At 44.7% G+C, this 72,089-nt stretch overlaps 1 protein-coding gene across 1 annotated transcript; it reads left to right on the forward strand.

The window, feature by feature from the left end:
• Positions 1 to 6,570: 6,570 nt before the first annotated feature.
• On the forward strand, positions 6,571 to 12,841 carry LOC139274776 (G-protein coupled receptor 83-like). The gene is made up of 4 exons (XM_070891464.1): positions 6,571 to 6,951; positions 8,643 to 8,768; positions 10,879 to 11,012; positions 12,206 to 12,841. The coding sequence occupies exons 1-4, from the start codon at positions 6,571 to 6,573 to the stop codon at positions 12,828 to 12,830; spliced, it is 1,266 nt and encodes a 421-aa protein (XP_070747565.1). The 3' UTR covers positions 12,831 to 12,841.
• The last annotated feature ends 59,248 nt before the right edge of the window (positions 12,842 to 72,089 follow it).

Here is a 72,089-nt window from a genome sequence, read left to right on the forward strand (position 1 = left end):
CAGGCAGGGGGAGTACAGAAACTTAGGGGGAGGACAGAAACTTGGGCTGGGGGTGAGGGGGAGGTCAGGCACTTGGGTGGTTGGCGCAGAAACCTGTTGGGCGGTGCGAGAAAGTCTTAACCCTTGAGAGTAAGCCCTGTCTGTTCCAAGTGAGCTCTCTGTGTGGAGTCGGCAATCACAATGGCTCGAATTGCACTTTTCAAAGTCACTGATTACTAGGCAGGGTGGTTCAAATTACACATTCCAGAGAAACTGCTGGGTGTGTCTTATCCTCCAAGGGGACCAATCCGCAATCTGGTCTTGTGATCAAGGCGACTGTTTTGTATGGGGTTAATCACATACTGTTAATTATGATATTTAGTCATTTACAGTGTGTCTCTGTCCCATGCCCCGTAGAATGTTGTTGCTATAGAAAGAGAGGGAAGTGACCTTGGGACGCACACCAGCTTGTTATGACTTGAGGTCGGTGCCTCAAGATCTCATGCTTTGTGGACAAACAGCTGGGGCCTTACACATTAGGAGTTGGCCATAAGCCACATGCACCCATGTTTTATTTAATAGTATAAAGGGGCGGCACTGTCCCGTAGCTCTTCGAACTTCACCTTGGACCGTGATTCGCAAGCGGTGCCGGGACCCCCAATGCTCCAAACCAGCCGTCGTTGTGGAGGTCCCGATGGGCTGAAGACCGTGAGCGTTGTTGCATCTTATCATATTTCTCTTTTTTTCGTAAACTGTATTAATATGTTTCTTTTCTCTCAGTAACGGCATCTTATTCTTTTGTCTTGTCTCTTATTTAACATTCATCCAGATCCCGAACCTGGGTCTATTATTATCGATCCAAAACATTTTGGCATCACGAACAGGATCTGGTAAAATGTTTAAGAGAAAAGACAAGAAGCAGTCTCCTCCTGCGGGAAAGAAGTTTAGAATACCAGGGTGGGGCACGAGGGATGAGGGTTTTGGCTCTCTTGCCAAGGTGCTAGCCCGGTTTGGACCCCTGCAACATGAGGATATGGCGTCATTGGAACAGAACAAAGATAGAGCCGTACCCCACGCGGTACTGTCTCTCCTGGAGGAAGCGGGCTTCCCACAGGAGAAAAATAGCCCCCACAAATGGGATGGATTTTGTTGACAACCTTAAGGGCGATGTGTAAACAACTTAAGGAAAGTGAGGCAGAAAACCTACAGTTAAAAACAGCTGTTAAGGTTTTGGAAAGTCAAAACTCGACCCTGACTGAAGCGATCCGCACTGCACAAGAACGGGCTGACAAGATCAATGAACAATCAGAAACTTCAATATGCCGTCTGGTGACAGTACAAAATAAAAAGAAAGCCAGATGATGGAAATTACAGAGTGATTTGAAATATATACTTTGTATTGCACTGATTTGCTGCTGCATGTGGTCTGGACTTGCTCAATCAAACCCCAGTGAGTGTTTAAAAGCCAATGCAAAATCATGTGGAGAAGGTATACAAGCTGGAAAAAATTGTGGGTGGTGCACCAAAAATATCTGGTACTCCTTTAACTCAGAATATGAATGGACAGATGGAGAGGGGGGGAACGGGAGGAAACTAAAAACCCTCCCCCATACGCTCCGAGCATGAAAGCTAGACCCCTTATGACAAATAAGATGAAACAGCAAGATGGGGAACAGCCGGTAACCACTAGAGGGGTGCGTGACTTCACCACTAGTGAGTTACAAGAAATAGGGTCTCGATTTTGTCAAAAACCCGGGGAATCATTGTCAGAATGGCTAACCCAGATTTGAGACCAGGGAGCATCAGGCGTAATACTTAACCCCGAAGAGTTAACAAAAATGGGGACTATGACTACGAATCACCATATGACAACAGTGCTACGGAATGTCCAGGGCACAGGTTCGTTATGGGACATGGTTACTATCAGGGTCCAGCAAAAATATCCCTCTGCCGTTGATTGGGGAGGTAGAACCTTGGAATACTATGGTGGAGGGTGCGATACAGTTGCGCAACATGGCAACACAGGGAGGAATATATCACCAACAATATGGGGGGCCAGATCAGGAGCTCTTTATGGCAGGAATGCGGAGCAGGCTGATGAAGAGTGGCCCTCCTATGATAAGGGGTGTGCTACTCGCATTATTGGGACCAGCCCAAGGGCAGCGGGTGGGGCACTCTTGCCTATTGTTAGGACAGTTAGAGGATGTAGAAGATCCCCTTGACTAGGGGTGTGGCCAGGATCCGGGAGCACTCCCCATTAGAACTACATCAACCCAAGCTCCAGGGTATCTGAGGCCACACATTCCGATTACTTACCTGATAGGGGAGTAACCATGATAAGCTTTGTTGAATGAAGAATAGACTTTGTGAATATCTGTCTGTGAATGAAAGTGCTTGTGTAATTTTTTGACTGCGGAATGAATTTTTTCATGTGTCTGAAAGCCTGTTTGGAAAGATGGTGGAGCTGCCTGTTTGTTTTAGCTCCACCCACTTTTTCAAACAGAGTGAAGATTTTTTTAACCCTTCGTAGTGTTGTCCTGTATGTGGGAAGTCTTCAGAAAGTGTGAACCTTATAGGGGAAACCATACAAGGGCTCTTGGAGGCGGGTATCATTAGACATGCGGTGTCCCCCTACAATAGCCTTGTTTGGCCTGTGCAGAAACCCGACGAAAGTTGGAGGATGACTGTGGACTACCGACAACTGAACAAATTTGCCCCTCCCCTGGCAACCACTGTCCTAGATGTAGTAACTATAACAGAGCGGCTGTCTGAAGAAGGTGCGGAGTGGCATACGGTAATCGACCTGACCAATGCCTTTTTCTCCATTCCAATAGCGGAAGAATCCCAGGACCAGTTTGCATTCACTTGGGAAGGGAGGCAATACATGTTTAAATGCCTACCTCAAGGTTACCTACATAGCCCTACCCTATGCCACGGGTTGGTGGCCCGGGACCTGGACATGTGCACATTGACTCCTAATGTCTCACTGGCACACTACGTCGATGATGTAACAATTATTAGCATGTTATTGGGCCCTAACAGAAACAGAAGGACAGACAGGGGACGACAAAGTCAGTTTAAGACCAGACCTACCCATATTATCCTGGGATCTCTCAGAAAATGAGACACACAAGGTCGGGCGAGCGCAGCAAAGCTCCATAGTGCACTGGAAATGGTATATCGCAGACAGAGCAAGTAAAGGAAAAGAAGGAATCACCCGACTACATGAGCATGTGGCTGAATACCCACAAACAGCTGAGAGTGAACTTACGCAGTCATCTGTCAGTTTAACCCACTGATCTCCTGGGGTGTGTCTTTTGAACAGTTAACAGCTGAAGAGCGTAGCCATGCCTGGTTCACAGATGGCTCAGCGGACTGGCAAAATGGCCTTCGGCGATGGCGAGCCGCTGCCTTCAATCCAAACACCCAAACAATTGTGCATGATGAGGGCGTGGGAGGCTCCAGCCAGCTAGCAGAATGAGCAGCTGTAGTTCTTGCGTTAGAAGAGGAACAGCAACAAGTACACATATATACTGACTCATGGGCAGTAGCCAAAGGCATGGCGAGCTGGATGTGAAACTGGCATGAACATAACTGCCAAATAACTGGGAAAGACTTGTGGGGAAACCCCCAAGGGAACAAATATGGTCCAAAGCCCAGAAATGAAAATGACGGTGTTATACAGATCATAAACACCTGTGAAATTTGTCAAAAGGTGAAGCATTTTCCCCTACAATGACAATCCGGTGCCCATATTAAGAGAGGGACTCAACCAGCACAAATATGGCAAGTTGATTATGTAGGAACGTTACCATTGCAACAACGGTTCCAATATTTGCTCACTGCTATTGATACCTATTCTGGACTTTTGATAGCTTATCCAGTGACTAAAACGAATCAACAAAGTACGATTAAATGACTGGAGAATTTAATCACATATGACGGTGAGCCAGCAGAAGTACAGTCCGATAATGGGTCACACTTCACAGGTCAAACAGTGCAACAGTAGTCGGTAGACAACGGGATCTATTGGATGTTTCACATACCTTACTATCCGCAAGCTGCAAGTTAATAGAATGCATGAATGGACTACTTAAGCAAAAGATTAAAATAGTAACTCCCACTAACACATTGCAAGGGTGGTTAAAGGTCTTACCACAAGCAGTGCGCAATCTGAATCACCGACCATTATGGGGGGGGGGGGGGGGGAACTCCCATAAGCCACATGTTAGGCAAAGTTAGTGTCCCTACTGTTGAAAAAGAAAATCAGACTCAGGACACAGTTTGTGAAGGCGGAAAAGTGTGGGTGCAGTACCTCCAGAAACCCTTACAAGCAGGGGAAATCTTAGCGAAAGGAGAAGGAAACATTCATTGGGTGCTCCTGACTGGTCAAGATATTCCTCTCTGTGTTGACAAGGGTAAATTGACTAAACGGGGCTGAATTAATATACTTATGTTTCCTCCCACAGGAATTCTGCCCAAAATGGTGACTTACCAACTCGTGCTGGCAAGTCTCTGTGTCTCGTTATCTGTGACTGTGCTACTTCCATCCTCAAACACAGCATGGGATGGCCGTACAGGGTGGTGGTTAGCTAACACTGATCGTACGCAAGACAATCAAGGGTGGATTGTATTGGTGGGACATCTTTTACGGATGGTCCCCAAAAACATCCGCCGCTTTGAAGCTGTTAATACATCCTATCGTTGTTTTACTCGTTGCGTTATTACTGCTTGTATGTATTCTTAGGTGTAGATTGCGGGCGTTGCTCGCGCATACTCAACGTGTAATTGATGCATTACGCCTTCAACTTGATTATATTACTTAGAATGTCTAAATATCAAGGGTGGATTGTATTGTATGGGGTTAATCACATACTGTTAATTATGATATTTAGTCATTTACAGTGTGTCTCTGTCCCATGCCCCGTAGAATGTTGTTGCTATAGAGAGAGAGGGAAGCGACCTTGGGACGCACACCAGCTTGTTATGAGACTTGAGGTCGGTGCCTCAAGATCTCATGCTTTGTGGACAAACAGCTGGGGCCTTACACATTAGGAGTTGGCCATAAGCCACATGCACCCATGTTTTGTTTAATAGTATAAAGGAGCGGCACTGTCCTGTAGCTCTTCGAACTTCACCTTGGACCGTGATTCGTGAGCGATGCCTGGACCCCCAATGCTCCAGACCAGCCATCGTTGTGGAGGTCCCGATGGGCTGAAGGCCGTGAGCGTTGTTGCATCTTATCATACTTCTCTTTTCTTCGTAAACTGTATTAATATGTTTATTTTCTCTCAGTAAACGGTATCTTATTCTTTATTTCATTTGTCTTGTCTCTTATTTAACATTCATCCAGACCCCGAACCTGGGTCTATTATTATCGATCCAAAACAGTGACCCAATCAGAGCTTTAGATGTTACAAATAAACACGTCTCAGCATTTTCTGTTTTTATTTCAGATTTCCAGCATTCACAGTATTTTGCTTAAATCCTCTGACGTCTGGTCCCGATTCTGTTGCATCTTTTAATGTAAACACGGAGAAGACTGGAGGAGAAGTAGGATTCCCTCTTGTATGCACTCCCACGCTAAAATCCTGGAATACATTTGTGAACAATGGGGAATGCTGGCCTGTGGAAGGCAAGCAGAAACACCGTAAGACCAGATGCTCCAGAGGTTTATAATTAGTCTTTTCAAATCTAGGGCAAATCAACAGCGATTTAAAAAAGGGATTGCGTTCGTTTGGAGACAATGCCGGCGTCAGTTGTATGCATTATACAGAACGAATTGTGTTGATGAATATAATTCCTCACTTATTAACATGAATGGTTACTTAAAATAAAGATAATTTGTTTCATCTGAGACCAATGTCAGTGAGGAACGAGTGTCAATAGAAAAAACACTGGTAGGGGAATGTGGCATGGTGCCCAGCGGCTTAAAAAGTTACTGCCCTAGTGGTTCTAGTTAAAGATGCAAAAATAACCCTGCTGGTTCAATTTTTGGAATAAAAATATATTTTTTTCATTGAGAAAGTGAAAATTAAAGGAAGGGATGAAATATAACACAAATCACCGAATGGAGAAGATTATTGAAAAGAAAGCAGCGTCACGCCTACTCTTCATTTGAAGAAAATGATGTACCTATTATATTAAACAGAAAATAAAGCAGGTCCTAAACAAAAAAGGAGCGAGCGTTGACGAGGAAGAGACGTCACGGTGTTAAAGAGCCCGAGGCATCAATTGGCTACAGTACGTGTCACCATGTGCGTGGGTTTCAGCTTGGTTTATATAAAAAAAAAGCTCCCACAACAGTCACTCGACAGCAGCAAGATGTTAGATCACGGTGCTGCGAGAATGGTCAGCGTCGAAAAACCAGACTAATACCTGACAAATTGAGCAAACCTTTCTCAAGGCGCCGCACCAGAGTTCCAACCTGCAAACCGAGAGATGTGAATTATTGGCAAATCGATTTCTTATTTAACGCTGAACTGTTCGGGTGCCTGCATCGTAGCAACTTTTCATAAAGCATCAAAAAGCAGAACTTTGCCAACATCGGACGTGTTTAAAATACAAGGGAGTTTTGGTAACATTTGAATAATGACCCGTTACATGCGGCTCTCTCTTCCCTACTTGGCCAATGCTTTTCAAAGATCAAACAACTTATTTAACATTAACCTCCCCGAGTCTCCCATTATGTCTAACAGGTCGACGTTCTTTCCCTGGGGCAACTTTACTCTGGACGATTGGGAGAGCTTTGTCGACTCGGCAAAATACGAGGCGGAATCCCAAAATGCAACCATCAAGGCTTTGCTTATTGTGGCATACTCGATTATTATAGTCATTTCTCTCTTTGGAAATGTCCTTGTGTGCCAGGTCGTAATAAAGAACAAACGGATGCATTCTGCCACCAGCCTGTTCATTGTTAATCTCGCCGTAGCGGACATCATGATCACCCTTCTTAACACTCCGTTTACACTGGTAAGACTAAAATGATTTATTGGGTGGGAGATGTACTGTTTAAACTTTATTCCTTGCATTGTTCAAACATACTGAAAAAGTTACACAAAATCAGAACTGTAAATAACATCAACTATGTGCAATTATACAGTGCCTTTAACGCAATAAAACATTCCAAGGCGCTTCACAGAAGCATTATCAAACAAAATTTGACACCGAAGAACATAAAGAGATATTAGGACAGATGACCAAAAGCATGGCCAAGCATGATTACTATACTTCTACATCGGAGCAAATGTAATACTCGAGGACAACTTGCATACAAAAAGATTATAGGCCATGGATTTTCTTATGTTTCTTAGCTTGGCACAAGGTATATAAATACTCTGCATGTACCAAGTTGTTACATATTCAAGTTTCCAGTTCCGACGAAGGGTCATCGACCTGAAACGTTAACTCTGTTTCTCTCTCCACAGACTCTGCCTGGCCTGCTGAGTATTTCCAGCATTTTCTGTTTTTATTTCAGATTCTAGCATCCACAGTATTTTGCTTTTGCGTTACATATTCTGCACCAGTCTACTTTACCATAAGAGTAAAACGGGGTCCAAACCACTTCTGACAACAGCAAATTATACTGGCAGATGGAGTATAATGTGGTAAAATGTGAGGTTATCCATCTTAGTGGGGAAAAATAAAAAAGCACATTATTATTTAAACGTAGATTACAAAATGCTGTGGTACAGAGGAATCTGGGGGTCCTTGTACATGAAACTCAAAAAGTTAGCATGCAGATACAGCAAGTAATTAGGAAAGCAAATGGAATGTTGGCCTTTATTGCAAGGGGGATGGAGTATAAAAGTAGGGAAATCCTGTTACAACTGTACAGGGCATTGGTGAGACCACATCTGAAGTACTGTGTACAGTATTGGTCTCCTTATTTAAGGAGGGATCTCTCATCTCATAGGCAGCCCTTCGTAGTAGAGGATAACTTGCTTCCACTCTAAAACTGAGTTCTCAGGTGACTGAGAGTCTAATGCGGGTCCTACAGTCTCTGTCACAGTTGAGGCAGACAGTGGTTGAAGGAAAGGGTGGGTGGGGAGCATGGGTTCATGCATGCTCCTTCCGCTGTCTACGCTTGATTTCTGCTTGCTCTAGACGATGGGACTTGAAGTGCTCAGTGCCCTGCCGGATGCTCTTACTCCACTTTGGGCGATCGTGGGCCAGGGATTCCCAGGTGTCGGTGGGGATGTTGCACTTTATCAACGAGGCTTTGAGGGTGACCTTGAAGCATTTTCTCTGACCACCTGGGACTCACTTGCCATGTCAAAGCGCCGAGTAGAGCGCTTGCTTTGGGAGTCTTGTGTCCAGCATGCGGAAGATGTGGCCCACTCAATGGAGCTGATCGAGCGTGGTCAGTGCTTCTATGCTGGGGATGTTGGCCTGAGCAAGAACACTAATGTTGGTGCATCCTGTTAGTGGATTTGCAGGATCTTGTGGAGGCAGCGCTGGTGGTACTGTTGTATGTAGTCCACGTCTCTGAGCCATATAGGAGGGCGGGTATCACTACTGCCCTGTAGACCATAAGCTTGGGGCCAGATTTGAGGTCCTGGACTTTAAACACTCTCTTCCTCAGGCGACCGAAGGTATACCTATACGTATTTATGGTATGTGAAGGATTGTATAAGTAATCATCTGGTATTTTTGATTGACAGGTTCGGTTTGTGAACAGCTCTTGGGTTTTCGGGAAGGTCATGTGTCACATCAGCCGCTTTGCTCAGTACTGTTCTTTGCACGTCTCCACTCTCACCTTGACAGCCATCGCCCTAGACAGGCATCAGGTACTGATCAACCTTTCAAACAGGTGCACATATATGTCCGAGGGCATTTACATAGACCTATAATATCTTTGGAAACTCTTTGAGGTTCGAAGTCACCACTAAATACGCAAGGCTTAAACAGTTTGTTGGTCTGAAAAAGATACCGGTATTCAGAGACTTTCGCGGTTATTTATTTGATTTTAAAACATGAAGTGCCACTTTTCTCAGCCAACACGAAAAAGGAACAAATGTCCCATAATAATGTTCTTTAATTTAGCTGTTTTCCCCCAATCGCAACTGAGAAATATTTCGCGAACAGTTTGTTCAGGTCATTAATCTAAAATAATGCCTAGACAAGTTTCCAGGACAAAGACCATTTATACAGTTACCAGGATGTATCTGCACACATACTGGAAATGGTTGACTGAAATAATCGGGGGAGGAAAGTAATTAGCCTATGTTATAATCATAATGAAGAGACAAAAGTTGGCTTTGCATTGACTGTTGCATAACGTAACACAGGAGTAGACATATCTCTAACTCCCTTATTTCCAGTCAATTCTCATGAATTATAGGTGCAATGATAGTGCAACTTTTCTGCCATTGCTCAGTGATTTCCCAATTAAAGCAATTCAAAAGTGATTGTATAATCCCAGAATCGTGTCCAAGCAAGGCAATGAGTTGCCAAATCCCTTTGGGGGGGGTGGCCTCTCACATCGCTTGTGATTGACGTCACATAACTCACATGAGATCGGTAGCTACAGTATAACCATAGCCATAGATTTTTTTCATTGTAACTGTAAGCAATCTCCTAAAATAACATATAATTTAAAAGAATTTCTTAGACATAGGATCTGAGGATCCCCATAGATCTTTCCACACAAGAACGCTGTGATAGATTATAGTGAGTCTATCTGTCACAGGCGCACAGCTGTAAAGCAATATCGGATCCTTGCTGCAGCCTAATCCCCGTTTTAATCTGTTCCGAGTTAACAAACGCAGTCTGAACAGTTTGCATCTGGTGACCAAGCTGGGCAAAGGTACAGTTCATTTGTTCAGAACTGAGAGAGTAACAGTCAACGCCTGGGGCCGTGTCGCCACTGCCAAACCCACGAATCCGTTCCGACTGACCTTCCTGGCGCTGTGCATCTAGTGGGTGCTGAACATCTTATACCGCTAACACATTCTCTATTGTTAAAAGAAAGCAGAGGCTCGGAATATTTCTGAATTCATTTGAATCGACAATAATTAATAACTGTAAAATGTTGTTTTACAACACAAACCAGCAATCATTGACAACAGTGCCCGCTACTGTTTCAGGCGCATCACATTACATTGTCCGTTCATTCAATTGTTCTTGTATTCAATTTCTCCGCTCGCTCTCCTTTTTGCCCATTTCCTCTCTTTTCCCTTGACCTAATCTAAATAATTTCGGAGTTTAGACAATTAAATGTAAAATAACGACATGCAACATCACAATTAATCATTTAACAAATGATTCAGCAGTAAGAAGCAGTTTTCTGCGGCTGGTGCTTCGATTGATGTCGGCAGAAATCTTTTTTTATTGTGAGACTGAAAACAGTGATACAACAGCTAAAGATTTCAGACCTGCCCCAGTATCAAATACAGCCTGGCTCCAACCAGAACTCCGCAGAGTTCTGCGCACGCGTAGTTACAGTAGCCCACGCTAGACGTTTAAATTAACTCAGGATTGTTCAAAAGTACTCAGAAAGACCATGAAGTGTCAAATTCATTGGGTCTTCCAGGGGTTCTTCTCTCGGAGTCAGACTGGGACCTATTTTCTTTTCTTTGAAAAGGAAATCATAGGCTCTGAAATACGCCATGTGTTACTAATGCACCGATGCTCACAGCATTCATTTGAAACTCCCAGCTGCACTATTTTAGTGAGACACGAATTTAAATGCTGCCAGCATCTCCAGTAAAATATTAGAGAGAGGAATTTCGGGCAAAAATGTTAAGTGTTTGCACATTATCATTTGCTGTCACGGTGAAATTATAAGACGGTGGCAAAAGGTAAAGTGGAAGGTTTGGGGCCAGTAACCATATAACGTAATATATTGCGTAAATCCTTTACCTATATTAGAAGTTAATGGTTATATATCTTATGTAGGTTATCATGCATCCTTTGAAGCCACGCATGTCAACAGCCAAGGGTATACTTTACATCACCATTATCTGGATTATGGCCAGTTGTTTCTCCCTCCCACATGCAATCTATCAGAAGCTCTTCAAATTTGAATACAGGTAAATATCCAGAGAGATTGATTATCTTGATTGGTCTCCTTGCAGTCTGAGAGCTGCCAATGAGTCATGACTGACATCAAACATAAGAACATAGTCAAATTCCACATTTATAGAAGGTAAGCAAGGAGATCATCATCATCATAGGCAGTCCCTCGAAATCGAGGAAGCCTTGCTTCCACTCTAAAAGTGAGTTCTCGGGTGACTGTACAGTCCAATACGGGAATGATAGTCTCTGTCACAGGTGGGACAAACAGACATTTGAAGGAAAAGGTGGGTGAGGCATCTGGTTTGTCGCACGCTCCTTCTGCTGCCTGCGCTTGTTTTCTGCATGTTCTTGGCGACGAGACTCGAGCTGCTCAGCGGCCCCTGGATGCTCTTCCTCCACTTAGGGTGTTCTTTGGCCAGGGATTCCCAAGTGTCGGTGGGGATATTGTACTTTATCAAGGAGGCTTTGAGGGTGTTCTTGAAATGTTTCCTCTGCCCACCTGCGGAACGCTTGCCGTGCAGGAGTTCCGAGTAGAGCGTTTGCTTTGGGAGTCTTGTGTCAGACATGCAGACAATGTGGCCCGCCCAACGGAGCTGGTCGACTATGGTCAGTGCTTCGATGCTGGGGATGTTGGCCTGGTCGAGGACACTAACGTTGGTGCATCTCTCCTTCCAGGGGATTTGCAGGATCTTGCGGAGACATCGTTGATGGTATTTCACCAGCGATTTGAGGTGTCTACTGTATATGGTATATGCAAGGAGATCATTCAGTCTTTTGACAACTGTTCTTTTTTTAATGTTAACACTAAGCAAACACAACATATAACATTAGTTTGTTGTTTAGACAGACTGCTTAATCGCTCTATTTTGAACATTTTTCTGGGACTAAAGCATACTTATTTTCAAATTAATTCACCCATTCAATTCAGCTTTATTTGCCCACCAGAGACTGTTAAACCTAATAGTAAACATCATGACTGTCATCATAAGTTTTGGTAAGAAGGATTTGTCTACAGAATTAAATTAAGTGCTAATAAACCATTTTGATTTCTGTTGTCATGGAAAATGGAAGAAATCATGGAACAAAATATCCAAAACACCAGTAAAAGTTCCACATCTCAATGTAACAATAATGTAATTTGACCTATTTAGTTATTATAAACCATTGATCCCACTGATGACTCTATGCCCTTTATTTTACTTTACAGCAAAAAAAGGATTCGGAGTTTGTGCGTCCCAAACTTCCCGGAGCCAGCAGACCTGTTCTGGAAGTATCTGGACTTGGCCACATTTATCATGTTGTATGTGCTGCCCCTTTTAATTATCACTGTCACATACACAACAGTTGCCAAAAAGTTATGGCTTCGCAATGCAATCGGGGACGTGACAACAGAGCAGTATTTTGCACACCGACGGAAAAAGAAAAAGACAATTAAAATGCTGATGCTGGTTGTGGTAGTATTTGCTGTCTGTTGGTTTCCTCTGAACTGTTATGTTGTCCTCATTTCTAGTCAAACCATTCGCACCAACAACGCTCTCTATTTTGTTTTCCATTGGTTTGCCATGAGCAGTACCTGCTATAACCCCTTTATCTATTGCTGGTTAAATGAGAGTTTTCGCTCAGAACTTAAATCTCTCTTGAATATATTCAAAAGAGAACGTGTAGTGCAGGAACACATCCTCCCCTCCACGGCCCCTTCTTACAGACTAGCCTGGCCTGAACAGAGCAACTTCAAGAGGGGCCAAGACCCTCAGAATCTTCGCTCAAACAGCAACATCCAGTCAGGAAAGACAGATATTTCATCAGTTGAGCCAATAGTTGCTGTGAGCTAGAATAGAGAGTTCTGCCATTTTCTAATATCATGTTACAAGAAAGTAGCATTGTCTGGTTCTAAAAAAGTGTTCCATCAGAGTGGCATTGTACATACATTTTTAAGCTTTACTAAGAACACAACAGAGTTGAGGATAGAATAATGTTTATCTAATGTCTTAAACACCAAAATGTATACATTACTCCAAAACATTCATAACTGACAATATGAACATTAGTCTCATTGCCCAGATAAGAGAGGAGGGAGAGCTCTAGCAGGCTTCCTGTCCAGTGACCTGTGCTGGAAAGAGTGTATGTCAGGTGAAGACAGAATCAGAAATTGCTGCGATGCCTTCAATAGTTGAATCGACTGCTGACACATGTAAAGAATGTGCACTGATGAAGAAGAGCCAGGCTGCTGGAACCTGTAGAATAGTCAGTGCCTTTAAATTTGAATATATGAGTATTAAGAAGAATAAAACAACAAATTGATATGAGTTATAAATGATTGTAAACAACAAGTTGAAAGGGATCATATTTAAAAGTAGCTTCTAATAGATTCTTACAAGGGTAAAAGGTAGAAATGGTGAAGCATTTAGATGGTATTGTTAATGATATGCAAGGGACTGTGTAGTCACAAACTGAACGGACTCTAATGAATTATTTAATGTGAAGACAAATAACCCAAGTTTTTTACATGCCATTCAGCATTATAGGGTAGACTTTACAAACCTGTGCTGGCATTGTGGAGCTTTTTATGTCAGGAGCACGTATTGGGAATTCAGGTATGGATGTCAACAGGCGCCACTGGATTTTCCATCGATTTATTTTAATGGCTTGAAAATCCTATGGGGCTGGTTGACCTCTTTGCCTGGATTCCTAATATGTGCTCTGGATGCACAAAGTTTTAAGCCGGAATTGTGAATTTGTAGTCTACCTACACAAGCTTTAGGAATTGTATTTTACTTGCATTCCATTATTGAAGTCAATCTCTGTTTTTAAATCTATTTATAATGTATAACCTGAACATTCTTGTGTGGAATCTTTGTTCATAGAAATTTTAGTATTTATAAAACTCATAAAACTGTAAATATCCATTGAACTGCGTCCCCTTTAAAAAAATTCTGACCATGTGCACATGGCAGAGAAGGATAAAAGCTACTAATTAAGTACTGGTGTGTTTTTTTTTTGATTGACTGATGATGATATCAGTGGCTGGTCACTATGATAACATCCATGCCAATAGATGATGTAAAGGATCTTCAAAATTGCATTCAATAATTTAAAGCCTTTGACCCATGTTCATTGTTTAGGTTTGCTCCTTGTTTAGAAATCATGATTTTTATGGCTCTTTCAATACTATTAAATAATAAAATAATTAAACAACATCTTCTATTTAGGGGGTTTCTAATACGCAAGCTTTTTAAAGTTCATATAAGAACGTAAGAATAAGGAGCAGGGGTAGGTCATAGGGCACCTTGAGCCTACACTGCAATGCAATAATACCATGGCTGATCTTCAACCTCAACTCAACTTCAACTTCAACCTCAGGATGACTCAGCATCCACAGACCTTTGGGGTAGAGAATTCTAAAGATTCATCACCCTCTGAGTGAAAAAAATCCTCCTCATCTCAGTCTTAAATGGCCAACTCGTTATCCTGACTATGCCCCCTAGTTCTAGACTCTCCAGTTAAGGGAAACAACCTCTCAGCATCTACCCTGTCAATCCCCCTCAGAATCTTATATATTTCAATGAGATCACTTCCCATTCTTCTAAACTCCAGATAGTATAGGCCTAATCTACTCAATCTCTCCTCATAGGACAACCCTCTCATCCCAGGGATCAATCTAGTGAATCTGTTGTACCATCTCGAAGGCAAGTATATCCTTTCACAGATAAGGAGACCAAAACTGTGCACAGTACTACAGGTATGATCTCACCAAAGCCCTGTACAATTGTAGTAAGACTTCCTTACTCTTGTACTCCAACCCCCTTGCAATAAAGGCCAACATGCCGTTTGCCTTCCTAATTGCTTGCTGTACATGCATGCTAACTTTCTGCGTTTCCTGTTTGAGGACACCAAATTCTCTATGAACACCAACATTTAATAGTTTCTCACCATTTAAAAAATCATAGCACGAGAGTTGCCGGTCTCACTGTGGCCTCGGGTTAACGGCCGCTGAATATCGTCACGGCGGTAGGAGAGCAAAATTTGCGCTGGCGACAAAAGATTTTTAGACCGTGCTAACTTACCATGTAACACTCTCCTGGTGGTGCCAGTGCAGGTATTGGAGGCAAAGTTGCCATCCAGAAGTGGCATTCCATCTTCCAACAGCCTCTGGAAGCAAGGCAATGAGTTCGATAGGCATTGTGGGACATTAAAAAGAAAAAGTGCGTTAAAAGAACAATGCCATCTGAACTGAGAAAAATAAAAAGAAAGTTAAAAAAAAATTCAGTTTTCAGCCCTACTGCCTTTAAACAAATTAACATTAAAAAGTCCCAAATGGGAGTCTTCAGCTCTTAAACTTAAATTACCTTCTGCAGCTCAAAAGATGGGAATAGTGCTTCAGCACTAACACAAATATCAGTGCTGAGGCACTAACCTCTTATCCCATAACCCCTTATACTTTAAGAAACTGTCTATTTCTGTCTTAAATTTATTCAATTACTACATTCCAGCTTTGAGCAGGGGGTTAACATTGTAAGAGAGGTCCTCTACCCACAGGGGCCAGGAGGCCCTCCAGAAAGAATGATGTGGGACCACATCACCAAGGCTGTCACTGCCAGCAGTATCATTTCCACTACCTGACCCCAGTGCCCAAAGAAGCTTCATGACCTCAGACCACTGGTCAAGGACAGTGAATGCATCTTCAAAAGCTGTCTCCCACCAACTGCACCACATGATTCACATACTTCTCAATGCACAACTCCCCATCCCCCCCCAAATCACTCACCTACCAGCAATCTGTACCAATCACGAGGTACACCTCCTATTCCGAGCCTCACCTCACCCCCTTGGAGGAGACGGTACTGGCCATTCATGGCAGGGGCATGGCTAAGTGATTGGCCAGCGGCAGCGCAAAAAGGATACCAGATACTGGTATCCTCATACCTTATCCTCCTTCTCGCATGCACCTCTTGCTTTCCTGCCTTCCCCTCACTACAACTCCACCCTTGTACCTTCCTCATTTCACACACGTAAGAAATACAGCCTGCCCAGCCAATGGTTGACCAAGAAGAGGGAGAGGAGAGTGAAGAAGAAGAAGAAGAAGAAACACTGTCACTCGATTTCACACTCCTAGCCACCAGCTCCTCAACGTCAACCAGCAAGGCCATTTACAGTGTGCCCCACTGAAAGCCAGCCGCCTTCCACCAGACATGCTGCAGTCACTTGGGTAGCACTGCGTGACATCAGTAGGATAGGCAAAGACACAGACAAAAGACAATTACTAATGCATAAGGGTGTGAGTTGATTTCTTGATGTCATATTGAATGGATAGATGTATAAAGTTGGATTGGAAAGTTTGCCAAAAAGACGCTGTGATGGTTAGTAACAGAGGGAAGGTAAGGTGTGGGATAAATGTTGAAAGGGGAATTGGGGTTGTGATCACTGGTACCGCAGGCGGATGATTCCATCCTGGATATCCTAGTTAGAAAGGGGTTGTCTGGGTTGCATCCTTCCTTCTGCTTCCTCCTCTTCTGCTTCTTTCTTTTCTGTATCTTCCTCTTCTCTCTGCGAAAGGAGGCTGTAAATCTGAAATTAAAGCAAAAAATGCTGGAAATACTCAGCAGGTCAGGCAGCATCTTGACCTGAGATGTGAACTGTGTTTCTCTCTCCATGGATGTTGCCTGACCTGCTGAGTGTTTGCAGCATTTTCTGTCTTTTCAGGGCCCTTCATTTACCATCTGAGGCCTTGCATGCATCCAGCAGCACTCCCTACACACTTGAAAAACATTCAACATGTATTGCAGCAAGCCACTGCTTCAATAAAATATAAACAAATCCAGCCCAAACGCTTAAATGCAAATTTACCTGAAAGATGTGTGTGTCGCTTTAAGAGGTGCTAACAGCATCTCTGTTAGTCTGCTGAATGCTGGCTTTTCATGACGAGCTTAGGACCTAGTGATGAACTCAGCGCTAAGGGCCAAATTCGCCAAGGTGACGTTAAGTAGGCGTTGCATGCCGACTAACATCACCTCTCCCTGATTTAAATTTGCAGGTCCATCGATCTTACCGGTAGTGATGCTGGGCCTCGGAAAATGGAGGACACGTAGGACCCACCACAAGCTGGTGAAAGAGCAATGGCTGCCCTCTTTTCGCTACTTTTTGCTGGTAACGGGTGGCATAAAGCCCCCAAACTTTTAGCCCATTCTGTTTTTCTATTCTTCCGACCAAAGTGAATAACCTCAAATTTCTCCACATTATACTCCAATTGTCACCTTACAGCCCATTTACTTAACCTGTCTATTTCCTTTTGCAGGCTCTTTGGGCTAAAAACTCATGTCTTCAGCACCACACGTTAGCGCTACGAGATGGCACTAAAATGCCGCCCGGCAGTCTACTGCCAACTGGTGCTGGTTCCAGTGGCGGGCACCATTTCTGTAACTGCAAAGGCTATCACTCACTTAATGCGCAGTTGGTGGATGACCATGCACAGTGAAACCTCAATGTCAATGGCCGCTATCTGGTAGCAGCCACAATGTCTTCATCTTGCACCAGTCTGGTGTGACAGCAATCTTCCAGCCACCATGTCAATTTTGAGGGTAGTTGTTTGGAGTCAAGGTCTATCCGCTCTCCACCTTGCTCATCCAATCACTCGTGCCCAGCATTCATATAATGATAGCCACGCTGCCAACAGGAATATTATCGAGCACACCATCAGCCTGCTAAAGCATCGGTTCCACTGGAGGAGCCCTCCAGTACTTGGCTGAGCAGTTGTTCCATTTTGTGGTGGTCTGCTGCATGCTCCACAACTTGGCCATCATGAGGGTGCAGTCCTTGCCGCTAGGGATTGCGGGACCACCTCAGGAAGAGGACGAGGGAGAGGAGGATGAGGAGGAAGAGGACAAGGAGGAGGAGGAAGAGGAGGAGGTGGACGAGGAGGGAGTGAGGAGGCAGCGAGACGGCTGTCCATGACCGGCTCATCAGACTCCAATTCATACGAATTAAATCCCAGATCCCCGCTTTTCACCACATACCCATCATACAATCCCTGTCTCACGATATATCACAGCACCCTCCTGGGCACAAAGCTGAAACGAGAGACACCACAAAAAATCCAAACACAATTAATAATCTATAATCCTATCACACATATTTGCATTAATATTATTAACTAATCACCTTGTGCAATCCCTTAGTGTTTCTCTTCCGTGTTTTCTTTCCTGATCTAGTGCTCCTACGCAGTTCTCCTCCAGTAGGGACTGTTCTGGAATCTATGGAATTTTAGAAGATGACGACCAATGTATCCTCTATCTCTGCAGCTGCCTCTTTTAAAACTATAGGATGTAGGCCATCAGGTCTAGGGGATTTGCTGGCTTTTAGTCTCATTAATTTCTCCAGTACTATTTCTTTACTAATACTAATTCCGTAAAGTTCCACATTCTCACTCGACCCTTGGTTCTCCACCATTTCCAGAATGTTTTTTGCATCTCCTTTCATGAAGACAGATACAAAGTTGGGCTAGAAATTCATTATAGCCAAGAAATGGGCAGTGCTTAGACTAAAATTGATTAAGTATCGCCACCTGAAAATCGTCTAGGCTGCATGCAAAATTCATCCTCACTCCTCATTAAAATGATTGCGATCATGATTCTCGTCAAAAAACCCAAGCTCATTGGCGTAACACTGAAAAGATGGACCAATATCAGGGGGCAGTCTCATCGCAAGTAATGATTGCCACAGGCTTTTTTCATCACTTAAAGGGGAGGTTCATTGGTGCTGCAGCACCTCATTCTCAGCATTGTTGGGTGTGCAGCTGTCTCAACAACCATAAGAAGGACAAGGATAGAAGATTGCTGTCCCAAGGAGAGAGCTTTGGAGGCTTTGGTTTTAGCGGTGGAGTGAAAGTTCTGGTCCTATACCTGCCAACTGGCAGGAGGCCCTTGCCACAAGTCTGTTGGACTACATGGAGAGAGGTGGCACGCTGTGTCACAGGCAGCACTGTGGTTCAGTGCAGTAAGAAGTTTTAACAAGCTCACATGGATGGTCAGGGTGAGGGAAGGCTTCAACAAATGAAACATACCACAAACTTCACACACTGCTCGGACTGCTGCTGCACCCCCAGTCCAGGAGGATACTGTGATATGCCATGTGACAGGGTTTGTATGATGGGAATGTGGTGAGCTACAGGGATCTGGTATTTCTTGTTCATGTTTCATGTCTAATGAGTTGGTCACGGACAACCTGCCCAGAAGGCTGATTGTCTCACTGACCCCTCCCTCCTGTTCCTCCACCTTCTCTGCTTTTTCCTCATCATTGTCCTCCTTCTTCTCCTCTTCCTCGTCATTGTCGTTCTCCTCTGCCTCATCATCCTCTACCTTGCTGTTGTTGTCCTTGTCCTCATCCTCATCTGCTGCCTCATCCTCCTGAAGTAATCCTCCAACCCTGCAGCCCCCATGACTGTGAGAAAGTGTTGAGTAGAAACCTTTAACAAATAATTAGCTACTTCTGCACTTGAATCAACACTATCACCAAAAAAACTTGAACTAACTAAACAATGCTGTTTCAGTTGCAGGAAGTAGCAAACAGGCACTGAAACTGCAAAACCCTCTCTGAGGATAGTACTGTTAAATATCGCTGCTGCAGCCAGCTTTCTGCTAGTAGATGCCAGCTCTCCGCTAGTAGATGCCAGCTCTCCTTATCATTGTTCTGGACTGCCATTAAGCTAAGTGGCTAAATCCAATGTTGGAGATTGGACATCCAGTGAGCATTGCACACTCGCTAATGTCATGATGTCCATGTTGGTGAGGTCCCTGATGATCCACTTTAGTGACAGCGCTACCACCAACGCTGATATGGCATGCCTCGCTGGATCTGGCATCAGCTGTCATTAGAGCTGGCAATGGTGTTTTAGTGCCATCTCATGGTGTTAACATGTGGTGGAAACCACACACATTTCTCCCCTAAATTATTTGTTTAATGTCACTGCCTGTAAGGGACCCATGTTTATTTTTGCTAATCTTCCTTTTGCCATTGGTTATCTACCATCATATCTTTTATTCTAGTTCCCCAGCCTACCTTAGCTAACTCGTGCCTCATACCTATGTAGCTTGCTTTGTTTAAATTTTAAGACATTTGTTTCAGATTTAATTAAATCACCTGAGTTGATCATATTATGATCTGTTTCCTAGAGGCTCCTGTACTATAGGTCATTAATTAACCCTGCTTATTGCACAATATTAGATCTAAAATAACCCCTTCCTGAGTTGGTTACTTGACATAGAAAACTATTTTCAATGCATTCCATAAACTTGTCCTCTGCACTATTAATGCAAATCTGGTTTGCCCAGTCTGTATGAAATTGTAAGTTCCCCCATGTTTACTGTATTACACTTGTTCCATGTATCTCATTTTCTGGTTTATTCTGTGCCCAACATTGCAACTACTGTTAGGGGGACTATAAACTAATCCCACCTGTGTTTTCTACCCCTTGTTGTTTCTTAGCTTCATTCAAAGTTACTTTACATCTTGTTTTTCTGAGCTAAGATTCTTTCTCTTCACTGTCTTTATCTCATCCTTTACTATCAGGGCTACCCCCTCCTTTTCTATTCTACCTATCTCTTCTAAAAGTCAAATATCTTGGAATATTTAGTTCCAAACCTTGGTCAGTCTACAATCTCATTTCCACAATGTCTTAGATCAAACCCATTTATTTCTATCTGTGCTATTAATTCATCTATTTTGTTGCGAATGCTTTGCACATTCAGATATAGTGCCTTTAGCTTTAACTTTTTTTCTATTTTTCTATTTCCCTGATGTCCTATTTATCTTTTTGTTAAGCTTTATTTCCCTTCCAGAAAATGTTGAAAGATCTGTTCTATATCCCATATATAAAAAAAAAAATAATAATCCCTCATGCAAATATTCTATAGACTAGTACAATCTCTGACTCCTTGGCTTAACACTCACTTCTCTCCTGTGAAAATTTCTTAAAGCACAAATTCTTGAGACAGCCTGCTTGTGGTAATTTTACATTCAGATACCAAGTATAGAGATATTTCTTTTAGCGGGGGTCCTACTTTTGATGTAATTAGTGCCACTCGCATTTTCCACTGAACTAAACTCAGTTGTATGGATGAGCACCAAATAATTAAAGCACCAGCAAAATAATTGCTGCAGGGTGATTGTGACTAATCTGGTTATTTTCTTCCATTAATAGCTGTAGTATAGGCATACATGGTTGAAGTGGGCTTAAATCCAAGACTCTGTTAACCATGTTATTGAATAGCAGCCTCTCAGTAGCATTGTAGCAGCACATAGAGAGTAGGGAATGATAAGGGCAATCCCAGAGGATGACAAATTATACTTTTTCAAAAAAAATTTTGTCCAAAACATAATTTAGTGCTATTGACAGAACAGCATTGTTCTCACCTCAGTACAGACATGTCATTGATATGTCATCAGCTGCATACAGACTTTAAAACCTCCTCGCTGACAACTGGTGAAGGTTGCTGCAGGAACACATTTTTATGCTGTGGGACGTTTCCAGACTGAAGGGAAAAAATCCTTTTCCAGAATATTTGACAAAAACTAAAGGTGATTTTACACAATTGCATAATTTGGTTTTGTTGGTGCACTTTGAATCAATTAACCAACAATGTTGAAGAAAGGTGTTGATTCCACAAACATCTCTTTGGTGACCATAGAAGGCACCATTAAATAGTGCACCAAGCTGTGCAGAATGCCATTAAGTCACAGTCAGTCACCAGAATGACATTTGGTTCTCTTAAAATTAGATTCTATTGTCTGAACCAATCAGGGAATGGTCTTGAACAATTTGACCACACAATGTGGAATCTGTGCAGATGGTTCAGAAAAGGATTCTGGCCCCATAGACTTTACATTGATAAGATCAATTAAGCCCAAAGCCAAGGTGTGGGCTTAAATTTCTGCAGTAGTTGGGCATTCAAACCAAATTGATCCATATGAAATGAGTTTTTCATTAGTGAAATTGCTACTTATTAACTTTTCTATGCTACATTGGATATCTGCTAAATGTAGTACACATTTACAGCTAGAACAGTAATTGTGTAACATAGATTTGGTTTACTGAATTCACTCACATTCAATTGGTGCTCACTAACACGATCATTCCCCCATTTCAACAGTGGTGTTAAAATATACTTTGCATTGTTGTCCTGATCATGCAAAAATGGGCGATATTTCTGGCGTTGGTGATTTATTTCGGGATCACCGGAATGTTGCCCGTTTTAAAACTTGCTAGTTTCCACTTTTTAAAAAAAAAAAAAAAAATGTGGGCGTTGGCTGTAGTGATGTGAAATGAGCGTTAGCGATTTATTAGAGCGAGAGAGGCGAAGGTTGAACTTGCAGCATTGTGTGCCAGTTCTAACCACCGTGTCTGCTACTGACACCTCCTGGGCTATCTCCGTCCATATCCTCTTGAAGATACTGGGCATGGGCCTCCTTCCACCCACCAGATGGAATTCGGCTCAACCCCTTTATGGCCTGCACTAACTCCTCAGCAGCCGCTGGAGAGAAGCAGCATGCACGTTATCTCCCCTCCTGCTGCGCCATCTCTCCTGCTGTGGTGGAAGTGGGCTGGGTCACCTGCACATGTGCAAAGGAAATTGCTATGCCCTAAAGTATCGCCTGCACCTGGGAAGATTGGAAGGCATGTGCGAAATGTAAATTTTTTTAACACCACGCTTTTCGGCTGGGGAGCAAAAACTCCCTTGTGTAATGCCTGATTTTGTGCCCCCGATAATGGAACCTGAATTTTGCTGATGAGGCGCAAACTTTTTCCAGACGGTATCTGGTTTGCCCCACCATCATTACCGCCCTGAAATTTCAAAAGCTGAAAATCCAGCCCAATCTGTTTCCATTTTGGATTCCAGCATCTGCAGTATTTTGCTATTGTTTAGGTTTCTGGAGTTTGCAAGTAATTTCTGCAACCTTGGAAGCCACTCTCTCCACATTACTAGTCACTATCATAACATTGAGGTATTGGCCCTCTGATTGCTACTTGATCTATTATCTACATCAGCATGGGTGCCTCTTATACAGTCTAACCTTGGTCCTCATAACCAGAACAAGTTGAGCACCACCAGCAGCCCTCTCCTCAGTGACTGATGCTCCACATGAGTGAGGGGGGGCACCACAGGGGGTGTGCCGAAGGCGATACCCCCAACACAGGATACACGGGCAGAGATGAGCTTCCTCAATACGACTGATCAGCAGTCAAAAGTCACCACCGCACTTAACTTCTTCAGCTCCGGCTCCTTCCAGGGATCTGCAGCAGACATTTGCGGGAATCTCGCAATCAGCCGCCCACAGACGCATCACGTAGGTCAACAATGCCATGCTTCACAAGTCAGCTTTGCTACTGATGAAGCCAGTGTTACTGAGTGGGTGTTCGGCTTTGTGGCTATAGCTGGCTTCCCACAGGTGCAGGACATCACCAACTGAACACGTGGCCATGAAGGCAATCCATCACGCCAATCTTTCCTCTCCCTCACCCTTCTGTTTCCCCCCTCTCCCTCACCCTTCTGTTTCCTCCCTCGCCCTGATATTTGAAAAACTGTTTCCTGATTGCAATTACCAAACTAATATTTCTATGTCCTTTTGTGCTTAGTCTTTCACATACAGGCTGGATTGGGCCTCTTTGTGATGTATATTCTGAAATGGTTTGTCCAGACCCATGTTGATGGGGAGTCATCTCTGGGTGATACTGTGATGGTAATGTCTCTTGTGGTGGAAGATTTCCAAATGGTCATTCTTCCAGACAGATTAACTTATTCCTCACACCCAGACAGTTCCAATAATCAAGTGTGCTTCTCTTGTTCCTTAGGTCTGCCCACAGGCTTGTAAAACTTTGAAGTTTCTTCCATAAGAACTTTAGAGTTCCAAACTTTTCGGTAGATAGTCACAAATTAAATTTCCTTTCGAATGAGCCAAAACACGGGGGGTTCTGGTGAATTTTGCTCTCTGCACAAGTAGCTAAATATATGGTCGTATGCTCCATGCTGCACAACCTAACTTTCAGGAGGGGCCAAGAATTGCAGGAAGGGATGGATGCTCCACCTCGGGGGAGAGAGAGGAAGAGGAGGACGAGGGGCTGGATGCTGACTTCTGGCCAGACAATCAGGCTGGCTATGCAACCATGCCCATGCCCTCCTCCAGACCGCAGGAAAGGGCCCGTGGTGGCTACATAGCTGCAAGACTCTTACGTCAGGAGCTGATATCTGAACAATTTGCCTGAAAGAACGTTGCTGTGAGTGACAACGCTGACACACTGCTGTGTGTGTGCAGCTCAGACATCAATGGCGCCATCACCTTGGTGCCAGTTAAAGTTTACGTTGATTGAAGTTAAGTTGTATTTAACCCTTTCATGTTAAGGAATTACCAGTGTGTAATGGTCCAGCTAGCTGAGTCAATGCACAACAAGGTTATAGAAAATGGGTGCAGGAGTAGGCCATTCAGCCCTTCGAGCCTGCACCACCATTCAATATGATTATGGCTGATCATGCAACTTCAGTACCCCATTCCTGCTTTCTTTCCATACCACTTGATCCCTTTAGCCTCAAAGGTCACACCTAACTCCCTTTTGAATATATCTAATTAACTGGCCTCAATTTTCTGTGGTAGAGAATTCCACAGGTTCACAATTCTGAGTGAAGATGTATCTCCTCATCTTGGTCCTAAAATGGCTTACCCCTTATCCTTAGACTGTGACCCCTGGTTCTGGACTTCCCCAACATTGGGAACATTCTTCCTGCATCTAACCGGTCAGAATTTTATATATTTCTGAGATCCCTCTTCATTCTTCTAAATTCCAGTGAATATAAACCTAGTCGATCCAATCTTATCAGTCTGATGAAACTTCACTGCACTCCCTCAGTAGTAAGAATGTCCTTCCTCAGATTAGGAGACCAAAACTGTACACCATATTCAAGGTGTGGCCTGACCAAGGCCCTGTACAACTGCAGTAAGACCTCCCTGCTCTTATACTCAAATCCCCTCGCTATGAAGGCCAACAGGCCATTTGCTGCCTTCACCGCCTGCTGTACCTGCATGCGAACTTTTAATGACTGATGTACCATGACGCCCAGGTCTCGTTGCAGCTCCCCTTTTCCTAATCTGTCACCATTCAGATAATAATCTGCCTTCCTGTTTTTGCCACCAAGTGGATAACCTCACATTTATCTAGATTATACTGCATCTGCCATGCATTTGCCCACTCACCTAAACTCTCCAAGTCACCCTGCAGCCTCTTAGCATCCTCCTCACAACTCACACTGCCACCCAGCTTAGTGTCATCTGCAAACTTGGATATATTACATTCAACTCCTTCTTCTAAATCATTAATGTATATTGTAAGTAGCTGGGGTCCCAGCACTGAACTTTGTGGTCACAGGCCACTAGTCACTGCCTGCCATTCTGAAAAGGACCTGTTTATTCCTTCTCTTTGCTTCCTGTCTGCCAACTAGTTCTCTCTCCATGTCAATACATTACCCTCAATATCATATGCTTTAATTTTGCACACTAATCTCTTGTGTGGGACCTTGTCAAAAGCCTTTTGAAAGTCCAAAGACACCACATCCACTGGTTCTCCCTTATCCACTCTGCTAGTTAAATCCTCAAAAAATTCTGGAAGATTTGTCAAGCATGATTTCCCTTTCATAAATCCATGCTGATTTGGACCGATCCTGTCACTGCTTTCCAAATGCGCTGCTATTACGTTTAATAATTGATTTCAACATTTTCCCCACTACTGATGTCAGACTAACTGGTCTATAATTCCCTGTTTTCTCTCTCCCTCCTTTTTAAAAAAAAAAAAAAAATAAAAAAATAAGTGGAATTACATTAGCTACCCTTCAATCCATAGGAACTGATCCAGAGTCTATAGAATTTTGGAAAATGACCATCAACGCAGCCACTATTTCTAGGGCCACTTCCTTAAGTACTCTGGGATGCAGACTATCAGGAACTGGGGATTTATCGGCCTTCAGTCCCATGAATTTCCCTAACATGCTTTCCTGACTAATAAGGATTTCCTTCAGTTCCTCCTTCTCACTAGACCCTCGGCCCCCTATTATTTTCGGGAGGTTACTCATGTCTTCCTTAGTGAAGACAGAACCAAATTATTTGTTCAATTGGTCTGCCATTTCCTTGTTCCCATTATGAATTCATCTGATTCTGACTGCCAGGGACCTATATTTAGTCTTCACCAAACTTTTTCTCTTCATATCTATAGAAGCTTTTGCAATCAGTTTTATGTTCCCTGCAAGCTTACACTCGTACTCTATTTTCCCCCTCCTAATTAAACCCTTAGCCCTCCTCTGCTGGATTCTAAATTTCTCCCAGTCCTCAGGTTTGCTGCTTTTTCTGGCAAATCTATATCCCTCTTCCTTGGATTTAACACTATATCCCTAATTTCCCTTGTTAGCTATGGTTGAGCCACCTTTCCCTTTTTTATTTTTACGCCAGACAGGGATGTACAATTGTTGTAGTTCATCCATGTGATCTTTAAATGTCTGCCATTGCCTATCCACCATCAGCCCTTCAAGTATCATTCGCCAGTCTATCCTACTCAATTCACATCTCATATCATCGAAGTTACCTTTCTTTAAGATCAGGACCCTAGTCTCTGAATTAACTGTCACTCTCCATCTTAATGAAGAATTATACCATATTATTATGGTCACTCTTCCCCAAGGGGCCTCTCATGACCAGACTGTTCAATAAAAATTTTTTTAGACCAACATTGGTCTGAACTCATGGGCAAAAGCACCCCACCCCCACCCACTCCCTGCTTTTTCAACCATTGACATCAATCAAATGGTCAACATGTCCAGCAACACAGAATACAAAGGCAAAGCAGAAGGGTCGCCCCTCCCCCTCTCATACATTACAACAAATTGCATACATCCAGATGGAGATATAACACAGCCATCACCTGTGGACATGCACCTCTACCCCTTCCCCTACTTGCTCCACGCTGCCTCATTGGTGGGGGATGAAGGCAGAGGTGATGGTTGGACAGGTCCAGGAGTGGGGGGTGCCGAGGGGCAACATTCTCTGATCCAGAAGCAGGATCTTGGTCCTGCCTCTCATCTGTCGTTGACAGTGGTGGTGCAGAACCTAGGGGTGGAGTGCCGTACTCTGGGACCATTGGGAGGCCTGTGCCGGCAGTGTTCCTGGCTATCTCCTCCACGATCCATGGAACTTACACAGTCATGGTGGCCAGCTATCGGGATATGGTCACCAATGTCTACAGTCCTCCTAAACAACTGTACCATCTCTCCGCTCTCATGTCGCGCTCATGGACCAGACCTGCCGCGTCCACGATACCTCCGTGGGGTTGACGCGGTCCTGGGGACAAATGGGTGTCCTGCGGTGAGGTGCTTGGGGCCGGTACCTCCAGAGTGGAGGCGGAATGGCCGGAGAAGCACTAGATTGCCTTGGGGTGGAATGGTTTCTGGAGTGTGGCGATGCAGGTTCCTTGAAGTCTGCACTCTCATCCATAGAGAACCGACCCAGCGGATTGACAGGCGAGAATTGGAGCTCCTCAGCACCAGATGTAAGATTGTCTGGCGAGTCCATGCTGCTGGCTGAGCTGCAAAACACAAATGAGGTTATTCGAGGAGAAGGGGGTGCTAGGGTTCCCAGCGCTACACACAGCATATGCATGACAAAAGCACCACCGCTACCAAGATCATCACAGCCATCACATTTCATGGCCCTCAAAACATTGTGCATTGCAATGATTTTCTTTAGGCCAGCATTATTTATAGAAGAATATTAGAAATTATCTATCATATATAATTGTTTGGATATGAGTGGGTGTGGCATCTATTGACTTTACATGACGCAATGGTGTAAACTTTACTCACGCGCTTCACTTCAGGGTCTGCAGATGCTTGCGTGGCTATCCGGGGGTGCTTCTCCATGAGTGTGAACACTCGCTCCTCCATGTCAGTAATGATGACTGGTGCCCCCCCCACCCATTCGCCTCTGCACGGACCTCATCGTCGATAGCTTCTTCTGCAAAAGGTGACAGGACGACCTGGTATGAGATCATTGCATGATATCATTGCTATGTACTGTCAGAGACTGATACAACACATAACTGACAGATGTAATCATGATTATTATGATAATTATCAATCTTTACCTCAAGACGTGCACCATGACTACAGGTTTTGACTACAACATTCCCGTTAAAAGTGCAAGACCTCACATCTGCTGATAGTCACTCATGACTGTTACAAATCAAATTATATAAATACATAAGTACATGTAAATAATGTAACACATACTCTTGTGGATCCCACAAGGTCGTTCCATCGTTTGTGGCATTGTTTGCCCTCACGCACCTCGTTGGTCGCCGACGAGATCACCTCTGCTATCTCGGCCCACATCCTCTGGTAGGCCTTTGGGATGGGCTTCCCACGCCCTCCGTGTCAAATTACCCCAGCATGGCGCGACCTCCTGCAGGAGGGAGGCATTTGCATCGTCCGAGAACCTCCTGGCTCTTTTGCGGAGGGTCTAGTAAGGAAGAGGAACTGAGGGAAATCCTTATTAGTCGGGAAATTGTGTTGGGGAAATTGATGGGATTGAAGGCCGATAAATCCCCAGGGCCTGATGGACTGCATCCCAGAGTACTTAAGGAGGTGGCCTTGGAAATAGTGGATGCATTGACAGTCATTTTCCAACATTCCATTGACTCTGGATCAGTTCCTATGGAGTGGAGGGTAGTCAATGTAACCCCACTTTTTAAAAAAGGAGGGAGAGAGAAAACAGGGAATTATAGACCGGTCAGCCTGACATCGGTAGTGGGTAAAATGATGGAATCAATTATTAAGGATGTCATAGCAGTGCATTTGGAAAGAGGTAATATGATAGGTCCAAGTCAGCATGGATTTGTGAAAGGGAAATCATGCTTGACAAATCTTCTGGAATTTTTTGAGGATGTTTCCAGTAGAGTGGACAAGGGAGAACCAGTTGATGTGGTATATTTGGACTTTCAGAAGGCTTTCGACAAGGTCCCACACAAGAGATTAATGTGCAAAGTTAAAGCACATGGGATTGGGGGTAGTGTGCTGACATGGATTGAGAACTGGTTGTCAGACAGGAAGCAAAGAGTAGGAGTAAATGGGGACTTTTCAGAATGGCAGGCAGTGACTAGTGGGGTACCGCAAGGTTCTGTGCTGGGGCCCCAGCTGTTTACACTGTACATTAATGATTTAGACGAGGGGATTAAATGTAGTATCTCCAAATTTGCGGATGACACTAAGTTGGGTGGCAGTGTGAGCTGCAAGGAGGATTCTATGAGGCTGCAGAGTGACTTGGATAGGTTAGGTGAGTGGGCAAATGCATGGCAGATGAAGTATAATGTGGATAAATGTGAGGTTATCCACTTTGGTGGTAAAAACAGAGAGACAGACTATTATCTGAATGGTGACAGAATAGGAAAAGGGGAGGTGCAAAGAGACCTGGGTGTCAAGGTACATCAGTCATTGAAGGTTGGCATGCAGGTACAGCAGGCGGTTAAGAAAGCAAATGGCATGTTGGCTTCATAGCGAGGGGATTTGAGTACAGGGGCAGGGAGGTGTTGCTACAATTGTACAGGGCCTTGGTGAGGCCACACCTGGAGTATTGTGTACAGTTTTGGTCTCCTAACCTGAGGAAGGACATTCTTGCTATTGAGGGAGTGCAGCGAAGGTTCACCAGACTGATTCCCGGGATGGCGGGACTGACCTATCAAGAAAGACTGGATCAACTGGGCTTGTATTCACTGGAGTTCAGAAGAATGAGAGGGGACCTCATAGAAACGTTTAAAATTCTGACGGGGTTAGACAGGTTAGATGCAGGAAGAATGTTCCCAATGTTGGGGAAGTCCAGAACCAGGGGACACAGTCTAAAGATAAGGGGGAAGCCATTTAGGACCGAGATGAGGAGGAATTTCTTCACCCAGAGAGTGGTGAACCTGTGGAATTCTCTACCACAGAAAGTTGTTGAGGCCAATTCACTAAATATATTCAAAAAGGAGTTAGATGAAGTCCTTACTACTAGGGGAATCAAGGGGTATGGTGAGAAAGCAGGAATGGGGTACTGAAGTTGCATGTTCAGCCATGAACTCATTGAATGGCGATGCAGGCTAGAAGGGCCGAATGGCCTACTCCTGCACCTATTTTCTATGTTTCTATGTTTCTAATGTACTCCTCTCCCACCTCTCTGCTCTCTCCAGCATCCTGGCTCTTTTGCGCCCTCCGATGTACTCCTCTCCCACCTCTCTGCTCTCTCCAGCATCAGTTTCCCAAGAATGCTGTGATGCCTCCTCCTCTCCCTCCATTATAGGCCAAATTATGGCAAATATGTGGCTGGTAACAACTAATTTTCCTTTCCCTACTTGCTGTGAAGCTCTAAACTCTCCCTCCTTCCTCCCAAAGCAACCACACCACACCCAGACACGCCTTCAGTCTCCCCTTCTGTGCCTGTCATGATGACCCTTGACCTCCTGAATCACGGGAATCGAGCGTTGCCATGCTGTTACTAAGGACGGTGACACTTTACGGCAGAAGGTCAGCGACATTTAACGCTACCACCCATTTCATATCGCTCGCGGTAACGTCCATTTTATAAAATGGAGACTAGGTGCTTTGAGAATGGGCGAGAAGCCGGCGATCTGAGAATCCATTTTTACCGCCCATGGCGAAAATAATGCCAATTTTTTGCGATAAGCACAAAAGTGGAAATTCTAGCCCCATGTCTCTGAGGCCTATAGGAGGGCAAGTATCACTACTGCTCTGTAGACCATGAGCTTGCTGCCGGATTTGAGATCCTGGTCTTTGAACACTCTTTTCCTCAGGCGTCCAAAAGCTGCACTAGCACACTGAAGGCTGTGTTGGACTTCATCATCAATGTCTGTCCTTGTTGATATTAGGCTTGTCATGTACTCAACTATCATTGTAACCCATGTATAAGCTGACCTAAGTTGTACCACTTGAGAACATTGACCACAAAGGGTGAACTTGTGTGAGACACTCCTAACCTGGACTTTCAAGAATAAAAGGGGAAGCTCCATCCACCTTCATCACTTGAGGTCTTGGTAATAAAGGTAACTAGTCACAGAGTGACCTTCTTTCAAGTATGGGCCTCATGTACATTTATACTGTATAGCAAGGACATATCATTGGTGATGAGAAACTGGGATTTAAACCACGCGAGCATGGCCACTAGCAGCACAGAAGAGAGGTACTGTGTTGGTGATGATTGGGACAACTTTACTGAGAGACTACAGCAAAGTTTTGTCACTAAGGAATGGTTGGGACAGGAATTGGCTGACAAACGCAGGGCTCATCTCCTGACGGTTTGTGGATCCAGAATGTACTCCCTGATGAAGGACCTTCTCGTGCCAGAGAAGCCGACAGACAAGACATTCCAAGTGCTCAGCAAGTTGATCGGGGAACACCTTAAACTGGTGAGCAGCATGCACAGGGCAAGACACCGGTTTTACATGCACCGGCGGCGAGAAGGGCAAAGCGTTCCAGACCTCGTGGCAGATCTCCGGCGACTGGCAAGACTATGTGTTCCCAGATGCATGCAGAGCAGAGATGCTGCGAGACTTTTTTATTGAGGGCATCGGGCACACTGGGGTTATCAGGAAACTGATTGAGACCAAAGACTTGACCTTGGAAGCAGCGGCTCTGATAGCCCAGACATTTATCTCCGGGGAGGAAGAGACCAGAATGATGTATGACAAAAATCTTGGCTCAACTGCAGCAAACAGTTGTTAATACGGCACACAGTTCTCTAGGCAGACATGGGCTATCGGACATGCCCCAGCATGTTGTCGAACCCAAAGGGAGAATTCAACAAAGACAATGGCTAGCTGAACGGCGATTCATGCCATCGTAATGGACAATGCGGCCAATAATGGGGCCATCAACACCTGTTAATGATGCACTTAAGGACAGTTACAGAGACAGTCAGAGACGATAGACTGGTAATGGACCTTTTTTGTTTCCAACAACGGGGCCTCCAGCTCATGCTGGAGGTGTGGAGGCAAACACCAGGCCAGAGCTTGCAGGTATCAGCAATATAGCTGCAGAAACTGCATCGTTAGCGGTCACTTGGCAAGTATGTGCAAGAAGGCTGCAGCCAGGTTGATGTACGAGGAGGACGGGCCCAATGTAAGCCTTATGAGGCCAAATGAATTCTGGGGGAAATCGCTGGAAGCTGAAGTTCAGCGAGTTTATGTGGAGCACATATACAGTTCATATACCAGGACGCCACCGATAATGATGAAAGTGCTCCTCAATGACATCCCAGTATTAATGAAGCTAGACACTGGGGCCAGCCAGTCCCTGATGAATATCAAACAGTTCAAAAGGTTGTGGGTGTCCAAGGCCAGGAGGCCAAAATTATTGCCGATTGACTCACAGCTACGGACATAGACAAAGGAGACCATTCCGGTGCGAGGCAGCGCCACGGTTGTCATGACCCACAAAGATTCGGAGAACAGGTTACCACTCTGGATTGTCCCAGGGGACGGCCCCGCACTACTGGGGAGGAGTTGGCTTGCTGTCATGAACTGGAAATGGGGCGATATCAATGCAATTTCTTTGGAGCGAGTATCATTCTCATATGTCCTGGACAAATTTGACTCTATTTCAACCCGGCATCGGCACTTTCATGGGGGCCAAGGTCGTGATTCACAAACCCGGACACCAGGCCAGTACACCACAAGGCCAGAGCGGTGCCGTACGTGATGCGGGAAAAGATAGAATGCGAATTGGACCGCCTGCTGAGGGAAGGCATCATCTCGCCAGTCGAATTCAGTGACTGGGCGAGCCCGATCGTGCCGGTGCTCAAGGCGGATGGTTCGGTCAGGATATGTGGTGATTGCAAGGCCTCTATCAATTGGGTATCACTCCAAGACCAGTACCCGCTACCGAGAGCGGAGGACCTCTTTGCGACGCTATCCGGTGGCAAACTTTTTTCAAAATTGGATCTGACCTCTGCTTACATGACCCAAGAGCTGGCGAGTGAGTCGAAGAAACTGACCACCATCATGACACAAGGGGTTGTTTGAGTATAACAGATGTTCGTTCGGGATTCATTTGGACGTCGCGATCTTTCAGCGAAATATGGAAAGCCTCCTCAAGTCGATTCCAAGGTCGGTGGTTTTTCAAGACAACCTCCTCATCACGGGTCGCGATATTGAACACCTCCACAACCTGGAGGGGGTGCTACGCAGACTGGACCGGGTAGGGCTGCGACTGAGAAAGGCGAAGTGTGTCTTTAGCTCCAGAGGTAGAATTCCTGGGGAGGAGGGTAGCAGCAGACTGGATCAGACCTACTGCGTCCAAAACTGAAGCGATCCAGGGAGCACCCAGACCCCGTAACACGATGGAGCTGCATTCGTTCCTGGGGCTCCTGAACTATTTTGGTAACTTTCTTCCCAAATTGAGCACACTGTTAGAGCTGCTACATGTGCTCCTACGCAAAGGTCGCAATTGGGTCTGGGGTGACAACCAGGAAGGGGCTTTTGATAGAGCACGCAATTTGTTATGCTCCAACAAACTTAACGTTATATGACCCATGTAAGAGACTTGTTTTAACGTGCGATGCGTCATCCTATGGGGTCGGGTGTGTGTTGCAGCATGTGAATGCCAATGGTCAGTTACAGCCGGTAGCTTATGCCTCCAGAAGTCTATCCCAGGCGGAAAGGGGCTACGGGATGGTAGAAAAGGAAGCGCTAGCATGTGTATATGCAGTTTAAAAAAAAAAAATGCACCAGTACCTGTTTGGCAGGAAATTTGAGCTGGAGGCAGATCACCAACCCCTAACGTCCCTTTTGGCCGACAACAAGGCCATAAATGCAAATACATCGGCCCGCAGACAGAGGTGGGCACTCACGTTAGCCGCCTATGACTATACAATTCGACACAGACCAAGCACTGAAAACTGCCGATTCACTCAGCAGGTCCCACTTGGCACCACTGAGGAGGCAACTGAGCATGATGCTGAGATGGTCATGGCTGTTGAAGCTTTCGAAAGCGAAGGCTCACCTGTGACAGCCCGTCAGATTAAACTCTGGACAAATAAAGACCCGCTACTGTCTTTAGTTAAGAACTGTGTCCTGAATGGGGACTGGGCAGCCACGTACGGGGCATGTCCTGAGGAATTTAAACCTTTTCGTAGGCGCAAGGATGAACTCCTCGATTCAGGCCGATTGTCTACTGTGGGGAAACCGAGTAGTCATGCCCCAGAGGGGCAGAGAGGTGTTTATCAGAGCACCTGGGCAGTGTCATGATGAAGGCTATTGCCAGGTCACACATTTGGTGGCCAGAGATAGCTGCAGACCTGGAACTTTGTGTTCACAGGTGCAACCCGTGTGCTCAGCTGGGCAACGCACCCAGGGAAGCCCCCCTTAGCTTCTGGCCCGCCAAGCCATGGTCACGCATCCATGTGGACTACCCAGGTCCTTTCATGGGAAAAATGTTTTTGGTTGTAGTAGATGCCTACTCCAAATGGAGTGAGTGTGCCATTTTAAATTCAAGCACATCCTCTGCCACGACAAATTCTACGGGCAATGTACGCCGCCCATGGTCTACCGGGTGTCTTGGTCAGCGACAATGGCCCGTGCTTCATAAGCACTGAATTCCAGGACTTCATGGCAGGCAATGGAATCAACCATGTCAGAACAGCACCGTTCAAGCCGGCCTCAAACGGCCAGGTGGAACGAGCAGTGCAGATAATCAAACAGGGGATGCTCCGAATCCAAGGGGGTTCCCTACAAAGCCGCTCATCACTCCTCCTGTTGGCCAATAGATCCTGACCACACACGCTCACAGGGGTTCCACCTGCAGAGCTGCTAATGAAAAGGATGCTCAAAACCAGGTTATCCCTTATACACCCTACTATGAAAGAAATTGTTGAGAGCAGGCGTCAGTCACAATGTGACTACCATGACAGGAATGCAAGGGCGCGATGTATTGATGTCAATGACCCCGTTTTTGTCCTTAATTATGCTGCAGGGCCCAAATGTGATTGCCAAAGAGGGAAATAGGGTTTTGGTAGTTAAACTTACCAATGGACAAATTTGCCGCAAACATGTGGATCAAACTAAAAGGAGGTTCAGCAACCCCATAAGAAGAAGCAGAGGAAGAACACGACGTAGAGTTTACTCCACCACAGGTGACCGAACACCGGAACCAAGTGGAGGAGAGCCCAGTCACTAGGCAGTCTGGACAGGCCTGAGGCACCGCAAACAGCAGACACTCAGGCCAGCGCCCAACAACCGGAGCCCCAACTCAGACGCTCTACAAGGGAGCGTAAACCACCAGAGAGACTTAACCTGTGATCCCAATAAGACTTTGGGGGGAGATGATGTCATGTATTCAACTATCATTGTAATCCATGCATAAGCTGACCTAAGTTGTGCACCATGGGAACATTGACCACAAGGGGTGAACTTGTGGAAGGCACTCCTAACCTGGACTTTCAGGTATAAAAGGAGAAGCTCCACCCACCTTCATCACTTGAGATTTGGCAATAAAGGTAACTAGTCACAATGACCTCCTCTCAAGTATGGGCCTCGTGTGCATTTATACTATATAGCAAGGCTCCCAAGGTATGGGAAGTGGTCCACATTATCCAAGGTCTCGTCATGGATCTTGATGATCAGGGAGCAGTACTGTGTGGCGGGTCTGGTTGGTAGAGAACCTTTGACTTATTGATGTTTAGTGTAAGGCCCAGACTCTCGTGCGCTTCAGTGAAGGTGTCAATGAAGGTGTCGGACTCCGAGTATGCACAAACGCAAGCGTCATCTGCACATTTTAATTCAATGACTGAGATTGGAACAACATTGGATCTGGACTGAGAGGCGTCGGAGGTAGAAATTTCCCGCTTGTCCTGTAGATTAACTCCACTCCAGCAGGGAGCTGGTTAAAGGTGAGATGAAGCATTGCAGCGAGGGAAGATTGAGAAGAACGTTGGTGCGATGACAAAACCTTGCTTGGTCTCGGGCTACACTTGTGTTGTGTCTGTGGTGGATCCGTTGGTAAGAATCATGACTTGCATGTCATTGTGGAGCAGGCGGAGGATGGTGACGAATTTTTGAGGACAGCCGAATTTGAGAAGGACAGTCCATAATTCCTCGCGGTTGACAGTCAAAGGCCTTTGTGAGGTCAGAAAGCCATGTACAGATGTTGATGCTGTTCCCTACTTTTTTTCTTGGATTTGTCGCGCAGTGAAGATCCTGTCCGTTGTGCCCCTTAGCGGGCGGAATACACATTGTGACTCTGGGAGTAGCTCTTCAGCCACTGGGAGGAGACGATTGAGGAGGATTCTTGCGATGGTTTTCCCTGTGGCAGACAGCAGGGAAACTCATCTGTAATTACCGCGGTCGGACTTGTCACCTTTCTTGAAGATGGTCACGATTACGTCTGAGATCCCCTGGCATCCTCTCGTCCTTCCAGATAAGGTCGTGGATTGGCACCAAGAGTATCTCTCTGCCATGCTTTAATACTTCAGCCGGGATTCCATCTGCTCCTGAGGCCTTGTTGTTTTTTAGTTGTCGGATGGCCTTTTCAACCTCATGCTGGGCTGGGGTTGTGCTGAGGGATGGAGTCAAGGACACTCTCGTCAAAGTCAGAGTCTTAGTTGAGGAGATCCTCGCAGTGTTCCTACCAGCGGGCACTGACTGCCTCTGTCCTTGATGAGCATCTCTGTTCTTGGCTCCCTGTGGAATAGGACCATGAGTGCTTGGGCCGAAGATGGACTTGACTGCGCTAAAAAATCCACACTCGTGATTGTTGGCTAGTTGCTGGATCTCCTGCGCTTTTTCCAACCACCATCTGTTCTTTAGGTCCCGAGTTTTTTGTTGGACCTCGGCTTTCAGTTGTCTGTAGATCTGCTTTATTTTACTCGAGTTGTGGTGGTGGTTCCAATTCAAAAATGCCTTGTGTTTGCGATTTATTAGCTCCTGCATCTCCTGGTTGTTCTCATTTAACCAACCTTGATGTTTTCTGGTAGAGTAACCAAGAGTCTCTTTGCAGGTGCTAATTATGGTGGACTTGAGGGCAGACCAGGCACTGTGGACACTCTGCGACTCCGGTTCATTGGAAGTCGTCAGGTGGGCTGTGAGACTTTGGCTGAATAGGACTTTCTTTGCAGAGTATTTGAGTGCTTCAGCAGTGACATTTTTGCAGCAGCATTTATGTTGCCCCCGCCGTTTTGAGGCTACGTTGATGGAGATAACAGAGTGGAATAGGCGGTGGTCAGTCCAGCAGTCGTCAGCTCCTGTCAGGGTGTGAGTGATGTGGACATCCGTGCAGTCCCTCACTTGGACGATGACATAATCTAGCAGATGCCAGTGCCTGGAGTGAGGATGTTGCCAGGAGGTCTTGTACTTGTCTTTCTAATAAAACAAGGTGTTTATGACAAGACAATATTCTAAGGATTTCGTCAGGAGGAAGATACCATTGCAATTGGTTTTCCTACCCCTTCCCTGCCAATCAACCCTCTCCAGAGGTCTGTGTCCTTTCCAACTCTGGCATTAAAGTTGCCAAGGAGAATCAGCTTGTCGCCCTTTAGGACTAGGGACAGGGATTGTTCAAGGCTAGAGTAGAATTCCTCTTTAGCCTCATCTGTAGCTTCCGGGGTTGGGCATACACACTGATGACCGTAGCATACTGGTTCCGGGTTAGAGTGAGCCAAAGGTTCATGCGGCGTTCGTTTATCCCATAAGGGGAATCTCAAAGCTGCTAAACTAGCTCATTTTTGATGGTGAAGCCAACCCCATGAAGACGGCATTCTTCTGGTTTGCCTTTCCAGAAGAAGGTGTATCTACCGCTTTGTTCCTTGAGCTGACCTCCTGCCCGCTGTGTCTTGCTCAGGGTGGTGATGTCGATGTCGAAGCATCTGAGTTCCTGGGCAATGATAGCAGTACGACGTTCTGGTCTGTCGCTGTTGGGGTTGTCCATGAGGGTTCTGATGTCCAGGTCCCAAACTTAATTTTAAAGGGTGGAAGATGCTTGCGTATGATTTCTTTTAACGTAGGGTGGCAAGAACAAGGTCTAGGCCCATGCAACAGAGCCTGATCTCTAGAAGCACTGTACACAGGAGAATGGACAGATCAGATAGAACTACTGTACACTGTGGGGTGAGGAATAGACAGATCAGATAGAACTACTGTACAGAGGAGACTGGACAGATCCGATAGAACTGGTCTGCAGATAGTGGACGTAAAGAGTGGTTTATTTGGAAATTTCTGTTAAGTATTGGGTAAGTGGAAGCTATAAAAAGTGAAATTTAGTTTAACATTTTGATTTAAGCATAGAACTTTAGAACTAGTTAACGGAAGTTGCCTGCCAGTGGCAGTTAACTGTCAGCTGTAAGTGGTAGTCTTGAACAGGTGTTAATCATAGGGGAGCTGAGTCAACTCTTGTAAATTGGGTGTCGCTTTTAAGAATATAAAAGTCAACAGTTTTTCAGAGCACAGAGGGGACTTAGAGGTGTTTACTTGGAAAGAGTGGGAATTCGGGAAAGGAGTTGTTTTTTATCTACGCTATCTGTAGTGCTTTATGTTACAGGTAGATATTTAATTTCATTACCCATTGCTTAATCCAGATCAATGAAGTCAATGAATTAAACTGTAAACTAAGTCACTTTTAAATACAAATTTAATTACATTTAATTAAATAGAACAAGGTCATATAGGGATGGCAGTGCAGGTAGTGTGCCGCAACTGCAGCACGTGGGAGTTTGTGGACTTGGCCTGGAGGTTGTTACACGGAGTAGTCCCGTGCAATAAGTTTTTAAGTTGATTCATAGGCTCCCAGGCAGCCTGTAATTTCTGCGGTCTAGAGAAGTCCGTGTTCCACGTTTTTATTGAATGTGCGAGGTTGCAGCCCCTCTTCCAATATTTGAAGGGGCTGCTCCTCAAATTCTGGTTGCGCTTCAGTCTCACACTCCTGATCTTTGGTCACCCTGTGCGGACGGAAGCGGGCAGATCAGAAGGCCTCCTCATAGGACTGCTGCTGGGCATGGCCAAGGAGGCCATCAGCCGGTCCAGGCAACGGGCGATCGAGGGGGTCGTTCAGCCCGACTACCTGCCTCTCTTCTGCGGTTACATCTGCGCCAGGGTGTCCCTGGAGATGGGCCACGCGGTGTCCATTGGTACGCTCACGGCTTTCCACAAGAGGTGGGTGCCGGAGGGACTGGAGTGATTCATCACCCCCGGCAACCAAATTTTAATTTGATTTTAATGTTTAAAGTTTAAGTTGTTGGTTTTAGTCCACCCCCCCGCCCCATTTTAGCCAGGGGACACTTGTATAATTTGTGTTTTTAGTGCCCCCTAAAAAAAAACAAGGGGGCACTTAACTTTTTTGGAGTGTGCCCCCACCTTTAATCAGGGGGCACTTTAATCAAGTATACAACTAAAATAGTTATGGGAGTTTGTGGAGAGCACTGATATTGGACAACACGGGGCAACCAGTCACAGTACAGGCCAGCCCAATCTGTGATATGTGTGCGCACTAAGTTTGTGCAGCAGAGCTGGTCTCCAGTCATCCTGGTTAATCCTTGCCACTGGGCCAAGACCTAGCTCTATCAAGCCCGTGTGGTGGCTGGTGTGCAGCAGCCACCACATGTTAAAAAAATCCACGCACAGGCATCTTCCACCCTTCAACATATGGTTCGGCACCTGGAATATTGGGTCCTTCATTGAAACACATGTGAACTCATCCCTTTTTGGCGTGGAAGCAAGTCATCCTTGATACGAAGACTGCCTATGATGGTGAATGTGCTTAGTGATGTCATAAAGAAGATATCACATTGACAACTCTACTCTGTGGTGCAAAGGACCCAATGATGTGTGCTTATAAGAACATAAGAAATAGGAGCAGGAGGAGGCCATACGGCCTCTCGAGCCTGCTCCACCATTCAATAAGATCATGGCTGATCTGATCATGGACTCAGCTCCACTTTCCTGCCTGCTCCCCATAAACACTTATCGTTTAAGAAACTGTCTATTTCTGTCAAATTTATTTTGTGTTCCAACTTCCACAGCTCTCTTAGGCAGTGAATTCCACAGATTCACAACCCTCAGAAGAAATTCCTCCTCATCTCAGTTCTAAATGAGCGGCCCCTTATTCTAAGATCGTGCCCTCTAGTTCTAGTCTCCCCCATCAGTGGAAACATCCTCTCTGCATCCACCTTGTCAAGCCCCCTCACCATCTTATACGTTTCGATAAGATCACCTCTCATTCTTCTGAATTCCAATGAGTAGAGGCCCAACCTACTCAACCTTTCCCCATAAGTCAACCCCCTTATCCCCGGAATCAACCTCGTGCACTTTCTCTGAACTGCCTCCAAAGCAAGCACGTCCCTTCATAAATATGGAAACCAAAACTGCACGCAGTACTCCAGGTGTGGCCTCACCGATACCCTGTACAGCTGTAACAAGACTTCCTTGCTATCTGTGCTGGTGCTGGCTGCGCTTGGGTCTGCTGATGCTCCACCCTCAGAGGCTGGGGGTGGGTTGGGGGCACTTGATGGACCTGTGGGGGAGTAAAGAGATGAATTAGAAGTGTTATAATAAGAATGGGTAAGGTAAGGTTACCATTGTGCACATGATGACACTTCACTGGATGCTGACATCAGTCACCATATGGATGACAGTTGTATGCCATGTGATTCTGTAACCAGGTTGTTGCCCACCGCCAGCATGTCTCAAACTCCCTGAAAGTTCCAGAGCTGCCTCCTCTGCTGCTGTCAGATGTGTAATCAGTGGAGGGCCACCTCTGGTTCTCTCCCTCTCCCTGTTGTTGTGGGCTCTCTTCTCTATTTAAGCTTTTAGAATGTTTTTTTTTTTGATTTTTATTGAAGCAGTGACTTGCTGCAATAGATGTTAAAAGTTTTTTCTAAGTGTGTAGGGAGTGCTGCTGAACGTTTGTTTGCAAGGCCTTGAATGATACAGGAAGGCCTCTGAGAAGACAGAAAATGCGGTAAGTACTCAGCAGGTCCGGCACCATTTGTGGCGATAGAAACAGAGGTCAAGTCTCTGGGCAAGATGCTGCCTGACCTGCTGACTATTTCCAGAATCTTATGCTGTAAATCAAGTGGAGGAGAGCCCAGTCACTGTGAGCAGTCTGGACAGGCCTGAGGCACCGCAAACAACAGACACTCAGGCTAGCGCCCAATAACCGGAGCCCCAACTCAGGCGCTCTACAAGGGAGCGTAAACCACCAGAGAGACTTAACCCTGTGATCCCAATAAGACTTTGGGGGGAGGTGATGTCATGTGTTCAACTATCATTGTAACCCATGTATAAGCTGACCTAAGTTGTACCACTTGAGAACATTGACCACCAAGGGGGTGAACTGGTAGGAGACACTCCTAACCTTGACTTTCAGGTATAAAAGGGGAAGCTCCACCCACCTTCATCACTCAAGGTCTTGGTAATAAAGGTAACTGGTCACAGTGATCTTCTCTCAAGTATGCGCCTTGTGTGCATTTATATTGTATAGTAAGGACATATCAGTAATGCCTTTGAATGTCAAGGGGCGGTGGTTAGACTGCATTCACAAACCTTGACCAGTGGTCTGAGGTCATGAAGCTTCTTTGGGCACTGGTGCCAGGTGGTGGGGTGACACTGCTGACAGTGATGCCCTTGGTGATGTAGTCTCATATTGTTCTTTCAGGAGGGCCTCCTGGCTCCTGTGGGTAGAGGGCCTCTCTTGCAGTGTTAACCCCCTTCACAAAGTTGGAGTGCTGTGTGCGAGATCCTGGGTGCCCTTCCCTGGCTTGTTGAAGGCTGAAATACTTTCCCCATGTATTGATGTTCGGGGAAGGAATTCAGCTTTAAGAGCTGAAGGTTCCCACTTGGGACTTCTGTTCAATGTTAAAAAAAAAATTGAAAGTCAGTAAGGGCTGAAAATTTCATTTTTTAACTGCATTTTAATTCATATTACTTCGGAGTTCATTGCCCCTTTAAATCATAGCCCTTTCAATTGCTCACAATTCCTTGCGAGGTTCATAGCCTCGTTCCCAGTTGCTGCGCGAAGCTCGAACGGCACTTTGAGATGGGAACTTCGCCTCTGAGTTCTCCCAACGCCATCAGGAAGGCGTTGCATGCTTAAGTAAGCACTGCTCCACCATTCTCCACCCCACCCCCACCCCCCCAGGTGAATTTACTCTGCTTAGTGTGGCAACCATTTTTGACAGCCATTAACTCACTTACTTGGCTAACAGGAATTTTTAGCCCCAAAGGTTTCAATGAGATCACCTCTCATTCTTCTAAACTCCATAGAGTATAGGCCCAATCTACTCAATCTCTCCTCATAGGACAACCCTCTCATCCCAGGAATAAATCTAAAGAAAGAAGGACTTGCATTTATATAATGCCTTTCATGTCCACCAGACTTCCGAAAGCACTTTACAGCCAATGAAGTACTTTTTGAAGTCACTTTTGCAATGTAGGAAATGCTGCAGCCAATTTGCACACAGCAATGTGATCATGACCAGATAATCTGTTTCAGTGATGTTGATTGAGGGATAAACATTGGCTAGGATACTGGGGATAACTCCCCTGCTCTACTTCGAAATGGTGCCATGCGATATTTTACGTCCTATAGTTTTTAACTACTTAGTAGCTTTTTGCTGCTTTGCTAATAATAGCAATTCAACTATTCTCAGAGTTTATATTTCATTCAAACTAGGAGACTCTTGGTCAGATTATAACAAGTGCTTTTAATACAGGTATATTGACTAAAAACAAGAGATATATCAAGTAAATTACGTTCTGTTGCAAAAAATAATACTTAACAAATTATAGTCACAGCCTGAATCTCTATAGCATCCTCTTAAGTGGTACTGACTCCTTATCTCCTGTTGTCTGGATCAGTTCCTATGGACTTGAGGGTAGCTAATGTAACACCACTTTTTGAAAAAGGAGGGAGAGAGAAAACAGATAATTATAGACCGGTTAGCCTGACATCGGTAGTGGGGAAAATGTTGGAATCAATTATTAAAGATATAATAGCAGCGCATTTGGAAAGCAGTGACAGGATCGGTCCAAGTCAGCATGGATTTATGAAAGGGAAACCATGCATGACAAATCTTCTAGAAATTTTTGAGGATGTAACTAGTAGAGTGGATAAGGGAGAACCAGTGGATGTGGTGTATTTGGGCTTTCAAAAGACTTTTGCCAAGGTCCCACACAAGAGATTGGTGTGCAAAATGAAAGCACATGGTATTGGCGGTAATGTACTGACGTCGATAGAGAACTGGTTGGCAGACAGGAAGCAGAGAGTTGGGATAAACGGGTCCTTTTCAGAATGGCAGGCAGTGACTAGTGGAGTGCCACAGGGCTCAGTGCTGGGACCCCAGCTATTTACAATATACATCAATGATTTAGATGAAGGAATTGAATGTAATATCTCCAAGTTTGCAGATGACACTAAGCTGGGTGGCGGTGTGAGCTATGAGGATGATGCTAAGAAGCTGCAGGGTGACTTGGACAGGTTAGGTAAGTGGGCAAATGCATGGCAGATGCAGTATAATGTGGATAAATGTGAAGTTATCCACTATGGTGGCAAAAACATGAAGGCAGAATATTATCTGAATGGTGACCAAAACTCCAGGTGTGATCTCAGCAAAGCCTTGAAACATTTTTAGCAAGACTTCATTACTCTTGTACAGCAGCCCCCTTGCAATAAAAGCAAACATGCCATTTACCTTCCTAATTAGTTGCTGGGACTGATATGGACACTTCTGAAGTGTGTGGCGGGACAGCAGGCATACTATCATCCTGAGAGAGGACAGCAGATTCCTCTCTCATCGAGCCATCGCCACTCTCCTGGGGCTGTATCTCAACACTCCTACATTTCTGCATGAGAACAGTTTTTGAATGAAGTAACACTCTGGAAGCACCTATCAATGCTGGATCCAGAACCAAGATGGCAGCAGTGTGAGCTGCCATGGAAACTATCAGAGCTGTCACAAGAGGCTCTATCATGGAGGGACTGATTGCGGTCCATAGAGCCGACCATTGGCTCCATGTTCTGCACAAAGCCTTGACATAAGTTGAAGCTGGACTCCTCCATGTTCTGAGCCATTGTATAGAAGCTCACTGACAGGTTGTCCAGTGGACAACATTTCCTACTGTATGCCCATCAGCCTTCATCCGTTGTCTAGTCTTCGAAGTCAGCACCTGAGTCCTCTGCATCAGATCCAATCTCGCCCTCCAGCAAGCTGGCACCTGTGGCAGCCTATCCCCCTGCCCTAGTTCCTGCACATTTGTGGCGGGTGATTCACCATGAGAAATCTGCTCCTCACGCCTACCCTCTAAGAAGCAAGTCTCTAAGCTGGTGTTTCTACGGTCATGCTACATCTTCAGGAAGGCTGGTCTTCTGCTCCTGAACTAGTACAGGGGTCTTGACATTTTCAGCACTTGAAATGAAAGAGCGGGACAAGGTTTAGCTTTTAGTTTGAATGGAGAGAAGAGAGAGATGATTGGCTGTTAAAAGCAGCTGCAGTTTGTCATAGGGTGAGATAGAAGTGAGAAGGCAACAAGAGGAGAAGCTTTGACGAATTCTTCTCCAGCCACAGCCATGACTCATTCCCTGCCCAGGAGGGCAACGGGATCTCCTTCCTCTTGCCAACCACCTGGACCAGGACCTTTGAAGTTGCATTGATTAGCCTAGGTGCCCTATCTGGTTCTCTTGCAACCATTTTACTCCTTTGACAACATTTCCTGCTGTCAGCAGCCACAGTGCTGCACCCCTTTAAACATTGCAGTTTGCCTTAAGTGGCATCAGAGATGCCAAATTTCCTGTGCCCTCAATTTCCTGTGCCCTCAACTATGCATGCAGCCCATAAGCAGTGCAGGTAGCATTGGCTGTGCACCTACCTCAGTATAATGAGCTACCAGCACCAATTTCTTGTGTGTTTTGCGACCAGATGAACAGGGCGTGTCCTAAACTTTGTGCACCTGTTTTTGAGCATGATTGAACTGGTAGAGCATATTTTTTTCCAAAATGTGAACTCAATTTCCAAGCTCAAAGGGAGGTGACAGTAACAGCCATTTATGATATCTGAAGGAAGCACAAGTGAAGCACAGATGAGTCGATACCCCAAACCAGCTCCATTAAACAAGTGCACACAGTTATTGAGAGGGTACATTTCAGCAAGGCAACAGAGATACGATCAACAACTTTAACCATGCTTTATTTAAATTGATGTTCTTTCAAAGCCAACACATCTAAGTAAGCTTCTATTTGAAAAAAACACAAATTAAGAAAGATTATCCTAGTTCTTAGCTTCCTGTATTCATAAATACAGTTCATGTGGCATTTAGTGGGCCCAATGGAACAATGCTTTCATACAGATGCTGTGCAAAAGTGTATTTGTATTTGAAACCCAGCCTTTCCTGACACTCGCATTCAGACTTTCCCTCAATGCCACGTTGCCAATCTCAGAACTGATCAGCAGGTGGTTGGCCAAAGGCACTAAATAGATCTAACCACAGCACGACACTTTTCTGTAGCCAATGCTGGAATGGGACTGATAACTATAAAAGAAAGACTTGGGATTTATATAGCACCTTTCACAACCACCTCAAAGTACTTTACAGCCAATGAAGTACTTTTGGAGTGTTGTCACTGTTGTAATGTAGGAAATGTAGCAACCAATTTGCACACAAGCATGCTCCCACAAACAGCAATGTGATAATGACTAGATAATATGATTTTTTGTTGTGTTGATTGAGGGATAAATATTGGCCAGGACATCAGGGATAACTCCCCTGCTCTTCTTTGAAATAGTGCTAGGGGATCTTTTACATTCACTTGAGAGAGCAGATGAGGCCTCTGCAGACAAAGCACTGCACTGGAGTGTCTGCCTAGATTTATTTTATGCTCAAGTCCCCGGAGTGAGATTTGAACCCACAACTTTCAGATTCAGAGGCAAGAGTGCTACTCACTGAGCTGACATTGCACAACATCGTACAAACCAGTGCCAACAATATCAACAGTGCCAGCAGAGAAGTTAACATTCAGAAACCATTGCTGAAACCCTCATCCATGCCTTTGTTACCTCTAGACTTGACTATTCCAATGCACTCCTGGTTGGCCTCCCACATTCTAACCTACATAAACTTGAGTTCCTCCAAAACTCAGCTGCCTGTGCCCTAACTCTCTCCAAGTCCTGTTCATCCATCACCTCTTGTGCTCCCTGACCTACATTGGCTCGCGGTTAAGCAATGCCTCAATTTCAAAATTCTCATCCTTGTTTTCAAATCCCTCCATGGCCTCGTCCCTCCTTATCTCTGTAATCTCCTCCAGTCCCACAACTCCCCCATCCCCCCCCACCTCCTCGAGATATCTGCACTCCTCTGGAATTCCCTGCCTAAACCTTTCTGCCTCTCTACCTCTATTTCCTCCTTTTAAGACGCTCCTTAAAACCTACCTCTTTGACCAAGCTTTTGGTCACCTGCCCTAATTTCTCCTTATGTGGCTCGATGTCAAATTTTTTGCATTATGATGCTCCTGTAAAGCGCCTTGGGACATTTTACTATATTAAAGGCGCTATATAAAGAAAAGCTGTTACTGTGGTTGTTGATTATAGTAAAAGTGCCACTAAATTAAAGAAACAATGCAAGATATTTTTGTAATAGAGCTCCACCTAGTGGACTACTGATGTAATAACAACTATTGATGTAGTAACAATAAATGGTCATGTGACAAGTCATGTGATCACAGTTCTGTTATACGCCATCTTATAAGAGTGCGTGCTTGTGTAGCTGTGTCTAAAGATATCATAGATTGGTGACAAGGATGTGATTTTTGGATTCCCTAGTGGATATTTTTGTTGGTGGGTAATACTGCCAACTGCCGGAGGGAGTTTGAAAGGTTCTTTATTTTGCAGAACAGCTAAGAATCCAAGATAAATTTCAAGCACATTTGGCTGAACTGTTGACATTGCCAGAGTCCAGATGGGCGCACCTATGGTAATAATAGGGCGCTAGGGTGAATTCCATCACAACCGAAAGACTTTTGGAGTGTATGTGGAGTGGCTAGAAAATTTTTTCACCGTGAATAGTACCGTTGAAGTCCCCAATGATGTAACCTGTAACCGGGTGGTTTTAGGAAGGAAACGAGCTATTTTATTGGTGGAAGTAGCCCCCGAGGTGTATGAAATCCTGAAAAATGTGCTTGTTCCTGTCAAGTCAAAGGACACGCCACTGACGGAGATTCTAACCAGGTTAAAAAAGCACTATATAGTCCTAAGCCCCTGGAAATTGCTGAAAGTTATCATTTTGGAACACAAAATTAATTAAATGATGAAGGTATCAGTGAGTACATTGTAGCTTTAAATAAAGCTATCCATTCACTGTCATTTTGGAAACTTTCAGGACCGAGCATTCTGTGACTACTTTGTGGTTGAAAAATGAAGGAATCAGAAGAAAATTGTTGACAACCCCTAACTTGACTTTTGATTTAGCTTGTCTGACAGCTATGTCAATGGACCTGGCCGACCAATGATTCCGAGAATTTTGCGCCATTTCTAGTCATCTAGTCATCAGAAAACCAAGGTGAATTGGCTGCAGGCCAAAAGTAACAGTGCATTGAAGTTGTACTATCGGTGCCTGGGACAAAACATTGCTCAAAGCTGTCCATCTGCTGCAGGAAAACTGGGCATCTTGCGAAGGCGTGCTGACTGAAGTGCAAACCGACTTTCAATGCTCGAAGTAGAAATTGCCAGACACGACATAGCATTGAACATAAGCAACAGGACGAGAAGGTTCTGGAGATACATGTCATCAGAAGCACGAAGGTATCTAACAGCGATTCGTAAAATGTCGTCATCCAAGTAGACGTTGCAGGAACCAGGATACCCATGGAAATTGACACTGGTGCATCCATGAGCATAGTACCGGAATTGCAATCTCGACGCATTGAGTGATTTTCAAATGGAGAAATCAAAGGTAGAGTTGCGAGGCTGCTCAGGAGAGCAAATCCCTGTGGTAGGACATATCACTGTATTGGTGAAATACAAGGATCAGTTTCAGAGCCTGCCTCTCATAGCAGTGGCAGGAGACAAGCTTGCCTTGATAGGTAGAAATTGGTTGGATCACTGAAGCTGGATTGGAATGAGATTTTTCATGAGGAAACAAAATTTGCATTGAAATATGACATCATCAAGCAGTATCCGAAGGTATTCCGCGAAACAGGCAGTCCGATCCAAGACTTCAAGGCAAATGTCAGAGTGCAGATAGATGCAAGAGCAGTTTCCTGCACTCAAGGAGAAAGTTGAGCAAGAACTCAAAAGTCTAGAAACTGAGAACATGGGGCTCAATTTTGGCCATGACTTGCTCCAATTTTTTTGGAGTAAGTTGGTTTTTCTGGCGTAAGTTTAAAAAATGGCATTTTCCCCAATCAACTTGCTCCAGAATAACTCAGTTAGGTACGATTTTTTTTTAGCTTTTTTTTCCAAAAGGGGCTGTTCCCAGCTAATTATGCCAGTTTTGGCCATTTAGGCAATTCTGGCCAGTTAAAAGTTACTCCAGATCCACAGGTCAGCGTATGTGGCCAGCTCTGAAAAACCTTGTGGCCAGTTAAGAAATCGGCGCAGGTAAGTAACTATACCTGCATCCAAGCACCAAGCACCAAACATTGCAAATAAAAGTTGAAATAACTCAATAAAAATAAAGAACTCAGGTAAACAATTGAATAAGAAATAAATAATTGTAGTAAATCCTACTTAGAATTGAACTCGGCCGGGGAAGGCAGCGGGTGGCCTGTACGGGAGGCCATTTGGCCTGGGAAAGGGGTGGCCGACAAAGACTCGGGCTGGGCTCGGCAGAAATGCAGCAAAGTATCTGGAGACTGACAGGGGGACGCCTCAATTCTCTAATACAAAACAGAAGACCCGCTGGATCTGATAAACAATAAGCTGCAATGTTGCTTTTTGATTCTGTCTGGGGGTGGGGGGGTGCGGTGGGCAGCGATTGTTGTTGTGCTTATTGATTTTATAACTTCTCCACTAATGGCATCCCGATTCTACTGCGCATGCGTGGTCAGTTGAAACTGCAGCTCTCTCACTCACCCACTGACCCGATTCTACTGCGCATGTGCGATTACGGCAATCCCGATCCTACTGTGCATGTCCAGCGTCCTGGCACTATTTCCAGCACAGGACGCTGGCTCCACCCACAGACCCAGTCGCCACGCCACGCCACGCCAGCAGCTAGAACAGCGGTCAAAATCGGCCCGAAGATTTTTGATGCACTTCCACGCGTGGAAAACTGGCGTACCTCTGGTAAGTACGCCAGAAATCTCTAGTGGCCAAAATTGAGTCCATTATCTCTAAGGTAGATCTAAGTAATTGGGCTACACTCATTGTTATTGTACCTAAGTTAGATGGCACAGTAAGTTGTGTGGTGGTTATAAAATAACCGTAAACCAGGTTCTAGAGTGTAATCTACCTAATATGTTGATTTTGTCAGCATATACATATGGGCCCTGAAATTCTGGTCCGAGGCTTCTTTCGGACGAACGTCTCCAACCGGAGAATTTTTACGAATTTATATGGTGGTGCCAGAGGAGCTTGCGATTCTGGTGGGGAGGCCTTCTCTTGCCGTGCTGTGAAACGCGCTCCCGCCCTCGAGGTTCCCACGGAGAAGGTGCAGTCACGTGTGACTGCTCAACCAATCAGATACAGTATTCCACAGCATTCTCATTAATAGCAATGAGAACTCCGTATCTACGAGTTCTCATTGCTATTAATGAGGAAAAAAAAACAAACACACTAAACACCATAATAAAACATTTAAAAAACATCTCACATAATTAAAAATTAATTGAAATTAAAGTTATTAAATATCTTAGAAACAAATCCAATTTTTAAAAAAGTTCTTTTAATTATGGTTTAAAATAAACTTGCCATAGTGGGCAGGGTTGTTAACAATAAAATATCTTTCTTAAATTTTATTTTATTATGTTTTTGTATGTTTTAAAACTCTTACATCTGTAAAAGTAGACTATGTGCCTGCTTTTATCAGGCGCAAGAGTTTTCGGGACATTTGCTGGGCAAGATATGGGTAAGTACCGCAATCTTGCCCATGCAAATGTCCTCACTCCCGAGATGCAGAGGATCTGTCAAGCAGGAGCTTGACAGATCGGAAAAGCAGGTTTTCAGCGCTTGTGCATTGTGCATTGAAAACCGGCTTTTGTGATGCCTTCCCGGGTTCATGCACACTCCGTACGGATCCGGGGAGGCCGGAATTTTTGGGCCATTACATTGAGCATAAAAGTGCGAGCAGCCAGCCCAGCGCACAGCGCCGACACCTCCGAACTAGGAGGGAGAACCACACCAGCAGCGGAGCATAAACTAGCGAGCAGCCAGCTCAGCACAGGAAGCAGTGCGAGCAGGTAAGAGAGGGTGGCAAAGGAGAACAAGGTGACTACATTCAACGTCACAGGAAGGAAGGGAAGCGATTGGTTGGTGAGTCTTTTCTTGCTTTAAATTAAGGGCCTTAGATTAGAGGCCGGGATTAATAACTAAAAACTAAAACTAATTAATTGATTACATTAGAGATGGCAGGACAGGCGATGTGTTTCTGCTGTTGTATGTGGAAGCTGATTGACCCCATTGAGGTCCATTGCGATCATATCTGCAGTAAGTGTCTGCAGCTCGAGAAATGTCAGCTTCGTGTTGATGAGCTGGAATCCGAGCTGCAGACACTACGACACATCAGGGAGGGGCAAAGTTACCTGGATGCCGTGATCCAGGAGCTAGTCACACCAATTAAAGTAATTAATTCAAATTCGATCCATGGTCAGAGACAGGAGGGTGTGACTACGAGTGAGGAAAGTATGGTGACTCAGGAGGTAGTAATGGAGGAGCCTCAGCCCTTGCTCTTGTCCAACAGGTTTGAGGCTCTTACTCCCTGTGTGGACGAGAGCAGGGACTGCAGGGAGGTTGAGCAAACTGACCACAGCACCGTGGCACAGGGGGCCATTCAAGTGGGGGGAGTAAATAAAACGTTGTAGTGGTCGGGGACAGTATCATTAGGGGGATAGATACTGTACTCTGCAGTAGAGAGTGTGAGTCCCGAAAGCTGTGTTGCCTACTCGGTGCCAGGGTTAAGGACATCTCCTCCGGGCTGGAGAGGAACTTGGTGGGGGAGGGGAAAGATCCAGTTGTCGTGGTCCACGTGGGTACCAACGACATAGATAGGACAAACAAAGAGGTTCTGCTGAGGGATTATGAGCAACTAGGGGCCAAATTAAAAAGCAGAATCACAAAGGTAATAATCTCCTGGATTACTACCCGAGCCACGAACAAATTTGCATCAGGTAAATAAGATCAGAGAGTTAAACACGTGGCTCAAAGACTGGTGTGGGAGAAATGGGCTTTGGTTCGTGGGACACTGCCACCAGTACTGGGGTAAGAGAGAGCTGTTCCGTTGGGACGGGCTCCACTTAGACCATGCTGGGACTAAAGTTCTGGTGTATCAAATAACTAGGGCTGCAGAAAGGGTTTAAACTAATTAGTGGGGGAGTGGGGGAGTGTGTGTGGGGGGGGGGGGCGGCGGTGAGTGAAAATTTAAAATGTCAAAGAATAAGGAGAAGGCAATAGAGCAGGGTAGCACTGGGGGAAATGAAAACCAGAACATGCCAGGAAGGGACAGAGTGTATAAACATAACAGTGAATCAGAAAGTGGGGTCAAAGCAGGAAAAAATGGTAAAAGAAACACATTTAAAAGCTCTTTATCTGATTGCACGTTGCATTTGTAACAAAATAGATGCGTTGACGGCACAAACAGATAAAATTGGTTTGATCTGATAGCCATTACAAGGACGTGGTTGCAAGGTGACCAGGACTGGGAACTAAATATTCAGGGGTATTTGACAATTCGGAAGGACAGACAGAAAGGAAAAGGGGGTGGGGTAGCACTGTTCATAAAGGGTGAGGTCAATGCATTAATGAAAAATGATAGTGGCTCAGAAGATCAAGATGTTGAATCAGTTTGGGTGAAGATAAGGAATAATAAGGGGAAAAAGTCACCGGTGGGTGTAGGCTATAGGCCCCCTAACAGAAGCTAGGGGATGGAGTATAAATCAAGAAATAATGGAGGATTGTAATAAAGGAACGGCAATAATCATGGGCAATTTTAACCTTCATATTGATTGGACAAAGCAAATTGGCCAGGGTAGCCTAGATGAAGAGTTCATAGAGTGTATCCGGGATAGTTTCCTTGAACAGTACGTTGCGGAACCAACCAGGGAGCAGGCTATCTTAGATCTGGTACTGTGTAATGAGACAGGATTAATAAATGATCTCATAGTAAAGAATCCTCTAGGACTGATTGACCATAGCCTGGTTGAATTTCAAATTCATTTGGAGGGTGAGAAAGTTGGTTCTCAAACCAGCATCCTAAGCTTAAACAAAGGAGACTACCAAGGTATGAGGGCAGAGTTGGTCAATGTGGACTGGGAAAATAGATTAAAGTATGGGAAGGTTGATGAGCAGTGGCAGACATTTAAGGACTTATTTCATAACTTGCAACAAAAATATATCCCAATGAGAAGGAAAGACTGTAAGAGAAGGGATAACCATCTGTGGCTAACTAAGGAAATAAGGGATGGTATCAAATTGAAAACAAGGACATACAATGTGGCCAAGACTAGTGGGAGGCCAGTGGATTGGGAAACTTTTAAAAGCCAACAAAGAATGACTAAAAAAATGATAGAAAGGGAAGATAGATTATGAAAGTAAACTAGCATGAAATATAAAAACAGATAGTAAGAGTTTCTACAGGTACATATAAAGGAAAAGAGTGGCTAAAATAAATGTAGGTCTGCTGGAGGATGAGACTGGGGAATTAATAATGGAGAACAGGGAAATGGCAGAGAAGTTGAACAAATATTTTGTATCAGTCTTCACGGTAGAAGACACTAAAAACATCCCAATAGTGGATAATCAAGGGGCTATAGAGAGGGAGGAACTTAATACAATCACTAAAGAAGATGTACTCAGTAAAATAATGGGATTAAAGGCGGACAAGTCCCCTGGACCTGATGGCTTGCATCCTAGGGTCCTAAAAGAAGTGGCTGCAGAGATCGTGGATGCATTGATTGTAATCTATCAAAATTCCCTGGATTCTGGGGCAATCCCAGCAGATTGGAAAACTGCAAATATAAAGTCCCTTTTTAAAAAAAGAAGCAGACAAAAAGCAGGAAACTATAGACCAGTTAGCCTAACATCTGTCAATGAGAAAATGCTTATTAAGGAAGCAGTAGCAGGACATTTGGTAAAGCATGATTCAATCAATCAGAGTCAGCATGGTTTTATGAAAGGGAAATCATGTTTGACAAATTTGTTGGAGTTCTTTGACGATGTAACGAGCGGGGTGGATAAGAGGGAACCTGTGAATGTGGTGTATTTGGATTTACAGAAGGTATTCGATAAGGTGCCGTGTAAAAGGTTACTGCACAAAATAAAAGTTCATGGGGTTGGGGGTATATTAGCATGGATAGAGGATTGGCTAACTAACAGAAAACAGAGAGTTGAGATAAATGGGTCATTTTTCCAGTTGGCAAACAGTAACTAGTGGGGTGCCGCAGGGATCGGTGCTGGGTCCTCAACTATTTACAATCTATATTAATGACTTGGATGAAGGGACCGAGTGTAATGTAGCCAAGTTTGCTGATGATACAAAGATGGGTGGGAAAGCAAATTGTGAGGAGGACACAAAACATCTGCAAAGGGATATAGACAGACTAAGTGAGTGGGCAAAAATTTGGCAGATGGAATATAATGTGGGAAAATGTAGGTTATCTACTTTGTTAGCAAAAATAGAAAAGCAAATTATAATTTAAATGGAAAAAAATTGCAAAGTGCTGCAGTACAGAGGGACCTGGGGGTCCTTGTGCAAGAAACACAAAAAAGTTAGTATGCAGGTACAGCAAGTAATCAGGAAGGCAAATGGAATGTTGGTCTTTATTGCAAGGGGGATAGAGTATAAAAGCAGAGAAGTCCTGCTACAACTATACAGAGTATTGATGAGGCCACACCTAGAGTACTGCACACAATTTTTCTTTCCTTATTTAAGGAAGGATATACATGCATTGGAGGCTGTTCAGGGAAGGTTTGCTAGGTTGATTCTGGAGATGAGAGCGTTGACTTATGAAGATAGGTTGAGTAGGTTGGGCCTATACACATTGGAGTTCAGAAGAATGAGAGGTGATCTTATTGGAGCATATAAGATAATGAGGGGGCTCGACAAGCTGGATGCAGCGAGGGTATTTCCACTCATAGAGGAAACTAAAACTAGGGAACATAATTTCAGAATAAGGGGCCGCACATTTAAAACAGAGATGAGAAGGAATTTCTTCTCTCTCTCAGGGTTGTAAATCTGTGGAATTCTTTGCCCAAGAAAGCTGTGGAGGCTGGTTCATTGAATATAGTTAAGGCAGAGATAGACAGATTTTTAAGCAATAAGGGAATAAAGGTTTATGAAGAGCGGGCAGGGAAATGGAGCTGAGTCCATGATCAGATCGCCATGATCTTATTAAATGGCGGAACAGGCTCGATGGGCCAAATGGCCTACTCCTGCTCCTATTTCTTATGTTCTTATGTTCTTATGATCAGCTGATGGCAGTAATTGCTGATATTATGTCCAGGTTGCCATCCCCATTGCAATAGGGAAGAAGTGTTCTATTTTTCATACATTGATGAGTTGCCAATCATAGCTGAAGCGATTGGCAGGGCAACCAAATGTGACCCAGTTATGTCAAAGGTGTATGATTACATAGCAAATGGATGGCCAAACCAGGTGTCAGAGGAAGATATTCATCCATACTTCATTTATAGGAATGAATTGTCAGTGGATAAAGATTGTATCATGTGGGGAGCAAGAGTGGTTATCCCAAATATGTTCAGGTCCAAATTGTTAGGAGATCTTCATGACCAGCACCTGGAAATGGGCTTGACCAAGAGTTTTGAACACTGTTACTTGTGGTTTAAATAATGAGGGAGTATATTGTCAGTCAGTATACAGCATGTCAATCAGCGAGCAAGAAACTACTAACATGGAAATGGCCTTCCAGGGTGTGGCAAAGGTTACATATAGATTTTGATGAGCTAGAAGGACAGCAATTGCATAGTGATAGATTGTCATTTGAATTAGGTAGAGGTGTTTCCGATGCAGAAAATAACAAGAATTAAAACACTAGACAAGTTGCGAAGATTGTTTTCTTCATATGGCCTCCCAGAAGAAATTGTGTCTGATAATGGGCCACAATTTTGTTCAGAAGAATTTTCACAGTTCATGAGCAGAAATGGTGTGAAACATACTAAAGTTCTACTGTACCACCCTGCTTCAAATGGTGCAGCAGAGTGCACTGAACAAATTGTAAAATGTGCCCTCATCAAGCAAATTTTGAATCCAAATCCAAGGAAATGGCAGTTGTCGATAGATCACAAACTGGAAAATTTTCTGAATTCCTTATCGGAATACTTTTCATACCACTACTGGTAGAACACCAGCAGAGTTGTTTCTCAAACAACAGCCATGAACCAGATTTTCCATGTTAAAACTAAACTTGGCACAGTCCGTAGAAGAGAAACAATCAAGGCAGAAAAAGAGTCATGATAGAGGTAGAGTAAGAGAGAGAAGTGTGAAATTGAATCTGAAGGTTAGAATGAAGAACCATCACCATAAATGGTTAAAGTTGTTACCAGGAAGAATCGTAAAGATATGTGGCCCTCGCACATATTTGGTCAAGATGTTTGATCATGGAAAGGTTAGGTTTGTTCACATTGATCATATTTTACCTACAGATGTGGAAGGAGTTGAAAGTTGGGATGATTTGATTTATTCTGATGAGTCAGATAGTCTTCTTACAAGTAGAGTAGCAGTAACAAATCCTAAATCAGATGCACTTGAAACAAATCCAAGAGAATGTCAGAATTTAAGTCTGAGTCTGAGTAAGGCAGACAAACAATACGAAGGTGTAGAGTGAACAAATGTAGATCAAAGTCAGCCCTTGGCGAAAAACTCTCCTCAGGCTCTGCCTTGAATAAGTCAAATCCTATAACACGATTGGAACGTTCTGTTCAAGAGTGAAGGTATCCTCTTCAAAACAGCAACCCAGTGGTTAAGTTTGATTTGTAAATATGGAAAAATTAGTTCATGGGGCCAAAATTGCCCCTTCCCTGTTACGGCCAGAAATCAGTGGCCATGCTGCAGAGTGGAATGGCCGCCGATTTTTCGTGGAATGGCCACCATTTTGAAAATTCCGCTCCTATGGTATCCCGGCGGTGACCCGCTGCCCCCACTGCCACGCCGCTGCTGCCGATCCATCCTAAATGCGGCATCAAGAGCGCGCACCACCGATGTGCCCCCCCCACTCCCAAATGCAAAATTCCACGCCAAAAATCTTCCTCCCGCTGCTTGGTACCTCTGACAGCTTTTTCTTTCAGTGCACTGTGCTTGGAGTGCTTCCAAAATGGCAGTTCGGCTGTCGAGGCTGCCATCTTATTTTTTATGCCCGTGTTTGGCCGGGCTGCCAATAGGCAGCCTGGCACCCTCTCTTTGGTGACTGGCCTGGCCGAAACCCTCCCTGGTGGCCCAGTAGACCTAATTTAAAGAATTGCAACTGCTCTGCCCTTTAAGTGAAGGGGAGAGATGTGGTGATGCGCCACTGTGATGACGTCATCAGCGCTACACTGATGAGTGACATCGGCGGACACTCTGCCCACCCCACACTTCCGCCCCTCTACTTACCGACCATTAAGACCAACTTCCGGGCCGCTCGAAAAAAAAGCCAACGAGCCAAATTTCGTGCAAGAGCCCACCACATCTACCACGGCGAAGAAAACAGTTGAAACAGGGTAAGTGCGCCGCGTTTTTGGCAGGGAGCAAATTCGGACTCCATATCTTTGTATACCATGCAGGTTATGTATAATGATTATTTTGTTATGTTTAACTTCTCCAATAAGGAGGGAGAAGTGTAATAGAGCTCTACCTAGTATACTACTAATGTAATAACAACTACTGATATAAAAACAATAAAAGGTCCTGTGATCACAGTTCTTTTAGGAGCCATCTTATAAGTGTGAGTGCCTCTGTAGCTAGGTCTAAAGATATCACAATTTTGATTTTTTTTATATATATTAATGCATATTAGAATTGTGGCCTTGATATTTATGGGGAGGCATGGTCAGAGCGTGGGGGAGGAATTCAGGATGGGAAACTCGGAAGTACAAGTTTCCCAGAGGTCCTGCAGATATTAACTGCAGAACACCTTTTAAATTTTTTCTGCAAGTTTCCCACCTGGCAGCCAGCCTGATTGACAGGCTGACGTTCTGTTGGGCACGAAAGTCTGTGGCACAAGGCCACAGCCAAGAAGCAGCGAGCAGATAGGGAGGCAAGTAGAGATTGCAGTCAGAGTGGCAGATCATTGTCGGGGCTGGGGAGAGATTGTAGGGGGGTGGTGGGGGGGGGGGGGGGAGTGGGGCGATCTTGGTCAGGTGCAGAATGTAGTCGGGGGGGAACAGATCGTGGGGAGAGGGAGAGCATGGGGGTCGGGGAGATTACGAAGGAAGATTGGGGAAAGTCAGCGATCATGGAGCTCAAAGCAGATAAGCTTGTTGGCCTGGGGGTAGTGCTCCTACTCCTCCTGGCACACAAGCAGAGCTATAAAGATATTTATCGTTTGAATCCAGCCCATCTTGCTACCTTTTACTTGCTGGGTCTCCTGAGACACAGGAAATCCAGCAGAAATGGATTAAAAATAAAAAGCCTGTAAAAATGGATGCCCACAACCACCTTTAAGTTGTTACCGACCGTCCCAACTCCTGAGATTGGATTGGTCGCCCACTCCCCATCCTGCCTCCATTAAAAGTTCAAGGTGGATTAGGGTAGAATTGAATTTTTTAAAATTTTACCTTCATCTAACTCAAACTCATTCATTCTTGGGGATTAAAATGACCCCCTTTGTTTCTGAAAATAATGGCCCTGATTTTAACACACACCCACCCCCCCCCACCACCCCCCACCCCACGTCAGATGGGAGAGGGTCGGAGGTTTAAAAAGAAAGAAAATTGTGAACAGGTTCCCAACCCATTTTTAACACCAGCGGGTTTCGGGTTGTGCAAGTGTCCTGCCTTGGAGAGGTGGGACACTTCATTAACAGAATTAAATCTGACTCCCAAAGTGCAATTGGGAGTCTGATTTAAATTTAACAGGTTTTCCTGGGGCTCGGGAAACCTGGCAGCAAACGGGAGGTGGGAGCTGCCGGCTTAAGAAGCTCAGTGCCTTTTACAATACATCTTGTGGGCCAGGAGGCAGGAGTTCTCCGCTCAGCTTCTTAAGGAAGCTAAGAACCTCCCCTGCATCGATCACGGTCTATCCCTGCCCCCCGCCCCCTCCCCCTCCACAGTCCCAATCTCTCGCTCCTGTGATAGCCTCCCCTCCAAATGTTCTGATCTCTCTCTCTCTCTCTCTCTCCCTCACTCCCTCCCTCTTGCAATAGCCTTACCTCCCCTCCCCGTCCCCAAAGCCCAGATCTCTCACTCCCTCACCCCTCCCGATTTGCTGGGGAATATCCCCAAGGGTCCCGGCTGTAGCCACCTGCCATTGATTTTCCCCACTCGGCAGCCGGCCAGCCTGACCATTTTCCCAGCCGTCAGGTGGGAAACAGAAGAAATGGTAAGTGTATACTCACACCACTCCTATTTTTGTTTCTGTATTGGCTTAAATTGTACTTTCATAGAGAAGCCCAAATGAATCCGTAGTCAGTTCTTACTGACTGAGTTAGTGTCTAACCTGATCAATGAATTTATACAAAGTAGCTTTGTGTTTCTCTGGATATCACTGTGCCAATAAGTTATGACCTTTATTTGAAATGGCTGTAATAATCGCTCTTCCATTCTTGCATGGCAGGGATTACATTTGTGCTGTTACCAGAATATATAACTTCTTGTACGGAATTATTTCATCTAAATGTAATATCATGAGTCAAGCAGAAATACAAAAATTAACCCCCTGTCCACTCCACACTTTTCTAGGGTTCCCACGGATTAGCTTTGAATGGGTGGAAATTATTCATAACATAGAACATAATTGAAGAAAAACACTGAAAACTTTCCCTAGACCGTGACAGTGGATTTCTATTTTTGCTAATGCCATGTGAACGGTTGCTACAGTTTCAGTTGCAGCCTGGTCACTATCCTTTTGTAGTGTCTGGCTCAAGCTGCAGTTCTCCTGCCCAGCAGAGACCTCTTTGTTACTCACAAGAGTTAAAATTACATTTTTGAGATTGCACGAGTGGGAACTTCTGCATTCTCTAGCTATTTAAGTCAACTTCAGGTAGGTTTAAAAAGTGTCCCAGAAGTCCAATGAATCACTTCTACAGGGCTGTAGTGATACCTGCCCTCCTGTATGACTAAGAGATGTGGACCATATACAGTAGATACCTCAAATTGCTGGAGAAATACCACCAACGATGCCTCCGCAAGATCCTGCAAATCCCCTGAGAGGACAGACGCACCAGTGTTACTGTCCTCGATCAGGCCAACATCCTCAGCACTGAAGCACTGACCACACTTGACCAGCTCCGTTTGGCGGGCCACATTGTTCGCATGCCTGACACAAGACTCCCAAAGCAAGCGCTCTACTCGGAACTCCTACACGACAAGCGAGCGCCAGGTGGGCAGAAGAAACATTTCAAGGACACCCTCAAAGCCTCCTTGATAAAATGCAACATCCCCACCAACACCTGGGAGCCCCTGGCCAAAGACCACCCTAAGTGGAGGAAGAGCAGCGGGAGGGCGTTGAACACCTCGAATCTCGTCGCTGAGAGCATGCAGAAAGCAAACGCAGGCAGCGGAAGGAGCGTGCGGCAAACCAGACTCCCCACCTACCTCTTCCTTCAACGACTGTCTGTTCCACCTGTGACGGAGACTGTAATTCCCGTATTGGACTGTTCAGTTACCTAAGAACTCACTTTTAGAGTGCAAGCAATTCTTCCTCAATTTTGAGGGACTGCCTATGATGATGATAATTACTTCTTAAACTAAAAATATACTTCAATAGATGTCAGCTGCACATGTGTGACTGTCTCCTTCTGAGATTTTGCACACCAATTCTCTCCAGAGCCAGTTTGGGACTCACCTCCAGGAATTGCTTCACAGTAATGCCAAAGTTGCAGTATTCATGCATGCTAAAATGCCAAAAGAGAACATGAACATTTCAAAACTTCAAGCATGAGGATTGCACAAAAGACATTGAGGGAACTATCACATAGTTGGAAATTATTAATGTCATGGACACAAGGAGGGTGCTGTCCGGTAATAAGACATTGTAGACAGTTATGTGTCGGTAAATGGATCAATTACTGCTGAGCTGATTGTGCTCCACTTCTGGATCCATCAGAGGTTGACTGCCAGTGGAGACCAGCAATTATCACTGTTTGTAACCTCAATGAAGATAATTTAAAGCTCTTCACCATTAAAAGTAATTGTGCAGTAATCTTGCTGCCAACGCTGAGCAGAGAAGTGACCAGAGAAGTGAAGGCCTGAACTGTGCATTGCTGATGTAGGGTAGGACGAAAAACCCAGAAGGAAAAGGGCTGTGGGATCGGTCTGTGCGGTGAATTGAAACCGAGACGGTTTGACCTTGGCAGAGCAGTGATTGGATGGGGGAGGACACCAGAGGGCCAATGGTGGGACAGAGTCAGCCCGAAGTATGGGGCTTTCAAGCCAATGGGAGAGCACTTGCATGAAAACTGTGAGACTGACTCATAGCCATTATCGGGCTATTGTCTTCCCCATGTTTACACTTTGGAAGGAAATTATGCAGACCTTCAGAAAACTAGGGAACCCAAAACAACCCAAGGGCCTACACAATGGCTACAGGAGGCCAACGCAATCAACACCCACTCAAACCTTGAGTAGGATAACATCAGTGGAAAAAAACCCCACAGTAATCTAAAACTGCTGCATTTTTCAAAATCACAAAGCCCACCAATGGGAAGGATCGATTTCAGCAGGAGAGGCGGACTGGATAAGCTGGCTATAAAAAGGGGTTTCTGATGCATTGTGTGTGGTTCCCTGCTCTCGTGATTCAACAACCAGAAAGCCTCTCGACACTGAAGGAAAACCAGTGTCCGAAGACACCGAAGATAGAAGAAACAAACCACCAGACTGCAGAAGGCACAGTAGCGAGTATAACCTCTGGTCCCCGGAACTCCCAACTCAGCTAGGCCAGGAAAGGTGGGAGGTTGGGCATTGTACTGCTAAACTTGTGTAAAGATTTTTGTTGTGTCGTTTAGTGGGATTTAGGGGGATTGTTTTGTTGGTGTATTGCTGTTTGTTGAGATACACCTTGTCAAATAAATTGGAAGCCTAAGTTCCTCTTGGAATCACCTTGTCTTAGTTCTATTGTATTACATCTCCTGATCGTGATGTCTTATCTCAGAACCGTGTAAGGGAAGCTAGGAGCGCCTTGAAAACGCTCAACTGTGTGTCACAGGCTAGGGAAGAAGGGGTTAGGAATGTTTGACACTCATAGGTGCCTCACAGGCTAGGCATAAGCTGTAGGACCGCACGAGTCTCAAAAACCCCCTTCATAAGCTGTGGACACAGTCTCTAGAGGGGTGCTCTTGCAGCACTCAGGGTACCTCACAGGCCAGGCATAAGCTGTGAGGGCAGAAGCCCAGAGAGAGACACCCAAGGCACAACAACACTCCCCGAGAACCCCTTACACTGAGGGAAAATTCTCAGGAGTGCAGTGTAAGGCCTGCAAATTAGGCCTGGACTCAGGTAATCTGTGCATTCAATTCAATGCTAAGTTTTTTTTGGGGGGGTGGGTTTGCTTGGGGTAGAGCCTCTGTCAACTCCAAACATGACTCCTGGCGTCACAGGGGGTGGGGCTGTGTGGGGGAGGAAATTCCCAGGAAACTTCCTTAGTCCCAGCCTGATGGAAGATTGGTGGCTGACATGCCCAGATAAAGTTAAGGATTAAGAGAGTGAAATATTGGATGGGATAAACATAGTAAGAGAGAAGGTATTAAGGGGTTTAGCATCTTTGAAAGTAGATAGATCGCCAGGAGCAGATGAAATATATCCTAGGCTATTAAAAGAAGCAGGGGAGGTAATTGCGGAGGCTCTTACCATCATTTTCCAATCCACCCTGGCTACAGGAGTGGCGCCAGATGATTGGAAAACTGCTAATGTTGTACCATTGTTTAAAAAGGGAGGAAGGATAAACCTAATAATTACAGGACAGTTAGTTTAACCTCGGTGGTGGGAAAATTATTGGAATCAATTCTGAGGGACAGTATAAACCTTAATTTGGAAAGATACAGATTAATCAAGGACAGTCAGCATGGATTTGTTAAGGGAAGGTTATGTCTGACTAACTTGATTGAATTTTTTGAAGAGGTAACAAGGAGGGTCGATGAGGGCGGTGCATTTGATGTAGTCTACATGGATTCTACCAAGGCTTTTGACAAGGTCCCACATGGCAAGCTGATCAAAAAAGTAAAAGCCCATGGAATCCAAGGGAGAGTGGCAAATTGGATCCAAATTTGGCTCAGTGGCAGGAAGCAAAGGGTAATGGTTGATGGGTGTTTTTGCGACTGGAAGGCTGTTTCTAGTGGGGTTCCACAGGGCTCAGTATTCAGTCCCTTGCAGATGGTACAAAAATTCGCCATGTGGTTGACAGTGAGGAGGAGAGCTTAAGATTGCAGGAAGATATCGATGAACTGATCACTTGGGCAGCAAAGTGGGAAATGGAATTCAATCAAGAGAAGTGTGAGGTAATGCATTTGGGGAGGGGCAACAAGGCAAGGGAATACACAATAAATGGGAGGATACTGAGAGGTGTGGAGGAACAGAGGGAAGTTGAAGTGTATGTCCACAGATCCTTAAAGGTAGCAGGACAGGTCGATAAGGAAGTTAAAAAGGCATACGGAATGCTTTCCTTTATTAGCAGAGGCATAGAACATAAGAGCAGGGAAGTTATGGTAGAACTGTATACAATACTAGTTAGGCCACAGCTTGAGTACTGTGTACAGTTTTGGTCATCACATTACAGGAAAGATGTGATTGCACGAGAGAGGGTGCAGAGGAGATTTACGAGGATGTTGCCAGGACTGGAACATTTTAGCTATGAGGAAAGATTGGACAGGCTGGGGTTGTTTTCTTTGGAACAGAGGAGACTGAGGGGAGATTTAATTGAGGTGCGTAAAATTACGAGGAGCCCAGATAGAGTGGATAGGATGGACCTATTTCCCTCAGCAGAAGGATCAAGTAGTTGGTAGAAGGATTAGAGGGGAGATGAGGATATTTTTCACCCAGAGGGTGGTGGGGGTCTGGAATTCAATGCATGAAAGGGTGATAGATGCAGAAACATCACATTTAAAAAGTGCTTGGATATGCGCTTAAAGAGCCGTGACCTACAGGGCTAAGGACCTAGTGCTGGAAGATAGGAATAGGCTGGGTAGCTCTCTTTCGAATGACCTGGAGACAATGGCCCGAATAGCCGTCTTCTGTCATAATTTTCTATGGGCTAGACTTTCCACTTCACATCGGCCATCTATGGTCCATCTATCGCCCAAAGCGGACCTCTAGCACCCATTTTGAGCAAAAAGTGGAAACTAGACTGTTGTAGGCATTAGGCACCCTAGGGCAACGGCACCTGTAGTATAAGGTTAGAACTATATGTAACTTGTATCATAAAATGGCTACCAGTGAAGCCTCAAGGGATTTCTGTTAGCTGAATTAGACCGCATTCCTGGAAACAGATAATTGCTGTTTCCCACACACAGGAATAACAAGCAAATTCTGCAGGTGTCTCTATTCAGCCAGGCCTCAGGACTAAATGTTCTGGTGGAAGTAAGGACAATACGACTCTGTAACAGGATTAACATAATGAGGCTACCAAAGACAGCACCCAAGGACAATAAGATAAGGAGGGCCTGGAACATGAGTCGTTCCTAGCAACACACCCTTAGCAACACATATCTTAGCAACACATCTCTTAGCAACACATGAGCCACTTTATGTTTAGAAACTAACTCTATCTATTGGTCTAATTGAATTTATAATCTATATGTTGTAACTGTAGTAGATTGTTGTAAAACATATAAAGATCCATGAAACCCTTTGTTCTGCGGAGAGAAGTGCCTGGATCCCGTCCTGAGGCTTCCTCCCCGCTGGCGTTAATAAAGGCCGCATTGGCATTGGAACCGACTGAGTGTTGAGTGATTCTTCTGAGAAAACATTCATGCTAACATAGACCCAAAACATCGCCGGAAAAACAGGTGCCTAAGTTTCCATTTTGATCGGCGAGATGATCGCCCAAATGATCGCCCACACAAGGTCCATCCCAAGTTTCGGCACCTAGCATGCACTTCGCTGGGCCGATGCAAGGCCCAAAAGAATGCTGAGAAACAGTTGCTTTTACTGGGCCTAAGAGAAGGAAATGGGCACTACGGATGCCATTTTGTAACATAGAAACATAGAAACATAGAAAATAGGTGCAGGAGTAGGCCATTCGGCCCTTCGAGCCTGCACCACCATTCAATAAGATCATGGCTGATCATTCCCTCAGTACCCGTTTCCTACTTTCTCTCCATACCTCTTGATCCCTTTAGCCATAAGGGCCATATCTAACTCCCTCTTGAATATATCGAATGAACTGGCACCAACAACTCTCTGCGGTAGGGAATTCCACAGGTAAACAACTCTCTGAGTGAAGAAGTTTCTCCTCAACTCAGTCCTAAATGACCTACCCCTTATCCTAAGATGGTGTCCCCTAGTTCTGGACTTCCCCATCATCGGGGACATTCTTTCCGCATCTAACCTGTCCAGTCCCGTCAGAATCTTAAAAGTTTCTATGAGATCCTCTCATCCTTCTAAACTCCCGTGTATTAAGGCCCAGTTAATCCAGTCTCTCCTCATGTGTCAGTCCCGCCATCCCGGGAATCAGTCTGCACTCCCTCAATAGCAAGAACGTCCTTCCTCAGAATAGGAGACCAAAACTGAACACAATATCCCAGGTGAGGCCTCACCAAGGCCCTGTACAACTGCAGTAAGACCTCCGTGCTCCTATACTCAAATCCTCTAGCTATGAAAGCCAACATACCATTTGCCTTCTTCACCGCCTGCTGTACCTGCATGCCAACTTTCAATGACTGATGAACCATGACACCCAGGTCTCGTTGCACCTCCCTCTTTCCTAATCTGCCGCCATTTAGATAATATTCTGCCTTCGTGTTTTTGCCCCCAAAGTGGATAACCTCACATTTATCCACATACTGCATCTGCCATGCATTTGCCCACTCATCTAACCTGTCCAAGTCACCCTGCAGCCTTTTAGCGTCCTCCTCACAGCTCACACTGCCACCCAGTTTAGTGTCATCTGCAAACTTGGAGATATTATACTCAATTCCTTCATCTAAATCATTAATGTAGATTATAAAGAACGGGGGTTCCAGCACTGAGCGCCGCGGCACCCCACTAGTCACTGCCTGCCATTCTGAAAAGGACCCGTTTATCCCGACTCTCTGCTTCCTGTCTGCCAACCAGTTCTCTATCCACGTCAGTACATTACCCCCAATACCATGTGCTTTGATTTTGCACAACAATCTCTTGTGGGACCTTGTCAAAAGCCATTTGAAAGTCCAAATACACCACATCCACTGGTTCTCCCTTGTCCACTCTATTAGTTACATCCTCAAAAAATTCCAGAAGATTTGTCAAGCATGATTTCCCTTTCATAAATCCATGCTGACTTAGACCGATCCTGTCACTGCTTTCCAAATGCGTTGCTATTTCATCTTTAATAATTGATTCCAACATTTTCCCCACTACTGATGTCAGCCTAACTGGTCTATAATTACCCGTTTTCTCTCTCCCTCCTTTTTTAAACAGTGCTGTTACATTAGCTACCCTCCAGTCCATAGGAACTGATCCAGAGTTGATAGAATGTTGGAAAATGATCACTAATGCATCCACTATTTCTGTGGCCACTTCTTTAAGTACTCTGGGATGCAGACTATCAGGCCCTGGGGATTTATCGACCTTCAATCACCATCAATTTCCCTGACGCAATTTTCTGCTTTATAAGAATCTGACTGCAAGGGACCTATGTTTGTTTTCACTGATCTTTTTCTCTTCACATATCTATAGAAGCTTTTGCAGTCAGTTTTTATGTTCCCAGCAAGCTTCCTCTCATACTCTATTTTCCCCCTCCTAATTAAACCCTTTGTCCTCCTCTGCCGTATTACAAAATTCTCCCAGTCCTCAGGTTTGCTGCTTTTTCTGACCAATTTATATGCCTCTTTCTTGGATTTAACACTATCCTTAATTTCCCTTGTTAGCCACGATTGATCCACCTTCCTCGTTTTATTTTTACTCCAGACAGGGATGTACAATTGTTGAAGTTCATCAATGTGACCTTTAAATGTTTGCCATTGCCTATCCACCGTCAACCCTTTAAGTATCACTCGCCAGTCTATTCTAGCCAATTCCCGACTCATTTCATCAAAGTTACCTTTCCCCAAGTTCAGGACCCTGGTCTCTGAATTAACTGTGTCACTCTCCATCTTACATCTTAATAAAGAATTCTACCATATTATGGTCACTCTTCCCCAAGGGGCCTCGCACAATCAGATTGTTAATTAGTCCTTTCTCATTGCACATGACCCAGTCTAGGATGGCCAGCCCTCTAGCTGATTCCTCGAGATATTGGTCTAGAAAACCATCCTTAATACACTCCAGGAAATCCTCTTCCACCGCATTGCTACCAGTTTGGTTAGCCCAATCAATATGTAGATTAAAGTCGCCCATGATAACTGCTGTAGCTTTATTGCACGCATCCCTAATTTCTTGTTTGAACTTCAGAGGAAGGGTGGAGGATTAGTTGTGAGTTATTTAGAGAGTTAATTTAAAGATAATTGTACTCAGAACATTGGGACAGGGAATATAAATAGGTATTATCAACTTATTTTCGGTAAATAGCTTTTATCTATTGAAATTATTTTGTAAATAGCTTTTACATAGTGAAGTTATTTACTGATATTGTTGCGGCCTATCAAACTGACTGGTATATAGCATAAAGAGTACAGAGAGTGCAGAGAACAGTGATTAGAGAGTATAGAGTAGAGTAGGGAGATTATTAAAATTAGTGAAAGTAATTATTGATATGATATGGGGCCTTTGCTTTCCCTGCCTTTAATTGCAACTGCTCACACACTGGTTACTGAAAGTATTAATCGAAGAGATGGCAGAGTAATGTGTAGATGGAGATGAAGACAGAGGAGGAGACCATACAGCCAACGAAGGTACTTGGAAAAGCAATCTTACCTGAACTTGTCTGAAAATGCTTGTCTTAGGAGGCTGCGATACTGGAAGGAGGTCATCAATGAGATATGCCAACTCGTCAAGGGTGATCAGCAGCCTTCCAGCACCATCAGAACCGCACTTTCCATTGAGGTGAAGGTTACTGCTGCCCTAGCCTTCTATGCATCGGGATCTTTTCAGGCTTCAGCTGGTGACATCTGCCATATCTCTCAGCACGCTACACACTGCTGCATTCGACAGGTGACTGAAGCCCTTTACGCTCGCAGGATGGACTTCATAAGCTTCCCAATGACCAGGGAGGTACAGACCGAGAGGGCTTTGGGTTTCTACAGGGTATCACAGTTCCCCAAGGTACAGGGAGCAAAGACTGCACGCATATTGCCCTGAAAGCACCCTTAAAGAATGCGGAGGTGTTTCGTAACAGAAAGGGGTTCCACTCACTAAATATGCAGCTTGTTGTCGACCACAATCAAACAATTTTGACAGTGAATGCTACATTTCCTGGCAGCATCCATGATGCGCACATCTTATGTGAAAGTGCTATCCCTGACCTGTTTGTCAATCAGCCAGAAGGTCACAGTTGGATGCTGGGGGATAAAGGGTATGGCCTTGCCAGTTGACTGATGACCCCACTGCGTAATCCTGTCACTGAAGCACAGAAACAGTCTAATGAAAGTCGTATAGCAACTCGCAACATCGTTGAAAAGACAATTGGAATCCTAAAGCAGCGCTTCAGATGCCTTGATCATTCTGGAGGCAGCCTACAGTACCACCCTGACCAGGTTGCAGAGTTTATTGTGGTGTGTTGCATGCTGCATAACCTAGCTATAAAGAGAGGACAAGTAATGCCAGATCGGGCTGCAGGTCCACCTCCAGAAGGAGGGGAGGCAGAAGAGCCAGCCGGCGAGAATGAAGAGGATGAAGAGGCGGAAGAAGATACAGGTGAGGACATAGGAGAGCTCAATCAGCTTGGTGATCTAGCACGGTACCACCACTCCCCCTCCCGAAGACCAGTAGCCAGTGGCAGTTACACGGCCGCTAAGCTGTTGTGTCAGCAACTCATTAATGAACGCTTTGCATGAACTATCATTGTGGATATTCAAATGTTCATTTACAGTTATGGTTAATCAAAAGTTTCATTTGTATGGGGTTTCCTTGTTGTCTTGCCTGCACTGGCCTATCATCGGAATTAATGCTTAGTTTAAGTAAAGTTTAAGTTTAAGTAAAGTACTGCTATAATAAAAGAATAAACAAATAATGATGAACAACTGTAAATTTGATAAATAATGTAACTAAGAGAGAAGATACAAAATTGTTGAATTAAAGATTTTTTTATTAACAAGGATAGAAACTTCCCTCACATCCCCAAAATGTTAACAATTAACAAAATAAGAAAAAACAGTTGAACATTGAACATTGAACATTGAAACTTTTGAAAGACACTCCCCCCTCCCTACCTGCGGCCATGTTTCCCTCCAGGTCCTGTCCCACCCCGTGTTCGTACCCCAACCACCCGTTTTGGTCTATGCGGACCGACATGAATGCATTGCTCAGTGTGGGACGGCAAGACTTCCTGTCGTGGTGGAGGTGATGGAGTGGAAGCAGAAGCCTGAGGCTCAACTTCCGATTCAGGAGGAACTGTGTCCTCCGTACTCGCTTGCGTGCTCGGGATCTCACTGCGAGCAGACACGACACCTTGGAGTACAGCGCTGTGTCCAGCAAGCAACGCATGCCGTAGGGCATAGGTTGCAGCTGTCTGCTGCCGAATGGCATCCAACGTCTCCCATGCAGTCTGTGCTTGCTCGGAAGACCAGTTGGAGAAGTTCGTGCAGAACTCACTCCAGGTTGCTGGAAACTGGCTCCAGTTCGCGGAGAACTGGCTCCAGTTTGCGGAGAACTGGCTCCAGTTTGCGGAGAAACCCGCGAAACCCTGCATAAAGTCGCGACCAATCGCGACCGTCTCCCTGTACAGGGATAATAAGCTCTCCGTCTGGCCCTCCATGGTAGGCGATTGCTCATCCTGCTACCGGACTTCCATGGGGTCAGCGTTTGCAACGTTACGTGCCTTGGCGTCACCACCTGCACACCGCTTGGTCCCAGTGCATCATCCATCTCGATAGAGATGGCCACAGGTTGTTCCTCCCCACCCCCCCCACAAAAACAATTTCATCGTCTTCCTCCTCCTCCTCCTCCTCCTCTTGCTCTTGCTCAACATGTGTCAGCAGTTCCTCCTCTTCCTCCTGCGAGGTATTTGAATCCTCGGGAGTAGTGGATGTCTGCACTGACTCTACGGACACTTGACCTTAGAAAGACGAATGAAATTTCTAAACAACTTAAAACAATACATATCAATATTTCAATAACCCAAAACATTACAATACTTTTCAATACCCCATATGCACAAGGGTTCACCAGGGCTAACATGACCTCATTTGTAAATCAAGAGTACATCAAAATTATATATCAAATTGCATTCAAATTGCATAACATTACATGTTTAACTAAGATATTTTTAGTATGTATTTAGTAATGTTTAACACATTGCACAGTGCACAGTTCCCATTACTCACGAGACTCAAGGGTGGGTTCGGCCACACCACGGATCATGACTGAACGGCTTTCAGGCCCCACCAAGGCGACCGCAAGCTCCTCATATTTGTTGAGAATATGTACCGTAGAAGAGCCGCCGTTCTCCTTTGCTCTGAATGGTTGATAGATACCTTTTTCTGTAAATGATAAGATAACATTTCATGGCATAAGTTAATGGACTTGGTAATAAACATTTAAGACTCACATATGTAAATGTTCGATTAAAAATTAGTATTGCATTGCATATGAATAATATTTCATAATATAACATTTAACTTAGTGTTAGGGTGCATAAATTTATTCATAATTTAATTATTTTATACTATAACGAAATGACATTGAAGATTCTAATTAAAATTTCCATACATCTTATAAATAATACATATGTATGATTTTAAATATAAATTTCAACTTACTCTGGCTGCTGCCAGCAGGCTGTTCCATCTTTTACGGCACTAGTCTGGTGTGCGCACTTCGTTGGATGCTGATGTGACACATCGGCAATCTCAGCCCATATTCTCCTATATGCACGGGGCGGAGGTTTCCCATGCCCACCCCGTGTCAAGTCCTCCCACCTTGTGCTGACAATATTTACGAGGGCCTCGTTGGCCTCCTCACTAAAGGGTTTAGCCCTTCTCCTCTCACTTTCTCCCTCCATTTTGATTTAAAAAAATATTTTGCAACATTTCAAAATTAAAATATTGGTACCACAAATATAATTATAATTTTTTGAAATTCAAAAAAATAAGCCAAAAATCTTTCAGATTAATTATTTTTACATTCAAATATAAGATTCACTGCCACCGAACACAAAAGCCTCCTTCCTCTCTCTCTCTCTGACCCTCCATGTGTTTCTGTGCATGTCTGATGACTCCTGACCTCTCAAAATGCGGCAAAGAAAATCAACCTAAAAAAGAAACGTACCACACATACGCAGAATAGCATTGCTAGGGAAGCTTTTTTTTCTTCTTTGACTTCCGTTTTCAGTGGGCGATCAGGAGATCGCCGAAAAATTACATCACCCATTTGACATAGCCGGGGTAAGGCCGAGTGGAAAATCGCGAAAAAAATATGGGCCTTGTGTCGGCGATCGGTAAGGCCGAGACGTCCCACATCGCTGGAACATGGCCCATTTTTTGGGGCCTTAGCCACCTAGTGGAAAGTCTAGCCCATTCTATGATACTTTGATTGTATGCTACTATGAATCAGGAATATCAGCTGATGGAGTAGTGCAAGTGGGACCCACTTGAATGTCCAGACTGGACCTGGCCTGCAATTTCAAAATACTTTAGAAAAATATCTTGCTTTTTTAGATCCCTTATAAAGTAGGCAGATGGCACATGTAATGGAAATCCATTAATATTCTGACACCCTTGAAATAAAAAGCATTTCACTGACCTTCTTGATTATTTTGTGTTCCTGTGCACTAGCTTTAAATGATCTGTGCACAAACCTCTTTGCTCGTCCACGGCTAGTCTCGTGCCATTAAGGAAATATTTGTCTTTCTTGGATGCAAAGTGGATGATCTCACACTTCCCCACATGAACTCTATCTACCGTAGTTTTGCCCACACAAGCAATCAGTCTATGTCCCTTTGTAGCTTCCTGCTCCTATCTACAGAATTGACAGTTATCTGCAGATCTGGATAGACAATCCTCTATTCCTTCATCTACGTCACTGCTATATATGGGAAAAGCTGAGGCTCCAGTACAAATTCTGGGGAACTCCATTTGTCACACCTGCCAATGCTTCCTTTATCTCCAATCTGCTACCTCCAAACTAATTACCAGCCCATGTTATAAAGTTACCTCCAATTCTATGTGCTTTCAATTTTGCTAATAATCTCTTGTCCAACTCTGGCCTCTTGTGCATCCTCCACTTTCTTCATTCTACCATTGGTAGCTCTGCCATCAGCCATTGAGACCCTAAGCTCTGGATCCTTTAAGATGCCCCTTAAAAGCTACCTCTTTGACCAAGCTTTAAGTCACCGAACCTAATATCTCCTTCTTTGGCTTGGTGCCACTTTTGTTTGATTATACTCCAGTGAAGGAATGTTGGAACATTTTACTACATAAGTGCAAGTTGTTGTATGGAACCACAGGGTGTGAATCTTTGGA

Source organism: Pristiophorus japonicus, chromosome 10, assembly GCF_044704955.1.
Source record: "Pristiophorus japonicus isolate sPriJap1 chromosome 10, sPriJap1.hap1, whole genome shotgun sequence".
Classification (NCBI taxonomy): Eukaryota; Metazoa; Chordata; class Chondrichthyes; family Pristiophoridae; genus Pristiophorus; species Pristiophorus japonicus.

What these genes read in the sequence shown, in the direction of transcription:
- LOC139274776 (XM_070891464.1), top strand. Translation starts at nt 6,571, where the DNA reads ATGACCCGTTACATGCGGCTCTCTCTTCCCTACTTGGCCAATGCTTTT. An exon ending in TTAACACTCCGTTTACACTG is followed by an intron (nt 6,952 to 8,642) that starts GTAAGACTAAAA and finishes TTTGATTGACAG; the next exon opens with GTTCGGTTTGTGAACAGCTC. An exon ending in CTCTTCAAATTTGAATACAG is followed by an intron (nt 11,013 to 12,205) that starts GTAAATATCCAG and finishes TTTACTTTACAG; the next exon opens with CAAAAAAAGGATTCGGAGTT.